The sequence below is a fragment of the Xiphias gladius genome, chromosome 1 (assembly GCF_016859285.1).
Source record: "Xiphias gladius isolate SHS-SW01 ecotype Sanya breed wild chromosome 1, ASM1685928v1, whole genome shotgun sequence".
Lineage (NCBI taxonomy): Eukaryota > Metazoa > Chordata > Actinopteri > Istiophoriformes > Xiphiidae > Xiphias > Xiphias gladius.
Genome location: NC_053400.1, coordinates 31,240,551 through 31,297,810, shown reverse-complemented (window position 1 = coordinate 31,297,810; position 57,260 = coordinate 31,240,551). Strand labels below are relative to the sequence as shown.

At 42.8% G+C, this 57,260-nt stretch overlaps 3 protein-coding genes across 3 annotated transcripts; 2 read left to right on the top strand and 1 right to left on the bottom strand.

Moving 5' to 3' along the window:
- The first annotated feature begins 11,778 nt into the window (after positions 1-11,778).
- LOC120793176 (photoreceptor-specific nuclear receptor-like) lies at positions 11,779-18,049 on the top strand. The gene is made up of 8 exons (XM_040132988.1): positions 11,779-11,872; positions 12,601-12,751; positions 13,422-13,525; positions 13,745-14,053; positions 14,884-15,062; positions 15,776-16,016; positions 16,689-16,794; positions 17,917-18,049. The coding sequence occupies exons 1-8, from the start codon at positions 11,779-11,781 to the stop codon at positions 18,047-18,049; spliced, it is 1,317 nt and encodes a 438-aa protein (XP_039988922.1).
- A 4,437-nt stretch (positions 18,050-22,486) lies between these two features.
- LOC120788747 (receptor for retinol uptake stra6-like) lies at positions 22,487-38,444 on the top strand. Its single transcript, XM_040124865.1, has 17 exons — positions 22,487-22,539; positions 22,621-22,687; positions 25,386-25,471; positions 25,560-25,699; positions 26,061-26,227; positions 27,549-27,656; positions 29,612-29,679; positions 30,438-30,517; positions 30,736-30,797; positions 30,905-31,067; positions 31,178-31,253; positions 31,862-31,995; positions 33,373-33,490; positions 33,635-33,736; positions 34,545-34,708; positions 34,999-35,136; positions 36,722-38,444. The coding sequence occupies exons 1-17, from the start codon at positions 22,496-22,498 to the stop codon at positions 36,979-36,981; spliced, it is 1,977 nt and encodes a 658-aa protein (XP_039980799.1). The 5' UTR covers positions 22,487-22,495; the 3' UTR covers positions 36,982-38,444.
- A 2,979-nt stretch (positions 38,445-41,423) lies between these two features.
- LOC120794726 (immunoglobulin superfamily containing leucine-rich repeat protein 2-like) lies at positions 41,424-43,571 on the bottom strand. The gene has a single exon (XM_040135988.1). The coding sequence runs from the start codon at positions 43,569-43,571 to the stop codon at positions 41,424-41,426; it is 2,148 nt and encodes a 715-aa protein (XP_039991922.1).
- Positions 43,572-57,260: the final 13,689 nt, after the last annotated feature.

Here is a 57,260-nt window from a genome sequence, read left to right as displayed (position 1 = left end):
ACGTGTCTGATTAGTCTGTTTTACTCAACTAATGCAAAAATGAAATTTGGATAGGTGAGAAGTGGGCGAGGAGTTAGCGGCTGAAACTAAAAGGTGTTGAACTTCAAAGACAAATCACTGCCCTGTGCCTCCTGCTGTCGTAGCTTTTCAAAACCACCAAATTTATCGAATCATTGACTTAGTAAAGCAGTGCTGCTCAGCATTTGAACATTACTGCACAGTATCTTTAGTTACATTTACAACTGAATGATTGGTTATTTTCAAACTGCAGCGGTTGCAGTAGTTTAGCACAGAATAAAAACTTGAAAATTTGAGAATTATTGAGTTAACTCTGGTATAAAGAGATTCATTTAGGAAAGATTTCAATATTTTCTTAACTGCACTGCCCTACTGGATTGAATAATACCTGTTAATACTTACTGAATATATTAAGTCGGTGTATTAACAGTCTAATAGCCAGGTAGTGACAGTCCTCAACTGTTGACATACAGGACTGATTCGTTACAATTACGCTGAATTACCTGGTGCAGTAAGACCAGGTAAATAACAGAATACCTGGAATTTTTAATCCTCCTCTTTAAAAACAGTTGACGTTCAAAAGGATTATTCGGATCTTCTTAATTTGATTCACGAATGAACTGTAATGTGGACTTGAGTCACCGCGTTGTCAAACTCATTAAATAAATGGTACAGAAAGTCAAGTTTATTTTTATTCATTTTTCTTGTTTTGTAATGGCCTCCACTAGCTGAAAACACAGTAAAATAATAATAATAATAATATAAACATTAAAATGTAAGGACATATTTTGATTTTTGGCCTGGTATTTCTCCTGTTTTCCTTTTTATTGTACACATCACGATGATTTATGGTGGTCGGTTTTCTGTTAAATGGCTCGACAACACCCTGAAATATTTTGGTGTACAGACGATCAAAAATTGGATAGTTGTTTGCATGACACAAAAATACAGTTGTAATTCATTCATTCATTCATTCCCGTAAAACTAAACACACGCTGTACCCTGACAAGTCAAGAGTAAACATAGCTACACTATGACAACCTCGGCAATTTGATAATGGATTAGTTGGTTGTTATTTTTAAGCGCAAATGCCAAAAATTCACTGGTACCAGCTTCTCAGGTGTGAATATTTGCTGCTTTTCCTGTTTTCTGTTATAGTCAACTCAACATTTTTGGGGGGTTTTTAACCGTTCGGACTGAACCGTTTTAAGCCCAGCCTGAACCGTTCTACTGTATGTTTTAACTGGTCAGACAAAAAAAAAAAAAAGCAGTTTGGCGGTGGGGAGGTCAGGGTGGATGGATGGGTCAACGACACACTGGACTTTAAGACAGGAGGTTGCTGTTTCGCTTCCAGTTTACGACCAACAGTCAACATGGTTTCTTAGAAAAATCAGGAACACAATCGTTCCCTGGCATTCATCATTGTAACCATGACTACGAAGGTCCCCTGACCTCAACTAAGTACTTATTTTAAGCCATGATCTTTCCCTAAAAACAAACTTAACCTTAACTATAGCGTTGTCACTTCAAAAAAACGATTTTATGTTTTACAGTTCCATTTGTAATGGATTCGGAAAGAACTGCCAAAATATGTCTTCCTGCTGAAAGGTGGCCTGATCCATGAACCACGATCTTTCCTTAAAGCTAAACAAGGGAGAAAAAACAGGGAGTGGAGCACACTGACTGATTTGCAGCCTCTAATAGAGCAAACAGACCAACATTTCGAACTCTACTGTGTCTTGATCAGGGAAAAAAAGGGACAGAGACGTAAGGCAAACACACATACAGTATAGTCAACCCATAATAGGTGGACATGTACTAGTGGATAAGTGGTTGAACGGGATTTCAGGACCACTGGTCAATGGATCCAAGGGTGGGAGTTGCCAGAGCCTATTACCGCATCAGAAACAAAAGGACCAAACAAACAGCTATTCCTTCAAGCTACAAAGGTGCAGTAGAAAAAGTACGAGCCCTGCATCCCTCAAGTGCAAACTGTTTGAAGAAAAAAACCTAACCCAGATGGTTTTGTGGCTTAACCTAACCAATGGAGATACAAACTATGTATTTTGTCGTTTAATTAGGAGGACTTGTTGGATGCAGAACCTCCCAATAAAAGAAGAACTGCAATTAACAACCACAAGTAACTCTGGAAGTTTATATCACTACTACCATATATAGTATTGAAAACCATTATGTTTGATTTTGCACAATGTTCTTGATTTTACCACGTGAAATATTTCATGTCCCATAAGCCAGCTTAATGAGGACACACTTTTCACCTTCAGTATTTGCATAGTTCAAATGTGTTTTTTTTTCTCTCTCTCTTTTCTTTTGGTGCTCATCAGTCAAACACATTTGATGCTCACTGAAGTGGACACATGGAGAATGTTTTTTTTTTTTTTGGTATCTATTGTACGCCTCGAATGTAAACAGCGTTAATTAAAACAAAAAAGCAAAAACAATGCCGCCGGCAGCAGCAGCAGCAGCAGCAGCAGTTGGCTGCTAAGTGTCGGTGAATCTCCTAAACAAACCACGGGACCCTGAGCTGCATCAAGAGGCTCAGCCGAGGGCCAATCTGACATTTATCTCTTGGGGCCGTTCTGCTGATGGCAGCACGACGTCGCTTTAGGAAGCAGCTGTTTACTGTCAGAGATCTAGGTCAGGACAGAGGGAGCTGGACACACGGCCGGCCAGACTCCTGCCGACAGTTTACACGCAGGCTGGCCTCCAGTACATCTGTAAGGGGCCCCCAAATGATTGGCCTAGAGCTTGACAGGGGCCGTGGACCATGCCAGGGATTATAGATATTCACAATTCAAAACTTTATCGTCATTTCAATGACAACTTCAAAATAATTAAAACGTTATGCATAAAAACAGGTAAAATATATAAATAGCTTATTAAAACCAGCTCTCCTACTGAGATATCAAAACCATAACACAACTATTATGTGTACCATTGTGTTCATGCCATTAAAGGTACCTTTAGGTACATTTAGCGGCTGTTCTGGAACTTTTGATATATCACATGATCTTCATCAGCAGGTCAGCCGGTGCTGGTGGTGCTGTTACAGAACCTAGCTATCCTTGTTCTAATGCTTTCTAGAACCTTTTAAAGGCCCTTTTAACCACGATGTCAGCGTGGTTTCACAAATGGCAATGTCGGGGTGTCAGCTGGCAGACCGCTTTGGTCCAGACTGAAATATCTCAACAATCATGAGATGGATTGCCATGAAATTTTACACAGATATTCGTGGTCCTCAGAGGAAGAATCCTACCGACTTTGGTTATTCTCCAACTTTTCTTCTAGTGCCACCACGAGTATGATATTTTTGGTTTTGAGCGGGACGTCTCAACAACTATTGGAGGGATTGTCTTGAAATTTGGTTTGGACATTCACACGCCTCAGGATGAATTCTAACACCTTTAATGACACCTTAATTTTCCATCTAGTGCCACCGTCAGGTCAAGATTTAATTTGTCCAATACTTTGGTTTATGACCCAATACCTGCAAAACTAATGACATTCCCATCAGCCTCAGCTGTACCTTGGTTTTAATGCTAATTAGCAAATGTTAGCATGGTAACACGCTAAACTAAGATTGTAAACACGGCAAACATCATTCATGCTAAGCGTCATCATGCTAGCGTTGCCCAACCCTGTCTCCTAGATATTATGTTTGTGTACTACTAAATTGATTTCCAAATGACGTTGTGGTGGCAACACTATCACTGGTTAAATTACGGAGGCATTTATTTGCAGCAAATAAATCAACAGGACTTGGTTGGGGTGGATGGCGGGTGTACAAAGTGCAAAGCGCATGATTTGGTTTGCATCATGGCTCCCGTCTGTGGTTAAGGCAACAAAAGCACTTGCTTTGAGAGTCTAAACCAGCCTAGTCTAGGCAGAGTCTAACCATTAAAAAGTCTTATAATGCCGTAGTCACAACAAGTGCATATTGTACTTCAAGATCAGATATTTATGCAAAAAACAAATATGTTGTCTGTGAACATTTTACTGATACGTTCGGGTATCGACATTCGTACGACTCACCAAGTACATAAATTAACATTTCCTCATTAGGTAAATAGAAAATGTAATTCAGTCATAAAGACGTTGCTTCAAAATGTATTTGCTGTTGGGGACAGGGTTGCCATGGTAGCATGGGGGAGAGGAGAGGGATAATAAATTAAAACAGAGGTTCAAAGCCAGAGTCAGACGGCGAAAACCATGATTACTCAGTAAACATCTTAACTACTCAAACAACGTAGTGCTGTAGGTGTTGGTTTTAATCCGTGAAAGTACAAGGCTGTTTTCACTCACGGCCTTTCATGCACTTTACTGCAGGTGAAATCACCATTCAGGCCTTCACATAGTTAAAGTCGTGGTTGGAGATGAAGCTGTTTTATTGGAAAACAAGTTTTGGGGTTGGCTAGGTATTATTGAAAATGGATTATTCTGACTGATTTTTCTTGTACAGGTATGGAAAATTTGCCTCATAGTTGTGCAAAAAAACCACTATGAGGCCACATAAGGATTCATCCTTTTGGGACCGGGAACGGCAAATTTCATGTAAATCCGGCAAGTAGTTTTTAAGATCTTTTTGTCATGAACCAAAGTGTTTGACAGAGTGACCGACGCTGCCCACGCATCAAAAATGTATGTTTAGTTCATTTATTAAAAAACAGAAAACTCAATAAGACATAAACGGCAGTACAAGAGACATTCTTGATATTTCACACTGTCCTCAAAATGAAAAGCTCCCTGTGTTGACGGACTAATGTGTTTTTTCAACTCAACATTCACTGAGACGTGGAAGATGAAGCTCTGCTGCCGGAGCTTTCCACCTGACACACCTGACACACAGGTAAGAGGCTCAGCAGCCACAGTCAGATCCCAAAGGCAGCTTTATCACACAGTTATATAACACAAGCACGCACACACACACACACACACACACACACACACTGATGCAGGGCTGATGTGAGGACGCAGCCACACTGCTGTTGTCAGCACTGGCCAGATCAGATTTAAACCCCCCCCCCCAACTCCTCCTTGAGTTTCCTTCATGATCCATGGTAACACTCTCCTCCTGTGCGCGTGTGTGTGAGTGTGCGTGTGTGTATTCTTTTATCCTCTTTCATATGCGTGGCCTGCTACTGAGTGTTCGGGTGGTGATGTAATCAGGTGTGTTGAAAATCTATATTTACAGAGACAAACCCAACAGACAGGACGAAGTAACTTTCGAGCGCTTTATTTTTTATCGACTTTTTCTTCTCTCCTTTATTTTGAGACGACAAACTACAAAACTACCGAGTGATGTATAATGTCAGCTCTCGCTGCACATTACAGTAGTGTTGTTATCGACACGTGGAACACAACGTTCAAATATGGACTTTCTGTATGTTTACAGTCCTATGTGGTAAGTTTTCATCACTGTCAAGTCCAGTTGTCCTACAGTGAATTAAATGGAACGCGAGTCGTATTCGGGACTTTTAACACAACTGGCTTTTCATTCCTACAATGCTTCAAGTTAAAAACACTTCTCACTGTCCATGATTCATGATCAATCCGTCAACACTTGGGACTTATCAAAAAAAATCTCAAATTTACTGATAAATGACAAATATTTGGATTTCTAATGGGCAAAAGCCCAAAGTAATACTTTAATAGAATTTAAAAAAAAAAAAGCACGCAAATATTATTACTTTAAGCTGTAAACAGCAAATCATTTATAAATACATATTCATCAATTTATCAAGATTGAACTCCATTCATTTGCTAATCGATTAAGTAGCTCAACAGACCCATCTTGTTTGTTGGCTAGATATAGCCAAAAAAAAAAAAAAAAGAAAGATCAGACTGGGTTCAAGGATCAGTTTATCAGGTTTTGGTCTGACTGGTTTCTGGGATTTGTTCCCTTAGATGTCACCAATTTCCCTACATAATGTACAATGGTAAAAAATGTGGGTAGAAATCAGATGTAGAAGACCTAGACTCATTTACAAACTCTCATGTGAAGCACAGCAGAGACTCATTCACGTCATTACATAACACGGCTCCTCTAATCATTCTTTGAATCCTAATATTAGGCTGCTCCCAAGCTAATCTATTTGTCTTGGCATAATCTATGGCCTGCACGTGTAAGCAAGGCTTCACCTAAAACTTGATGGTGTCACTGTGTATTTCAGTGTATTATTATTATTATTATTATTATTATTATTATTATCATTATTATTATCATTATTATTATTATTATTATTATTATTATTACGTAAACTATTATAATGCGTGCGAGCGGCCCGGCCAGCAGGCTGCAGCCGCTCATCTCAACAGCTGGGTCATCTTCTAAACATAGGGAGCAGATCTGATCCGCAGCTCAACACCTTCACATTCCTACAGCGGGTGTCACTTTTATACAAGACGGACCTGAGTAATATGCATGTATGTCCTTTTTCACTCCCTAAAGGATTTATAAAAATAATTTCTGTAAAAAAAATATATATATAAAAAAGACAGTGGATAGTGTGCAGATCCAGCCCTGGTTGGGCACAGGTGCAGGACAAAAAAAGAGGCAACAATGATGTTTGCTTTTTTTTTTAAATTTTTTTAGTTTTTTGCTTTTTTAAAACTTTTTAGTGTCAAAAAGTTGCATCAAATTTTTTTATTTTTTGTTTTTCACCTTGTTTATTAGGAAGTGAGACATGTTAACGAGACTTGGTGAAAAAGATTCTGGCCGTAAACTACATACAAAATTTCTTCAAGAGAGAGGAGGGATGACGTGTGTAACAAAGATCTCCAGCCGGATTCGACTGTTACATGGTCGGCGTCTGAGAGCCCTAAACCACTGGGAAGTTGCTAAAAACATTTCCTCCTCTTAATAAAATAAAAACTTTTAGAAGATTGTGCAGCCTAAGCAATGCTTCCCTTGTCATAGAGACAATAAACATTGTGTACAGGGCACTTGAAAAAAAAAAAAGGATGTTATCACAATTTCCATATAGGTAGTAAAAGCAGTGAGATGGTCTTAGCCAACCAAAGACTGTTTTGTTTCTGTCAATGCTGAAGGTTGAAAATCGGTCCGCTGATTAAGACCTGCAAAAGGAAAAGCCGCAGGAAAGCATCCGTGAAGCACAAATATTTTAAAATGATTATGTCCACCATCCTTCTTTAACTAGGTTTTAGTAATTATAACTGAGCTTAGAAACTGAGGTTTTGCCAAACCGAACCCCTCTTGCGTGGCACATATCACTTGAGTCGATAATACATTTGATTTCAATAAATAATAAAGCAATAATCCTAACGCCCACGAGGTCCTTTTGCTCATAAGATATTAAAAAGGAACCACCAGCATAAGTAAATTAAACCTGCATAATATATGAAGAGGAGGTGCGTCAGATACTAGTCGGTTTCGTTCTAAATCATAGACTGGTCTAAATGCTGCTTCTGAGGCTTTGTAACCCTGGAAAAAAAGAAAATTCCTAAAGTTGTACAAAAGTCTGGTGTCACTGCCATCTGCTTGTAATTCGTAACCCCTGGAATATATTGCCATCATAAAGTATTGGAAAAAAACTCTGGGAACTTTTCTTATACATTAACGTGAAATATATCATTTAAATGTTCAAAAGTTCAAAAAGTTTGGTTTTCATTCTAACTATAACAAATACAGTCGAAATACAATAAAACTAGTTTATAAAATCTGTCAAATGTAACGTGAATGTAAAAACATAAACCATCTTAATCTAAGTGTGTGAGTGAGTCAAAACCTGGGTCAAATCTTACGCGGGTTTTGAGCAAATTCCTAAAACTTCGGGCAAAATAAAATGTTAAAAGGTGAAATGTGTTTCCGTCCATTTATGGAAGAAGACGTGACAGCGATCACTTGATGAAATCAGCGCCAGTATCTCTAAGTGGAGAAAGGCAGCACTCTGGAGGTCAAAAACAGCACAAGAATCACACCACGTATTGATCTTTCCGATGAATTCTGCTTTTTCTGAAATCTCCTTAGAAGAACCCCCCCCCCCCAAAAAAAAAAGAAATAAGAAAGCTTCAAACAGTATACAGTTTGTCCTCTGATTCCCATGCACCCTGTGGTGATTTAATCAGTCACTGCTGTGGCAGAGAGGGGTCGAACTGCAACAAGGGCCCTGTCCGGACTCAATCTAGGTGCGTTGAGGTTACGTACAGATCCAGCGCCTCCACTGTTTTCATTCTGTATTTCGTGGGTTTTATTTGGAGGCCTGTAACGGTGAGCAGAGGCAGCACGTTCCTCGTTAGTCTGCGGTAGAAAAAGCAGAAGGAAGTAGCAGGTCAAAATGGACTGTCAGTCTTTAGCTCGTCCTCTCTTTTATCAGTAATCAGCGTGTAATTGGGTGAGTCCACGCAGAAAGCCTGACCTCAGGAGACTAATTAACTGGTAAATCTTACAAAGGTCAACAGTGTGTTGGCCAAGGATGAAGAGAGTAGCCACCATATGGCTAAAGATGCCCAAAAGAAGTGTGTCTTCACTGCTCTTTTAATCTTTTGAGCTAATTGTGTCCCCCCCCCCCACAGTCTCCCTGTTGACTTCGGCTGGTGCCCAGGCAGACAAAATGTGGTCAAACTCTAATCTGCTTATCTGCTTTCCACTTTGTTTTTCCAATTACGGTTGGGGGCCTTGCTATGGTGGATCTGAAACTCGCTGACATCGACATTAATTTTGCTCTTCAAGCAAATTTTCTACTTAGAGTTCAACAGAGATGAAACAGTTAGGGCAAGGAAGACTGTTGTTATTCTTTTTTTTTTTTTTTACAGATTATACAGAGAATAAAAAGAACTAATAACCATTTGTTCAACATAAATTAACTGACTCTGTATTATACTCTGGATGAAAACATTAATTGAATTAAAGGTGCAGAAATCTGTATTTTTCATATTAATAGCAGATCAAATGACTATGTGTAACATGTTGTTAATCCGGGCTGTAGCCAGAAGTTAAAGAGGCTACAACTGATATTTTTATATTATTATTTAATGTGAAAACAATGGGACAAACGGGTCATTAGTAGTGATGAATCTATAGAGAATTATCACCTGAATCTGCAGCTCTCCTCGGCTTTACGGCGCTTTGGCCACAACGTTACCGTTCTGGTTCACACTCACCGCTCTCATAGCGTCGTTTTCGGTCCGCAGCAGGCAGATGTTTCCAGAGAAACAGCTGTAAAAAAAGCCACTGTCCACTACCTGATCAGCAGCAAAGAGCAGATAGACACATGGTCAGAAACCGGCTGGTGGACATAGTGGAACATTTAGCAGCTAAACAGATATTTCCCTCAGGAGCTGGTGGAGACCAAAAACAGAGCTAAAAGACTGCTGGATGTGTTAATAAGCAACTGTTTGTTGACAAGTTCAACATATCAACTTAAAAAGGTGAAGATGTGTCAATGTTGTGTTCACAGCTCATTTTACTGTCCCCAGATGGCCAAAAAAAAAAAAAAAAATTAATTAATGCAAGTTTAAGAAATACTGATGTCAGAGTTTCAAAATTCCCCCACTGGTCGCCGCCCAAAAGAAACTTTGACTGGTCAATAGAAAAAGTGTAAGAATTTTTAAATATTTTAATTTATTAATGGTTTTTTGTTTTAATTTTAAAGTTATATTTTTTGTGAATGCAATTGTCTAAATGCTGTTTAAATGTGCTTGTAATTGTAGCGTATAAACTCATCTTCTAGTTGTAAGAACCCACAAACTCCTTAAAATATAAAACAAAAAAGTACAGGACCTCTGTTTCCTCAGTGGTGGGTTCTGGCCCTGTGCAAACCCAACTGTACAGATCCCATCAGCTCTACTCACCTTTTTTGTCTGTTCTGCTCATGGTTTTGGTTTTATGCCCCCACAGCAGGCAACCGTTTACAGCCTCCACCATCCACTACCTGCCCAGCACCAAAAAGTAGGCAAAGTTAGTGACTAGCTGGTAAAGACAGTGGAACATCTAGAGCCTGAAGAGACGCGTTTCTCTCAGAAACGCGACTCCGAATGTGTGTAAAAATGTCGGTGTGTGTCTGCTAGATGCAGATTTATGAGGCGATTACATAAGAGTTCACATGTCCAATCTAAGATCAGTCATTAGTGCAGTTATTGACACGTGTTACAAGCACAGAACAAAAGCAGTAAAGACAAACAAAGAGTCAGTACAGATGCCAGAATAAAGGCAGCTCGCGTCCTCCTCTGAATAAGATCATTCACTTGAACCGCTCAACTGTGCGAAGAAACAAATGATGAAACGGGCAGAAAAGTTGCATGAGCGTTAGACCGGTAGGGGAGGATCCTACTGTTATTAAAAACGGAGGCGTTGTCCGACACCTGCTTTGAACAGTGGACCTGGAACATTTCTGACTTTACAGGGGATCCTCCATGACTTTTCTCCAGTTTGATTTTCACAATCATGCGTGTTGTGTTTCCTTTGTTTGGGGGCCTTTCTGGTCTTAATCATAGCAATAATGCACAGTGCACTTTTCACTTCGCCCCAAATTGTCTGACATTTTAGCAAACAACAAGTCAGTTGCATGTAAACTTGATTACAAGGCTGCATGTTTCATATTCTCTCCCCGAGAGTTTTGTGCGGTGGCACTTGGCAGCTGTGGTCCTCCGGTCCGCTGTTAGCCGCAGCTAAAACAAACTGCTCCACATGTAAACGCCACACGTATGACGATTCCAGCTCCTTCATAATAAATGGGAGACCGTCATGAATGAGCTAAATTAGTGCCGGCCAGAACATCAGCCATTAAAAACTCTATTATTCCCTCTGTGACCCTTTTTCCTTTTCGGGCAGCAGAGGGAAGCGGATCATCTCCAGTTTGTCAAAAAAAAGGAGCAAAATAGGAGTTAATAAGCAGCTCCTCAGCAAACACTGGGAGTCATTATGAATGGGAGGCAATCATACAGATCAAATATACAGCAGGGGGAAATGGAGCTGGAATTTCTGAGGCAAAAAAAAGAGGGAAAGGAGGGGAAATACAAATTGAAGAGGCTAGTATATATAATAATGTGCGCCTCATGTAATCATTCCTTTAAATGCAGATACCAAAGAGGAGTGTTGACTGACGGACGCCCTCGTGGACAGAGGAGACTCAGGGAGATGGAGCAGTATGGGAACCGGTCTAAAGTTACAACCCTCGTACCACAGAGCTTTAGGAGTCATCACTGTTACCGCTATTTCTCTTTTCCCGTGTCCCTTTTCTCTTTGCGGACTCGATGGAGATCCCAGTCTGAGTAGCACCAATGTTCTGGCAATGTGACTGATTGATCCAGTAGATGAACAGTAAAGATTAAGAGGATGACAAATAAGCATGCTGCTTACACAGCGCTTGGGGCTAATCCTCCCCCCTCCACCCCCCGGACTCCCTTTTGAGGAGCTGCCACCGAGGAGGAGCACCCGCAGACAGTGACCGACCAGAGGGAGGACACGCACAACCTGTTGACGTGCAACAAGTGTCAGCTCGAGCTCATGGCAGGACCCCAGCCCATCTGCATCTCCACACCAGAGCCTGCAACACAGTAGAAGCTCAACCTGCCATCTGTCCACAGGGGGGGACCGCCGCAGACCCCGCAGCTACACGGTTCAACTTTTCACAACTGCTTTTGCTGCAACAAACTCTAAAGGAGCTTGAACTTTTCGTGCGTTGGTGCCGGACGTTGTATCGTTTTCAAGAGGACGAACACCCTACGGCGAAGTCTCTCATCTCCAGTCCGCATCAATCGAGGAGACATTTTCAGTGAGAAATGATGGAGGATCACCTGTCGAAGATCCCCATGTTGCCGTCCTCCTCCCCCACTGAGTCGTCTGCCAGCGGCGGGACTGACGACAGCAGAGGAGGTAAGAGCTCCACATGTTCACCAGCGGCAACAGGTGAAGCCTAAAAGGTGGGACACGAGCTTGGCCTTGCAGGGAGCAGGGAAAAAGCCACGAGAAAAAAATGACTTACGGAGCTTTTTGTTATCCAGTGTCAGGATTTTTCAATGATAGAGTTTGTGTCTGAGATGTTCAGATTAGAATTTTGTGCTTTCTGCCTGTTTAATATCTAACTCAAAACCATCTGAGCAGTAATGAGGTTTTCTTCAACAGCACACCACCATGAGGTTAAACCGAAAGATCATAAATATGCACATAAATCAATTTTTAATAAAATAAAAACAAAGAAACGATAGCTCCAAGCTCTCTTAACTACATCCCTTAAATACAAATATACTTACTTAAAGCAGAAAAAGGTCTGATAAATATTTATTATGTAACTTTGAGCAATGCTGTATGAATTTCTGTATAATTAATGGGTTTATTTAGATTAGTTTCAGTATCCCTGCATCGTTTGTTTTAGTTGTTAATCTGCCTCCAGCCATTTTTTGTTTTAATTTGATAATCATCCACTCAATGAGATTTTCAGACCCAAACGCCTGTTGCAATATTGACTCGTGTGCTTTGTCCGACTGCTGAGCCGCATGCAGACTGAGCTGACAGTACAGATGGCGGGCACATGTGTGAAACAATACCAGGCCGAACGAATGGCACTAACCGACCTGCCCCGTGTGACTGTGTCTGTCTCGCAGCCAAGAGTCCAGCCCCGGGCAAAGCTCTGAGCCCGGCTCTGGTCTGCAAAGTGTGCGGCGACACCAGCAGCGGGAAACACTATGGCATCTACGCCTGCAACGGCTGCAGCGGCTTCTTCAAGCGCAGCGTGAGGAGGAGGCTCATTTACAGGCAAGAGAAAGCTCCGACTCTCCTGCTGGACAACTAGGATTCAGCTTTTGTTAGTTGCTTCAAATCTTCAGATGCCAAAATCTGCCGCGTAATGTTCCCGTTGCATCTAACCTAGTTAGGTTAGGAGGTGCATAGAGATAAAGAACAAGATTCAGCTTTTCATCCACCACCTTCTCTCAGCCGTTGACTTCAGTTATGTCCTGCAAAACCCACAACTTTGTGTAAAATGAGTATGAGATTAAGGCCCAATTTTCCGAACAGTAGCACGGCCGCATGTTTTTTGTCACACAACAAAATAACTGCCACACCTATTTGAAAAAGGGCACAATAAATACATTTAAATGCTTGAAACCCGCTGTCGCTCTCCAGTTAACTGAGAGATCTCACAAAACACAGAAAGAGAGACCCAATCCATTTTTTTTCTTTTTTTCCTAATTGTGAGGATGGGGATCACAGGATGTGTCGTTAGTGTGGATGTAAGTTATTTTGGTAAAGGTCGGGTTAAGATTTAGGAGTTTCACCTGCCTAATCCTGAATTTTTTCATGTGGATCTCTGACAGACAGGCGTTTAATTTTATATAAATAAGCAGGAACTTCAGATACATGTCAGCTTGACTTTGTATTTTTCCCCGAATATATCCCCTTTAAAAGCTTGACTGTGGGTTAACAGGTGCCAGGCCGGTACGGGCATGTGTCCGGTGGACAAAGCTCACCGCAACCAGTGCCAGGCGTGTCGGCTGAAGAAGTGCCTGCAGGCAGGCATGAATAAGGACGGTGAGTGTGTGGAAATTTATTTTACGTTTTTACCTGTTAAGCTATTTTATCAGGTAGTGCTTGGAACAGTCACTCTCAGTGTCAGGGACTGAACTATGAAACCGTGTGAGGTCAAAGTCAAATCCACAGATGTATTTCATGGTTGTTTCCTCCGACCTTCCTTTTTTCATCTCACTTTCTCTCTCTTTCTTCTCTTTCTTGTCCCTCTCTTCACTGCAGCGGTGCAGAACGAGCGGCAGCCCCGCAGCACAGCCCAGGTCCGTCTGGACTCCATCGACGTGGACCCCGATAAGGAGCACCTGGCCACCACACGGGAGCCCACCTCCTCTTCCTCCTCCTCCTCCTCCTCCTCCTCCTCCTCCTCCTCTTCCTCCAGTGGCTCTGTCATCACGTGGCCCCACATCAGCTCCTCCATGTCCATCACCTCCTCCGTCGCCTCCCAGCGCTGCGTCAGCCCCCAGAACAACCACCGCTTCATGGCCAGCCTCATGACGGCTGAAACCTGCGCCAAGCTGGAGCCCGAGGACGGTGAGGAGGGATTGTTATGTGAGACCGAGGTCGCTGCCTGAAGATTAAGATCAGACCCAAATAGAGAAAAAAAAGAAAAAGCTGTAAATTTAATGTGCAACTTCGTCAGGCGTCTTTCACGCCAGATTTGTTGTCCACACTCGCGAGGCCGCAGCATTTAGAGAAAAATCTCGTCCCCATAGTTCAAAATGTTTGGTTGAAATTGGCCGTTTTGGGTTAATAAATGTGAGAATGTGAAAGTAACACACACCACTATGTACTGCATACAAGCAAAGATAAACGGTCCCATCTCAGATGGAGAATTCCAGAAGTGGCTCTTCATATGCAAAAAGAATCGAGTTATGCAATTTGTATTACCTAGTTAATAAAGAGACGACAGGAAATGCGGGTAGAGAGATATGAGGTACAACAGAAATCTCTAACTGGATTAGAACCGGGGGCGGCGAGGTTCACGGTCTGCATCCTGACCCCTAGGTCGCTTTCACTGCTGTGTTGTTGGTGTAGTAGTTTTATATCGTTGCTTTATTTCATCCATTACTCGCCGTTAGTGCGCCGGGCTAACGCACTGTCTGTTCCCCTCTTCCCATCGGGCGTTTCACATATACTGTACACACACGCAACACAGGACAGGCATAGAGGCAGACAGCTCACAGATTTCTGATGTCTTAGTGTTTCTTGACGTTTTTCTTAATACTGTGGACTGAATTTGACCAAAGCTGATACCAACCCAAACCTGAACACAACCGAACCGCCTGGGGTTGGGCTGGACCTCGTAGCAGAGCGTGATCCCCCCTGCGGCCCCGATTCCAACCTCATCTTTTGCGTTTCAGTTGACGAAAACATCGACGTGACCAGCAATGAGCCGGAGAGAGCGTCCTCGGAGTACCACATGGCTCTGTACCCGTCCAGCTCCGAAAACGTGTACGAGACCTCGGCGAGACTGCTCTTCATGTCGGTGAAGTGGGCCAAGAACCTGCCGGTGTTTTCCAACCTGCCCTTCAGAGACCAGGTGAGAAATGATCTGGGGTGGGTTTTTTTAGAGGTCTGATTTGTGGCCGTGGAGCGTGTGGTAGGTTTTCCCTTTAACTTGGCAATCTTTTATGTCAGTTTTCCAAGTAAAAGTAAATTTTAAACACGACAAAGTTACGTTTAGTTTTGTTTGAAGATTCAAAATACTGTAATCGTCATAAGCATTTATTAAAATTCAAACATCACACACACACAGCAGCACATTTAGTGGTAATATAGCCCAACTGCTCAATTATAATAGAGCCCCCCTCATGCTTATCACATGATGGACAATGGAATCCGATCCTTGCCAGAAAAATTAAAAGCTTTTGATAAAATTATGCCAAGTTGCAGGAAGAGAAAAAGTTGAAGGGAAGGTTGAAAAAACCATTAGTTTTAAGAAAGCTTTCAATAGAAACTCCTGATCTCGCAATTCTGACTTTGTAAATGGAAAAGTGTGAGTTTCTACATCATGGTTATGACTTAAAAAAAAAAAAAAAACAATTGTGGGAAACAAAATCATAATTTTGAGCTCATACGTGTTATTTCACCCACAAAATCGAAATGACTAAGTCATAATTTTTTGGTTTTACAAATATTATAAAGTGATTTATTAGATATCAGGGTTAAAAATTTTTCGGGCAGGAATGAACTTCCCGATTTTCGCGCTGCGGCTGCATCCCCTCAGCTCTTCACCGTCTTCTTCCTCACCAGGTGATCCTGCTGGAGGAGGCGTGGAGCGAGCTCTTCCTGCTCTGTGCCATCCAGTGGTCTCTGCCGCTGGACAGCTGCCCGCTGCTCTCCCTGCCAGACCTCTGCCCCGGCATGCAGGGAAAAACCAGCTACACCGGCCTGGACTTGCGCCTCCTGCAGGAGGTCTTCGGCCGCTTCAAGGCCCTTGCCGTGGATCCCACAGAGTTCGCCTGCCTCAAGGCCGTCGTGCTCTTCAAGCCAGGTGAGGAACCTCCGCTGCCAACAAAACCGGTATTCGAGTCATTCGGTGCTGTGGTCAGCTTTAGGACTTGAAGGCCAGGTCCAGATCAACAACGGTCCGGATCGATTTTTCCTTCAGCACCGAAGACAGGTCAGAATTTTGACTTGTACACAAGGAATATCGAAATCTGACGGGGGAGACCGCCCGCTCTCTTCCCAGAGGGTGAACCCGTTACATTTTGGATGCTTCGTGAGTTCCCTCTAGCGCCACCCTGAGGCCTAAACAGCAGAACTTCAATTTCAGCTTTAACCTTGTGGTTGCTGACAGAAACGTGTCATGAAATTTATACATTTTGAGATAATAAGAATGATCTTGTCTAAAAAGGTCAGAATTACTAAGTCATAATACTTTTTTACTGGGTCAACTTATTTTTTTTAATTATACAATATATTACAAGTTATCACTTATCAGAGTTCCACATTTTTCTGCCACGAATGAGCTTCCACAGCCCAATTTATTCTGCTCAGACTCTCCTCTTTCTTTGCGAGAGTTAAGCTGTTGAGCTGTCAGTACGAATGAGTGCAGTTACGTGGTCGGAGTGACACCGTTTCAGATTACGCAGGTTTTTTTTCAGCGTACAACAGTGTCTGCGTGACTCACGTGGGTGGCTTTTTTTTTTTTTCTCCTCCACAGAGACTCGGGGTTTGAAAGATCCAGAGCAAGTGGAAAACCTGCAGGATCAGTCTCAAGTGATGCTGGGACAACACATCCGCTCACACTCCCTCAGTCAACCGGCCAGGTAACCCCAGGTCTCTTAACGTCACTGCCTCAATGCACCGCGGATTAATTGCCCGTCTTCTCTGCGTCCTAAGAGTCGATTTGTGATTGGAAACGAACTTTTTAGGGTGAATAATATTTCCGTCCACCTGCCTCCTCTCCCTTTTGTATTTAAGTCAATGATTTCCGTTTATTAAACAGCCCTCAAAGAGGAGTCGTGTCTTTTAGCATCACAGTCCACTTCTTTCCATTTGTTTCAGTAGGAATTGGTTTCTGCGTTTCCTCTTCCACAATGAACTTTCTCCTTTTATGATTTAAAAAAAAAAAAAAAAAAAAAAGGTCTCGATTTTTGAACTTAGGGGGCAGATGAACGTACATGTTTTAGATTCATAACACAAGGCAAAAATCACACTTACAGCCACCAGAGGGAGCCCAACACATGCAAATAATAAATCCAAAGTCCAGTTTATTTTCTGTACTATCAAAGTATTTGTCAAAGCAAATCTTGTATTTTGTCTCATCTTTACTAAAGAGAAAAGTCCCTGAACTTTGGAGTTCAGAGTTTGGGATATGGGGGCACTAAAAAAAAAAAAAAAATCATGCAGTGTACCTTTAATTCATTTTCTTTCTTACTTAAACCTACTTACTTTCTTACTTACTCTGACTTAAATCAGACTTATGTCACAAAAAAGAGGATTTGACCTTGACTTCATTGACTTGAGTTGAGCGGAGACTTCAAAATAAAAACCAGCAAGTCTCAAGGTTTGACTTGTTAAAATCAATACAGTAAAAAGTAAAACGTATTGTTCCCAGGTATTTTTAAAACAGTATTAATGATTTTAAACCTGAGACTTTACTATCTGCTTTGAGACTCGTCTTAAACCTGTCTCAAACGGCCCAAAGTCTGACTTAGACGAATCCCAAAATTATTCAAATGGCTCTGGCATCTTTTTTTAACAGTGTTAAAGTGTTGTGAGGTCGATTTTTTTTCTCCCTTTTTTTCCTTTCAGTCGAATCTTGAACTGTCACACCCTCGTTAAATAAACGACGAGATAGCTTGAGACGATTTTTACCCGCTGCACTATTTCCGGCTGCACGCAGACGTGGATTTTATTTTGAATTTCTCTCTCTTGTGCGTGTTCAGGTTCGGAAAGCTGCTGCTTCTTCTTCCCTCTCTGCGTTTTGTGAACTCGGAGCGGATAGAGCTGCTGTTCTTCCACAGGACCATCGGAAACACCCCCATGGAGAAGCTGCTGTGTGACATGTTCAAGAACTAAAACCGCCACCCATCGACAATCCGATCTCCCGGTCTGAGGGAATGAGACTTGACACATACTTGCTTCGTATTTCCGCATACATATCAGAGATTATGTGTGCTGTTATTTGTTTTCAATGGCCACTTTATTATTTGTTGTTTCCACATCAGGTTGTTCTGAAAATTAAAATGCAATCCACCTCTTATCATCACGCTTGCTGTCTACCTGTAATTTACTTAGACTGTAATTTGTGTCTGAAGTGTCTCACGATCACAATTCATCCTCTAATATTTCTCGGTTTTTGTGTTTTTTGTGATAGATGGACTGTCTATCCCTGCTCTCATTAATGTGACTATTATATTCATGTTTTCATGCCTTGATGAAGTAAAAACTGCTTGAAAGTGATATTCGATTCTGTCTTTATGACTGCCACACTTCACAAGCGACGGTGTAGCCTTTGGGTTTTCACTAGTAAAGGGAAATAGCTTCCTTGTGCAGGATTTAAAGAGACAAATGAGTTGAGAAGAGATTAGAAAATGAATCAGATATGTTGTACGTCAGCTACAACACACACCGTGGATGAAACCAGAGTCTACTAAGACCCGGATCCTCTGCAGCACAGAGGGTCCAGGTGCGCCCTCTTCTGTCTGGTTTACCGTTTACCATACAAAACCCACACACACACACACACACACACACACACAAAATCACAAACATAATCTCAAAAAGTCTTAAGCATAAAACGTAGATAGGAGTAAAGTCCCTTCAATGTGAGTTGCAGTTTTTTTTTCTCTGTTGTTCGGTTGCATTGTTAGAACAATAGGCACGGCTGGGAGAAGGCCCACGCTTACGTTTACTGTGTGTGTTCCAATTACTGTTTGGGACAGGCATGTGGATTTAAAGTGCCTGTTAAGGACTTTTCCTGGACACAAACTAGAGTCTGAAGAGAAAAAAAAAAAAAACCCCGTGGTCAGCCTGTTAAGAGATGGATGCTTACAGTGGAGGACGGGGGTTTAAATGGGAAACGGTACTGATGTTGTCTACCACAGACATGCCGCCATTTCGAAGTATTCATAAGTAATAATACGGAAAATTCACAGTTGCAGGTCTGAAATTTTTAGAAACAATCGCCTGGCAGAAAAACTGCTTCTGTTGTAGCATTTGACCGAACACGTGTAAAACGCTAATACGGAGACACAAACTGCGCATGTTTACGCGTCAGGAATCTCTCGTGGCCGTGGAAATGAGGACGTTTGTCCTGCTTTGTGTCCGGAGCAAACGTAGGAGTAGCACGATGTTGCTGGGATGTGGATGGGTCAACAAAATGTGTGACCCTGATATGGGAGATCGCTCCTTGTGTCCATCTGGTTTTCCTCTGACCCTTAACCAGCTACTTTTTGTGCCTAAACTCAACTCAAACTTAACCATAGCGGTGCCGCGTCAGAAAACTGAAACTGAAGTTCTATAAATCTGTTTTGCAAAATAGCGTCAGTCACTTCCGGTAAACATGTATAGGAATATACAGCCATGCTGGCAGATCTGTGAGGCTGCACACTGGCGCAGTGGTGAGAGTAAACACTGTAAAATAGCCGCAAGCATCCCCAAGTCTTCGTTGTGATCCACTGGGTTGAGACTAGAAGGAAATCTGGATCGCTTCACAGCGCAAAACGGGGCGCGTGCGTTGTTCTTCCAGAGCAAATAAAGCTTTACGATTTCTGTTGGTGAAAGACGGATGAAAAAATGACTCTTGGCGGTCGTGGTTTCATTTGTTTCTGGTAAATGGACCTAATAATACCAATAACGTGACACTTGATTTATAAAAGCGCACGAAGCAGTGACTCGTCGGGCGAGGAGAAAGTATTAGTTACACTGAAACCTGTACAGTGACTGTACTACAGTTTTATCAAAATGAAGTGGTCCCCGCTTTGAAACGAGACGCCGAAGCAGACGGCTGTGGTTGAAGTCGGTCTTGGTGTACCTCAACCAAATGTCAGTTTGATAAGAGACGTCACTCAGCATTACTTTACCTCCTGACTCAAAAACACGCACGGGAAAAAACCCTCAGAGCGACGCGGCGGGGGAGCAGAGCTGGATGCCTGCTGCGGGTATTACCGACATCAAAACTCTTCGTCTGGCCAGTGCTGCAAACTCTAAATCTAAAAATATATATGAGTATATGTACTCATGCGAGTGAGCCCACAGGTCCAGATTAAGAAACTCTGAACTCCCAAATGGAGATTGGTCTGATTTCACATCAAAGTGTGTCACTTTTAGCTGCGAGCCATGAGTCCAGTGGCTGAAAATGTGCCTTTAAATATTCTTCACTGTGAACGAAATGGGCCCTGGAAGACCTAACTGGATCAGTGAGTCCATCTCTATGCTCCAGTTCGGCAAAGCTGCAGGTCTGGGATCCGTGTTGGTCTCTAACTCCGCAGCCGCACAGGATGCTCTCCTCGTGTTTTCGTCCTTTCGTGTTACAGACATGAAACAGGAGTTCAGAGCCTCCTAAACTGAGGCTCCGCCTCACGTGTCAAATCATCAGCATTCTCATTTTGCCCCTTTCCTAATCTCTTTTCACACAAAGGTGGCCCCTGTTTAAACGAGAGATTTTCATCTTATTATAAGATTAGTCTCTTAAGTAACAGGCAGAGGGGGGGGCACACAGGTTAACGCCACGTTGCGGTGCAAAAATGACATTTCTTAACGAGAAATCACACAGAGTGCTTTTATTCCTACTCACACACACGTCACAGATTACGGTAATACTTTAAGATGCTTCAGACCTTTTTATTTATTTGGCAGAGATGGTGCCTGACTTCATCACCAAGAAATGCGCATGAAAAACCGTGTAGAGTAGAGACATACATTTTGTGAAGTCTGGGTTTCAGTGTCTTGCTCAGGGACACTTTGTCGAACAGAAAAATCAAATGAAAAATCCAATTTAAAAAAGCTGATTGGCTTTGTTTGAAAAAACTGTTTAATCAGATTTAATGATATTTACTCGCTATTACAACCCTGTCTTTGAGAATTTAATTTTATATCTACAGTTCTATGCATTGAAGTTTTAGGCAGTAAAAGGTAAAGTGAGGACGCTTTCAAAAAATAATGATATGAATAGTTTTTATTTATTGATTAACTTCATATGAAAAGCAGTAAACAGAAAAATCAATATTTGGTGTGACCACACAAGCATCTGGGAGAACTTGCCCCCGGTTCTTCTGTGGATCTAGTCCGTCTCAGTGTCTCCCGTCTCTTCATGCGATCCCAGACTGACTCCGTGACGCTGGCTCCGTGGGGGCCAGACCATCTGCTGCAGGACTCCTCGTTCTTCTCGTCTCTGCAGATAGTTCCTCATGACTCCGGCTCTGTGTGTTTGGGGGCGCTGCCGTGCAGCAGAATGAATTTGGGGCCACTCAGACGCCTCCCTGATGGGACTGAGGTGTGGAGAAGAACTGAACCAGCTGGAGTGCCTAAAACTTTGGCACAGTGCTGTACATCTCCATCTAATTTTGTCAGAGATTTCCATCTTTTTCAGTGTTTCTCATTAGCTTAGACAGTGGAATTGAGAACCAGGACAACTGAGTTTGGTGACTTCGACCAGATATGACTGTATCTTGAATACATAACACTGAAGTTGAATGATTAACTACATTTAGAGAATTTAGACGACGTCACCAGAGGCCACTCTGGGTCAATTTCTTCCTCCACTTCTTCACTCATTCACTGTAATGTTGAACCCCCCCCCTCGTCTCACTGCGCTCCGGGCAGTTGTTAATCTGCTGTGTTTGGCTCTTGGTTGCACTGGAATGTGTTGGGCTGTTTGGGGCCAAACTGTCCCGACACGTCGCAGCAGAGAGCAGATCACTGAGCGAGGTTACCCAGACGGGGAAGAGGATCCGGAGCCCCCTCTGGATCTTTTGTTTGTCCTGCTTTACCCGTTTGACCCGACCAAACAGCTGCGATGAATCACAGCAAAGTCGAATTTGAGCCTTTTGAATATTCCTACTATGAATATTCAGACTGGTACTCCAACAACGCAGAGCCGACCAAACCACCCAAAGAGTGAGTATCAAACCCCTCTGAAGATAATTTCCGGTTTAGGTTTGAAAATGTCAGAGCAGAAGGCAGGACTGGCTATCTGTAAAAACAAGCGTGGATTCTCTGTGCAAATGCAGAACAGGTGTTAGTTAGTTGATTGCTGACTTCACGACGCCAGGAAGGTGGAGAGGTGGCGGTTTGAGTTGTTCTTGTGCTTAATTTGCACAGCTTCACGAGATGAGAGATGATCTGGTGCCTACTTCCATCTTGCGGTCTTTAAAACCAGGCTCCGCATGATACAGAACCTGTTAAAACGATATTCTTTAATTTTCCTCACTGGCAATGACAGTTAGCAGTCAATGCAAAACATGAAATTGTGGAGAAAATATTGGCAGGGGACGTCTTGGATTAGGACATTTCAACAGATTTATGACCACTTTTCTCTTTCTGTTGTTTCACACACACATTTGCAGGTTTGTTGTTCTGATATCTTTTTTTTTTTTTTGCCAGTGTTCAGCTTTGTTTATTTCAATGTAATTTCCTTTTTATCACAGAGTCATTTTACCATGTGACCCCACTGCAGATGAAAAGCTCTTCCACATATGCATACTGTCGATATCTGTAAGTATACTGGAGCCAACGAAAAAGTCAAAAAGGTTTTTTTCTTTTTGTTGTTTCTGCAAATGGCCCAAAAACATCATTCAAGTAACAAAGCCCTCTAGCGACCATGGTCATAATGATGGGAGCAGAGGGGGAGGTCAGGCGACGCCGTCACGGCGCGAGGCTGGAGTGTCTACGAGCCTGTGGACACGTCAGACTTCGCGCCGGCGAGGGTCCCCTAAGCTGAACGAAGTAGCCATTTGAACCTAAAACGCGACCTCTGGTGAAGTCGTTTTCACGCCTAAATCTAACCGTTCAGTAACCACAGCGCTGTCACGTCATGAAACAGATTTATTTTATTCAGCGAAGGCGCAGACGGACAATGTCGTCCTGCCGACGGGGGGGTCAGATCAGAAAAACCGTTCGATGTGTCATCGCAGGACAAACGGCGAATTGTGTTGTTTAATTTGGAGGACCTGTTGAGAAAAGGCCTGGTGCAACCCGTTTTAACCGAGTGATGCATTAAACTCCACTTGGTTAGCGCTAACACTAACTAGCACGGGCTAAAAGTTCAAACTTTTGAGCAGCTGGTGCAACTGGCTCCAGGATTCCAGATGACAAATATTAGCTGACATGAATCTGTATACTCCAAACAGTAAACTACAAAATTAAAAGCATTTACACAGCATTATCCTTGTAGGTGGAATCCAGTGACTTTAGACTTTTTCTGATGTTTTTTTGCATCTTCCGTCAAATCCTTGAATGCTTTGTCCCCCCCCCCCTTGAACCCATCAGCTGTCCTCGCTTCAGACGGACGGCAGATTTAATGATGTTTACCCTCATTGTGCCTTCACCTTAATTACAAGTGAGGGCCACTTCAACTCAAGAGACCCACTCGTACTGTACACAGAATGGACATGGACCAATTTCCTTGTTCAGTAGATGATAAACTATGACAGCCGGGTCACTGCCGCCGATCAGAAATAACAAGACACTGGTCTGGGGAGCGCTCGCTGCGAAATGGAGGTTCTTTATGTGGAAGCGCTCAAGAGTGCAGCGTAAAACATCATACAGGAAATTTACTGGGGTCTACCTCTTATCGTTAACTTAAGATAAATACATACGTTTTATTGAATTTCCCGCTGGTTCAATTTAAAATGTGTAGCTGTTATTTTTAGACCACTTCAGAACTTATGAGACAATTTCAAGTCTGGACTTGAAATGATGAGTTGGAAGAACGAGCTGCTGATGGTTCAGTCAGCTCATTAGATTAATTTTCTGAAGAGACACGGGACAAGCATGCAGTATAAGCGGACTTCCCAGCATGCACTGTTTGAGAGCTAAAACTCTCCGGAGACCCCTCTCTTCTGTAGCGGGATTGAATCACTGAAGACAGATACGATGGAAACAAAGAGGTCCTGCTTGTCTCCTCCTACAATAATGGAAACAAAGTTAAGCGCAGTGAAGGTCAAGCTGAGAATATGTAAACGGAAAGCAAATCTGATCACTTGTTGACTCAACTTTGTATTTTAAGTTTATTGAACTTTTTTCCCCTCAAGTTCATTGAACTCAAGCCAGTCGGTTGTACGTGTTCAAAGTTTTTTTCGAAGTTAAACCAGCTTAAAACGATTAACAGTGTGAAAGGAGAGTCCATCCCGACTTCCTGTCACGTCTACAAAGCTGCTTTGTTGTTTCATAAAAGGTGCATAGCTTTAAAGAGCTACCGAAGCTGGCAAGTGGTGCGACTGGAATCAGTTAAAAACAGACAAAATCAAATTTAACGATGCACAGAAAAATTCAAAATTTTGTGGCATAGAAGGAGGCGCAGTCGTGATATTGACACACAGGCCTTGACTCACGCGGCAGATGTCACCCAATCAGCTGGTGGCTTGCTGGACTAAAACGAGCGGCAGCGAATTAAGACAAATATTTTTCCGTAAGATCACAAAAAAGTGGCTTTCAGGTATCTAAATGAACCAAATGTTTTGCTTTCTGATTCAAGAGATAAACCGTGTGACCAATTGCTTGCCTGCAGCTTATCCAAGCGCTGCCGCTACAGCCTTTCACTAAACTCAGCACAAATGACTCCCATTCCTGCATCCTTGCGCTGGCTCCCTGTAAGTTTTGGAACTGATTTTAAAGGATTTTGCCTGTTTTGCTTTTAAGATTGTAGATTTTGCTTATAACTTATAGCTAAGCTTTGCATGGTCAAGCCCCCTAGTTATATTGTTGATATGCTAATCTCTTATGAGCCGCAGCACAGCTTGAGATCATCCGGCAAGGACCGGCTCCTGTTACCAGAGGTGACCGGGCCTTTTCAGTTCGTGCCCCGCGACTTTGGAATTCCCTACCTGAGTATCTCGGGCTAGCCAACTAACCGCGTCTGTAATCCTGTTCTGGTCTTACTCTTCGTCATCTTAATTGTTTTGCAACTCTGTTTAGAGAAGTGCTACATAAATAACGTTATCATGAAACTAATGCGATGAAACCTGTCCAGATGAGAATGTCCTTTGGCAGAATAAAACATTTTAACTCCAGGTCCACTCAGTAGCTTTTGATCCCAGAGCTTTATACCACATGTTGGCAACTATCCTTGTAATGATAGGAGCAAATGTCTGAGCCTGTCAACATTTTCAGGCAGCAGCTGAGAGGAAAACAGCGATGTTCCACTCCAAACTGTGTTGTGCCAAGTCCTGATGAATTTCATCTCTCCCTGTAGCTGGTGATCATGTTAATCCTGGCGGCTCTCACCAGGAAAAACAAATTCTGCCAAGGATTCACAAGAGGCTCCTCCAGTATTTTCAGGTGAATTTTGCTATACCCAGAGAAAAATGGGACTTCGGACGGCAGGTTTGTCTCATATTAATCTACATGTTCCCGTTTGATCTCTCAGTCCAGCCAACTTCCTGGACCAGACTCAGAAAAAAGGCCTGGTAATGGCTGTTTTTGGACTGATGTTCAGCAAGCTGGCCGTGCTGGTGATCGCCCCGGACCCGCTGCCTTTCTCCAAAGACACTCCGGCGGAAATTAAAGGTGGACGTTTCGGTGTTTTCATTTATCCTCAGTGCAATGTAGGGACGAACTCACAAACTCAAAAAATTCACTCAAAGTTTGATCTTTTGGATCATTATAATTAAACAACTAAATTCAACGCAGTCTCAGAATATGCAAATCACACAGAGTAATCGGTTTCTTTTTTGTCTGCGGAGAAGACTGAGGCATACAAAGAAGGGTTTTAAAGGACCCTAAGTTACTATAAAAGGAGAGAATGAGCCAAAATCCCACCCTCTATATGAGGCTGGTGAAACAAAAACTAACTCGGCAACTTGGCAGCGTTGTTTTCTGCTCTGTCACTACAATGACACGTTCCTTCCTGTTATCTCTCGTTTCTCAGAGTACATGAAGATAATCGCCATCTTCTACTACCCAGTCCTGTATTATCCTCTGCTGGTCTGCGGCACTCTGCAGCGCAAAGCAGGTTACGTGTTCGGGGCGCTCCTCTCCTTCAGTCACTTCGGGGTCCTGGTGTGGCAGAAGTTTGACTGTCCGAAGACTCCAGAGGCAAGACGCTAGCAGCATTTTATATCCCAGGATCCAAATGCATCACGCTATAACTTGACTTGAGGAACGTCTGTTTTCTGCTAATCCAATGGATTTAATACCTGACAAAGTCTGGTCCTTCTTCACAATGATGCAAAAAAAATCATTACGAAAAAAAGAAATCAACATTGCCATAGAGCAGTGCTGCACAACCAGACCAGTTACAGTGATAGCTACGATTGTATACACAGCGTGGCACGATCTCACAAACAATCTGGTGGCAGGCATATTCATACCGTCTCACGGTTTACATCGTCGTATCACCCACCCCAGTTCCACATCACTTGTGGACACACGTGTCAGTCTAATATTCACTCTCCTCTAGCTCTTTTTAATTCCCCAGGCTCTTTAGCTGCTAAATGTTCCCTTTTTACCACCAGCTAGTTACTAGTTTTTGTCTGTCTGATAAAAAAGTGGGTTTATCAGAGCTGTTTTGCCAAAAAACCCCTTCATGCCGCTGCAAAAGACACTGATGAGCAGTGAGACTGAACCGAACGGGTAAAACTGTGAGCTGTGAAACCAAAACAATGGGCTGAAAGATGCCAAAAAAAACAACAACAACACCACAGCACAACAAACAATTCACACAAATTTTATGCAATCTTTTTGGGTGAATACTATCGTTGTCAGATAAAACCAGATAAGTTACCGCACTACATATGTGGACAATCTAAACTAGGCAAGTCAGATTTTAGCAGGACTGGTTTCTCTGTTATGATGTAGCTTTTGCTTTAATTGAGGTATTAAGAAGAACTCAAGTACTAAAAGATGTTGGAGCATCAAAATTAATTTTCAATCACAGGAAACAGGAAAAACCTGGTGAGCTAGCTTTAGCTAAGGCTAGCTGTGGAGTGCAGTCACTTCTGTTCAGATCTTGCAAATTTTACATGCTGTTTTTTTTTTCCCTGAAAAAAAAAAAAGAAGGTAAAAACAAATGTCAAAAAGTCAGATCTTGGTCTTGACTCAGTTTTGACCAAATATGTAGTTACTGTGTTTTGTGTCTTTGCAGGAAAGTGCATCTTTAACCTTTGGTAGAAAATAATGACAACTGTTGACGGTGGATTATTCAGACTATCCAGAACATTACCTCTCGACAACACGTTATTTTTTATTTTATTTTTTTAAATGTATTAGTACCTAAAAACAAAAATTAATTAATCTCAACTGAAACACCTGAATCAAAATATGGGCAAATAAAACCAGAACTGTTTTTGGGGGATTTTGGTTGAACTGATCCTTTAAAAAGTATTCTCCCCCCTCCCCCCCATTTTCCTCTTCACAGATCTATAAGTACTATTCTCTGCTTGCAAGTCTGCCTCAGCTGGCCTGCCTTGCGTATCTCTGCGTCAGGTTTCCTCTGCTGTTTGTCAAAGGACCAAAGGCTGAAGAGGTGAGAAAAAAAAGAAAAAAAAGGCAGAATACAGACATCAACATTCAACCAGAACAAAATGAAACATAGTCAAATTTTTTTTTTTCTCCCTCATGATTGCAAACACGTCAACTGTCTCTGGTGCAACTGAAGTAGGAAACATGAATTTCAACTATGTAAAGCATAACCATGATTACTGTAAGCAGCTTGTTCAGGATGGAGTGGGTTTAAATCAGCGCCGCTGAGCAGAGAGAGGTCATGGCTTTCCCCTGTTAGCAGCAACAAGTTCGTTTTGGGAGCGGGTTCAATCTGTCTGCAGTTTGTCAGTGGTTTAGAAAGAGGACTCCCTGCGGTGAGAATAAACAAACAAACAGGAAAACCAGCACTTTCACTGTATATACATACTGTAAATGTGTATCAGTCTTTTAAAGTTGTATTTTTATTTTATTCTTGTTAAAACTAATTGTTACAGCTCGTCCAAAGAGAACGATGGTTTTCTTTTCAAACGCTGATTTATGGTCACGATGATCAAAACTCAGTTTTCATTTCAATGAATGTGCAGTTTCAAGACCCCAAATTACCCAGAATATAAAAAGAATAATTTTTGTCACCTTGAAATGATGCTGAACCTCACTAGAGCCTCATTTGGACAGGATTTATTTTTTCTAGGGGAGGTGGGGCGATTTTAATATCACATGCCCTGTTCAGTGACTTTAATCCAGTCTGGTGTAACGGCTCAGAAAACAGGAAGGACTCGCACTCCAGAGACTTTTAGGTCAGGTAGAAACGGTTCACTTTTAATGAAGACCACAAAGGCAAAGCAACAACAGAACGGGGCAGGCAGGGGTAGGCAACATACGGGCAGACGAGCAGGCTAAACAGGGACACAGGGCTGGGCTGAGGCAAAAAGACCAAAAGGGCAGGCAGACGCCAGGCCGGGGAAAAGTGAAGGCACGTGGAGACAACCGGGCGAGGTGGGAGGGGCAGCTGGGCTGGTTCAAGTACTGTGACTGATTGGGGAATGGAAAACAGGTGAGCAGGTGGGTGTGGGGAGCCTGGTGACTGAAAAACAGCGGGAAAACGGAGGTAACTGCAGGGCGCGTGGGCGTGGCGGGGGCTGCAACGGGAGGAGAGTCAGAAGAGGGGGAACCAGGCCGGCAGCATTGAATGAATGGACTGAAGATGAACAAACCGTTACATCCGGCGCGTGTGTATGCGGTTTCTCGCCTCCTCTCCAGTGAGAGTTACAGCCGAGACGGCCTACCGTTTTTCAGCAGACTCGCTGTCTCCTGTAATTTAACTCCGGAGCGACGTCCCTGGATTTCAAAGTGGATCTCTCAGTTTTTTCTCTCCTTCTCATGCGTTTTACCAGCTCAGTGTGAAATTCGGTTGCATTAAACGCTCAACGGATGGATGGGCAAAGTTCAAAAACCCTAGAGTCAATATCCTCCTAGAATTTCTGATTATATGCTCGGCTCACAGTTCATTAGTTGGACCACTGATATAAATGGGGTCGACAAAATAACAGAAACACCTGTCCGTACAACGCAGTACAATGCAGCGGCGCCACAAAGGTCAACAGCCGCCTCCAAAATGACATAAAGTCCATAAAGTTGAATCGAAACGAACATCGCAACCATCGTGGATGGAGGATGGAGGCGGCTCTCCTCAAACAGACACCAGGGCATTCAGTTTCTTCTCACGTTCACTTTCCATGGACGCCACGACTGAATCTTACACGACTTTCCTGCAGAATGTCCACATCTATCACAGACCTCATCCTGTAATTTAGCGAAGTTCAAAAGAATAGATGACTTGAATTTAGCAGAGACCACAGGGAATATTTTATTAATGTTAATCCATCCAAATGGGGTTCAAGAGTCAAGTTTTCCGCTTTTTTTCATACAGCGACTCATCGTAAGCGATCTGTTGGTTTTAAAGTCTAAATTTTTTTTTTTTTTTTTTTTTGCTCACAGGACCTCGAAAGCAGCTACTACTCCAACTACGTGAAGTCACTTCTCAAGAAAAACTCCTCAGCCGTCAGGTGAATGGAGCTACGGCAGTGATTTGATGTTACTGGACTGTATTATCGGTGCATTAGGTCACGGCACATGATGCGACGTGATGGAGGTCACGATATTATTATTTACAGAACCAACAAAACCTATAATGAAATGTTCCTCGTCGGCGGTTTGATTGTTTGGGCTTTTTATAGACATTTTTCACAGGAGACATTTTGACTTAAAGAACAGGTGAAACTAATTTTGTTAACGATGGCTCAGTTCCATCAAGTGTCCCATTACGTCCTGACGTCGGACCAGCATGCGCAGCACCAGGGCCCCTGGAAAGATTACAAATGCATGGCTCTCTCCGACGTTATTTTATATCAGACATCAGGTATCTTAGATTATCTCACTAGAATGGATTTGGGGCAGAAAAAATTGGGGAAATTAAAATGAGAGGGGTTTTGTATTTTCCGACTGAACAGGATAGCGGAAGGTAGGAAGTGACACTTAAACCATAATGAAGGGCATTAGAATTTACAGAAAATATAAATGATCAGTTGAGTAAAAAAACAAAGAGCTTTCACAGAATTTGGTTGGTGGCTTTTTTTTCATAATTTCTCAGAGGTGGATTTTCGCTGGTAATTCTAAAGTTTTGGGTCCCGCGTGTACGAAAGTATGGATCAATCCATTTCTTTCTTGAAACGTGAATCTGTGTCGTTATAATGAAATTGGAAAGGAAGAGCATTCGTATTCTGTTTGGCTAACGTTATCCGTTCGTTGTGTTCATATGCTGTAGCTCTTCCGCCACAGAAAAACCAACGCTGGTGGAGAGAATTCTGGAGGTGCCCAAGAGTTATATTTATATACCCGAAAAAGGTGAGCGCCCTCTCACAAACGTAGATTTTTTTAAAAAGATGTATTTATTTATTTTATTTAATGACATACTGACCTTAGCTTACCTAAACATGAGTTAAAGGTTTGTAGCGATGCAGTAACGGCAGATGCTAAATGGGCTGCGACCGGGTTAAGGTCCACCGTGACGGAAGCGACTGAGTTTAGCTTTGGTCTCTCTAACGACTCGTTTGGTCTTTCAGTGTTTCGTTTTCCGCTGAAGCTGGCGGTGTCGGCATGTGTCGCCTCAGTGGCGATATATCACGTAAGTCCTCCGTGAACCGTCGTCGTGACGTTTTACCACTTGAGTCTTTGCGGAGCCAATAACGCGTGGCGTGGGCTCGGTAACGTCGCTTCGTTTCCCCCCTTCAGACGGCGTTGCTGCTGGTCGTCCTGGTGGTCCCCACCCTCCATATCGTTCGTGCTGGTATCGATGAAAACATCGCCTTCCTGTTACTGGGGTTCGGGATCGTCCTGTCAGACGACAGGACGGAAGTCGTCAAGATTGTGACTTTCTACACTTGGTTGCTGGAAGGTGTGTGTGGGGTCCCTTTTTTCTGGCCTTTTACCAAAATCTGAGACTGTATCTCTGAAACAAAACAATAACTTGTTTTGTTTTTCTTTCTGCACCATGTTGTTTGTTAGTGTGCTACCTCTGTGCAATGACCCTGTCTTGCCTGGTCAGTCTTATTATGCTCATGAGGTCCATGGTTCTCCACAGGTATGTGCAATAAAACTCCATAGTCGCTGGTTACAGCAGAATGTCTTTTCATGATGAAAATTTTGTGTTGAAAGCTTAAGTTCAAGTTATAATTATAACCCCAGTACTGCTACACTCTTCTCAATGACTTTCAATTATTTATTTCAGTACTATCAATTATAAATGTTTCGGCTTTAGTCCTGTTGTTTTTTTTTCTTCTTCTTCTTAGTAGTTCAGTATGTGAGACTAAATATTTCAGTACTTACGAGCCTCAGTGACCGTTGACATGAAGAAGACTCCGGCCTGAGCTTTAAAATCAGAGCTGTAGAAAGTTCAGAACTTTTTTGCTGTTGCAGTCAGGAGCAAAACTGAACCGCATTGGTTGGATTTGTGGAAAAAAAAAAAAAAAAGTTGTTAAATGTACATTTCAGCATTTTTCAGTTTTTTGAGTCTCTTATTGAGTCTTATTTGTACCGATGATTCAGCCATGAGACTGTTAAATGGTACTGTTAAAGCAAGACTACCTACCCACTACAACTGTGCCAACTTCTCTCTTGTTTGTTATGCTTATCATACTCACAGTTCCTCTTGTCCGAACCTAATCTATCCCTGATTTTAATTTGTCTTAGGTCAAACCTGAAAGGACTGTATAAGGGAGACATTTACAACATCTACAACAGCCAGAAGACCATCTGTCCATCGAAACCTGGTGTTGTCTGTTGGATGGGCTTGACAGGATACCAGGCCGCGATCGTCTGCCTCGGTAAAGCTTAAATAAAACTGAAAGGTCATCGCTGATTCCGACTTAATTTTAGGATAAACCTGGTAATACTCTACAATTTTCATGTTACCAAGAAATCCACTGAAAATACCAAACCAATCATTAAGCTGATCCTTCGAACGAGAACTCTGTATCCGGCACCTGATACATCTTATCGTCTGTACCACAGGGCTCCGTTGTTGTTCAAAAACTGCTAAAATCACATCAGTGAGCCCACTGTTGCACTGGGCGACATGTTCCTTCATTACCAAGATCACACACACACTTTTTTTAAAATTTTGACTCAGTCCCACGCACACACACACACACACACACACACACACACACACACACACACACACACACCGTTATGCTCCCCCAAATACTCACTAGAGCACCAAAATGTGGATTTATGCACCAGTGAAAATAAACCAATAAATAAATAAAACCCATAAATGCATAATCTGAGTAACTTTTGTCAAAACCTACTGTGCCCAAGCGCCATTTATTTAAAAATGGAACTATATACAGTGGCTTCACAAAGTGTTCAGACCCCTTCACTACTCATCAATCGACACTCAACAACCCGAAGTGAAAACACGCTTTTAGAATTCTTTGCAAATTTTATCAAAAATTTAAAAACAAAAATTAAACAACTGAAATCTCTCATTTACAAAAGTATCCAGACCCTTAATTCAGCACTTTGTAGAAGCCCCTTTGCCGCCGCTTTAAAAACCCTTTGAGTTCACTTGGATAAGGCTACAAGCTTTGCACACCTGGATCTGGGCAGTTTGTCCCATTCTTCCTGTCAGGTCCTCTGAAGCTCTCAAGGACAATCGAAGCAAAGAGGAAGCACCTGACCACGATTTGGAGTGCCACGGCAAAGGGTCTGAATACTCTCGCAAGTTAGACACTTCAGTTTTTCTTTATTTTTTTGATAAAACTATACATATTTCTAAAAACATGTTTTCACTTATGGGTTACTGAGTGTAGATTGATGGGCAAAAATAGCGGTTTTATCCATTTAAAATTAAATCTACAGCCCAGTAAAGTGAAGTGCAAAAGGTGAAGGGCTCTGGGAACCTTCACTTTTCTGGCAAGCGGCTGTGTTTGTGAGCCATTTTTGAGATATTCACGTCTTCGTGAACCAATGAGCCACAGTGAGAGTAATAAAGTCGGGGAGCATTGACAGACGGACTAACACATCGTTGGTTTTGGTCTTAAAAATATAGAATAATCGCTCCCTTATCCTTATATACGCTATAATTGAGAGAAAAGCATTTCTAATTGACTGCTTTGAAAAGACAAAGAAGAAGATTTAATTGAAAATGTGTTTTAACGTATAATTAGCAAAGGTCTGTTTCTGTGCTGTCTCGGCAGGAATGGCTATCCAGACTGTGGTGTTTTTCATCTGCTTCTTGTTCCTGGTGTTTTTGATCATTATCCCCATTTTTCATGGCCGTAACCTCATCGTCTTTGAAATCGCAGGAAAGGCATGGTGAGTCAGCAGCGTCTCACGTAGATCTGTTTTGTTTTGGTTTTTTTTTAATTTTGCAATTACTGAGGTAACGTTTTTCTTTCCCCCCTTTTTAAAAAAAAAAAAAAATCCATTTTCCATTACTGCGGTTTGTGATGTTCTCAGGCCGGCCTGGCTCACACTACTACTGGTTACGGTGCTTCAACATGTGACCGCTAAGTTTGCTTTTATCAGAAAGGAAGCTGGAACAAGAGACTTGAATAACAGGTATGAGAAGTCTAATCCAGCTCATTTATTGTAATGGAGTTTATTGTGTGTTGTTTGGGCAATTGATGATTTGTGGAAGGATCCCTTGTAATTTTGTTTGGGTTATTTTTTCTTTCTTTTTTTTTTGGCTGCTGATCAGAATACAGTTAAATTCTATGCATGTGTGTGCGTGTGTGTTTTTTGTCTGTGTGTGGTTTCCGGGGAGTTGATTTTTACAGTTTTTTTCTGACTGAGCACGTTTAATTTTGATTAATTTTAGGCCAAGAAATAAATACATGAATAAACAAATAACACCTGACTCAGTGTTTTCCTGCGGAATTTTGTTCCCTGCAGAATTCGAAGCACCATTTAGACCGACCTGTTTGGAAATACAATTGACAGAATTTATAACTGGGTGGTCAGAGAAGCACTCCATCAATCAATTTAGTATTTAGTATGGGCCCAGCTCCAAAAACAATAATTCTTTTGGAGCTTGGAAATAATTTCTTAGACTCTCCCCGTCTGGTAGGTACTCAGCTCCACGCCTGCAGTTTGAAAGAAGCCCACAAAGAGTCATTTTCTCAGACACGACAAAGCTCAACCAGAGCCACAAAAACTCAGTATACGACTTCTTGTCACGGGCTGAGTAGAATTAACGGTACCAAAGAAAGAAAAAAAACAAAACGATTTTCATGTGTAATATTGGTGTCATGTCCCTTTACCTGAATAAGGGAAATCCTGGGTGTGTCCCTGTCAGGGTGAGAGCATCCGTCTGCTGAGACAACCATCTTAATTTTTTCTGAAATATTTCACGGTTTCACGTTTCCAGAGAGAGTCTGTTCCTCCTGACGTACCTGCTCTTCCTGGTCAACGCCGTGCTGGGACTGATAGTCGCAATATGGAGAATGGTGATAACGGCTCTGTACAACATCATCCATCTTGGTCGTATCGACATCGGCCTGCTGCACCGCAGCGCGGAGTCCTATGACCCAGGTATTACGTTTTCTAAAATGACTTCAGGTGCATAATGCAGTTCTGTGGCTGTTGCCGTGGCTACCAGACGATACTTGTTAATACTTGGGATAAATCCAGTCCTGGTCCTGGTTTTCTTCAGGTGATTAGTTGAAACGAAAAGATAAAACAGCATTAACCGATAAATATGATGTTTAAGTTATGTGGTCAAAGAAAACGTGTATGCACAGACTTGAAGATATTTCTTTTTTTGGCCACGGTCTCAGTCTGATTTCAGTCATGCTCTGTGACCTTTGACCCCCCCCACCCAGCCTACCGATACTACACCCACTTCTTGAAGGTGGAGGTCAGCCAGTCACACCCGGTGATGAAGGCTTTCTGTGGGCTGCTGCTGGACATGATGGTCGAGGGTGGCAGAGCTGGGCAGAAGATACGAGACGCGGAGGAAGGTAGAGAGAGAGAGAGAGAGAGACACACACACACACACACACACACACACACACACACACACACACAGAGCATGTTGGTCTTACTGTAGTTGTGAGGACACTCATTGACACTATGCATTCCCTAGCCCCTTGTCCCAACCTTAACGTCAACCTGATTCTAACCATTAACCTGAAACCAAGCCTTAACCCTCAATCAGCGCTTTGAGGTTTTGAGGACCGGCCAAATGCCGACATGTCCTCACAATGCCAGAATGACCTCACTTTGACAGTTTCAAACCGACATTTGTCCACACAACCATAGCAAACCATGTACGTACACACACACACACACACACACACAAAATACATAAAATACATATCCTCACGTACATGCAGCCCAGTTTTACATCTGACCTTTGCTTCATTGATTAAATTTGAAATGTATAGAATTCCAGTTGTTAATGCATATTGAGACTAACAACCTATGGCCACTGTAATGCTCCCCTGAGGCTGTAATGGTCATTTATACTCTAGAGAACAAAATAGTTTAAGATGAAAAGTTCAGAGACAGCAATTCTTAGATCCTTACCACTGGTGTTGGAAGACCAAGAGTCTACAATTCACTGGCATTAGATACTGTATGATAGAGAGACTTGAGTACTGAACGTATGGAAAATTTCGACCTGCTGGTGGTGCTGGATGAAGAGTCGGGGGATCGCTAGAGTTCACATAAAACCACAAATGTGTGTTCACGAGAGTGAAAATGTCAGGAGTCGGAACTTCAGCAAAGTCATCAGGATTCACGCTCGGAGCAGGATGAACATCTGTACCAAGCTCATGGCAATCCATCCAATTTTTAATGTCCAGCCCATTTACAAACGTGGGAAGGGAGAATATTTCTAAATAACCCGTTTCAGTATAATGTGGTCTAATACAAAACCACAAATACAACCTCAGTAATAAAAAATTGTTGAATTGACAGCGTCAACAAAAAAAAGAACATAAATATCTTCCAAAAATGATCTATGATAATAATAACAATAATTTATTTAATAATAATAATAATTCAATTAAACAAGTTATTGCGGGGCCAGTAAGGTAGTGTTCCCTATCAAATTTAACTGTGGCAGTTAGCAATTTTTAGCGTTTCAGCTTGTTATCATGCTACCGTGCAAGCATTAGTATCACAGACTTTAGGATTAGTTTGTTAAAGCCAGTTGGAAAGCATGTAGCATTTAGCTTGTTAGTAGGTCATCATTCATTCAGCTAGCATCCAGACATCTGGCGTGATCTCTGGACCCACACCAGAGTGGCTAAAAAAACGAGACAACAGTGAAAATGATTGTTTCCCCAAAAATATCTTTACTTTTCAGTGCGGAAGACTCACCTGGTTTTAGTCTTCCACAGGGTCTTTTTTATATGTTTCCCAGATGAGAAGTCTGTAGAATTTTCCTACACCATGAAGGAACCTTGATTAAAAAATGAAAATCGCTATGATTGGAGTTACAAGATTTTCAAATCAAAACACACATATACCTGTACAGCAACCCCCTCAGTTTGGTGTCTCGTTCTGCCCTGACAGCCTGCTCCTCCTCCGTGCTTTCAGGGATTCAGGCGAGTAGGCCGAGCAAGGCGACCAGCAGTCGGAGGATTCGCTCTCGCTGGCGGCTGCTGTACACGCTGGTCAACAACGCGTCCCTGCTGGGCTCCAGGAAGCACTTCCAGACACTGCAGACCTCGGAGAGTGTCCTGAACGGCACCCCCAACCGCAGCTCCAAGAAAGGCAGCAGAAAGGAGGCCGGCAAGCCAGCCGCCGAGCCTGTCCAGGCCACCGAGACGCCACAAAATCAAGATAAAGCCGAATGAGATTCCTAGTCTATTCAGTAAGGTCGGTAGTTTACTCCAAACAAAATCGTATTAGTTGTGGCGCTGTGAACAAAGCATTGAGTGTAATTTCTGGTCTGGAGGAACATGCTGGGGTCTGCTCAGGTGAACATTTGTGTGGGAACGCATCCAGTGAGATCTTGTTTGGAGTATACTGTCTCTCTCATTGACAATGAGGCTAGATTTTTACATGGCCCAGCCGGTGGCACTAGAATAAACTCAGTCGTCAGTCAGGGTTTATCCTGAGTCTTTAAAGTAGGTCAACTCGGACACATGGTGACAAACTCATAGCCGGCAGAACATTAGTCGTTGCAGAAGTCCATGGCACAGTTTTTAAGCTTGAAACTTGCCCCTGATGTGATTTATTTACCTTCACATAAATGGTTGAGTGTCTTGTGGACTCTACCCACATCCCAACGAAGCACAGATTCCTATCTGCTACAGGCTGGCTTTAGAGTTTGTCTCCACCTGACAAATACCCGTTGCCGATGCACTTGTCCTCCGTTACAGATTGCTCGGATAAGCCCTGCAAGTCACAGGGCAGGTGGGCCAAATGCCTCTTAGTCCCTGCCCCTCAAGGGCCCCAAAACCAGCGGTTTAAAACTTAAGATAAAAAAGGATCACTCACCAAGAAGCTAATAGTGGCACCATTTCTAATAAAATACTGCTACTTAACCAAATATAACTAATAACTGATATGCAACCCCATCAGCTCCAGCGGTAATATGAATCAGGTCCTGGCAGCTGATGACAAACTAATCTTAACTGTGTCCCGCTAGTGCAATAGTCTAGAGGCCTTTTAGTACATTCAGGGTGACATTGTACAGACTGAGCGTGCTGATCAATGCCAGCGTCAGAACTGGAGTGGCGGGTCGATTGGAGGTCGCACGTTACTCCATTTTCGGCCCTCGGTTAATGCAGTCCTGTCAGCACGGGGCTGGTTCCCACTGCGTTCTCAGTTCTCCGTGGTTTGACGTTCTGGAGGATTTTGTGAGATCATGGATGGAAGAATTTTATCAACCTATATTCAGTAAAAACATTAAAATCTCCAAAACTGGAGTCATAAGAACTTCATACTTACTCCAGTGTAACCATTGGTTGCTATACTACAAATTATGGTGTAACATAACTACTGTAATTAAATTATACTATACTATTATATAACATAAATACTGATGTTGCAGATCATCATATATTAAGACGGCAGATTACAGTTTTCTGTTAAATGATGCCTTTTATTAACGGGTATACCAATAAACAGTTTTCCTAACATGTGACAAGTGACTGCTGAAGAAAAATAAAAGGCTCAAATAGAAAGTGTGCTGTTAAATTTGTTGCTTTAGTTATATTTCTTTCTAAAAACTAAATTAGCATATTGTTTTACAAAATCCACCATTGAGATATCAGGTAATGTATTCAGTTTCATGATGCTGATGTATTTAATTTAATTTTAAATCCCCTAATGTATAAATATATAAGCTATATTGATTAAATCTGCATTATTTAACGATTTGTGAAGTGTTTATTAGACCCATCCAACTAACTTTTAATTACAAACTACGATTTGATCTATTTATTAATGTGCTTTTTCAGTTAAGTCTTTTACTAATCCTTCTCTTACTCAAGGTATTATTTGATCTGTTAAAAATTAATTTATTCATGATGGATAAAGGCTTTTGTTAATCCATTATTTTCTTATCCAAACAAATCAAATGATTAATTGGTTTACCACCCAAAAGACTTTCTCGGTCCTCCATACACTGTATTTGCAGATAACCCGTAATGCCCTTAGGGTAAAATGTCAAATGACACACAACTTTTTTTCGTCAAACAAGATCAACAAATTTTATGTGACTGTTATAATAATTTGTTTCTTTTTTGTTTGTTTTTGTTTGTTTGTTTTTTTAGCAATTAGTTGCCAGGGTGTTTCAGATTTAAGTATTTAAAGTATATGTGTTACGCAAGGGTGTCTTGTCAAAGTTCTAATATTTGATATAGGTTGGTGTCTTGCAATGTTGTAAATGTTTGGCATTACATGGAAATACTGACTAACTGACTAACTAACTAACTAGGTAACTAACATGTTATATTGAAGGTTGGTCCCTAAGCGGTTGAAACAAAAAGACGAACAATTATTAGTATTGTTTTGTCCAAATTTTATTGAGGCACATAGGATTAGGAGAGTTGGTGATGATATTTAAACACTTTGGTAAAAACATACTATTTCCTTTATCACGGGGGTATAAAACAGAAAAGAGACAGCAGCAAACACTGACCCGAAGTTAGTCTTTAAGTCAAGAATATGTACACAAGACACAGCATACTGCGGCTCACAAACAACAGGCAGCATGCAGATCTTCTAACACGGCACTCGACGGGATGGACGCATGACCCGGATACAACAGAGCAACCACTTTCACATACACACTCGTTAGTGCTTTTACGGTTGTACACTGAAGTAGACTTGGAGGATGACATTACACTAACTTGTCCAGATATTAACATCGTTTTGAAACAACACAGTTTTTATAAACATTTAAACTCCCTTATGGGAGGACTGGGTGTCAGTAATACGGCAGCACAAATTTACTATACGTAGTTTAAAGTAGAATATTGGTACGTTTTAGTTACCCTGTTTACCAGTGCGTACGTCTGGTTTACATCGTTCCCTTTTCGCAGTGCATTTCATACGTGACAACAAGCTTTGTTATTTGTTTTTAACACCTGGCTCGATGGTAACCGCGGCTGCCCCCCACCCTGACACTGGATGGCAGAAATAAGGGCAGCTGGTCGCGTGGTCATGTCTCGTTTTCACCCGCTACCTTCATCCGCGGAACAGGTCTAGTAAAGATGCTCCGAACAAACAGACACGGAGGCAATTATACAATCTACAGCCATATACGTTTGCAAGATTATTTCTTCACAGAGATTTCAGTTTCTTCTTGTGGGTGCCTGTGGCGATGAAAGCATTTAACTTGGACATGATAAAATAACACTGATATAGAGACTCTGTTACATTTTTTTTTTTTTTAATGAAAGCATCTAAGTACACATACTGCAGTCCAACCCCACAGATGATTTCACTTACATTGCCTAATCTCCTACTAGATTAGTGTGGGACAATTTACAGCATAGTAATTTTTAATACTTCGTAAGAGTTTCGTGCCTGCGATTTATGCAGTTCCCGGCTTAGCTTCACTCAACTTCAACCTGACAAGAGGTCTAATCAGCCAGAGTAATTGAGAACACCGGTGAGCTGGGCCTCTGAGGACCCATTCACCGTTAGTTCGGGGTTGGCTTCGTGGACGGTTCTCAGCGTCCAGGAACATTTAGACAGTTTTTGGTTGTAATATTACCTCAACCAGTAAGGTTATATTTTCAGTTTCGTCTGTTGTTTTTTTGTGCTAGTTAGTGGGATATCTCTAAAATGTCTGAAAGTTGGTTGAAAGTTGGACCATGGCCCAAGGCACATGGACAGATCCAGGACTTGTTTGATGGATTTCCTAAAGTAGAAAGATGAGGCATCTTTGAACATTTTTGCTTCTTAGGAAATGCTGCAGTCACATAACTAAAATGGGCACGTTTTGGTCTCCCATGATTGTCAGTCACTATGTGTATTCTGGTGCAGATCTGGATCCACACGCACATTTAAAAATAAAACCTTCAGGAATTGTGCAGTGGTGGGGAAGGTGAATGCCTTCTGTGTGCTTTTTAGAAAGCCAACTCATTTACTAAAGCTGTTAGTAAACTAGCCGTTTTCCCCTGCTTCCAGTCTTTGTCCTAACCGGCTGCTGTCTGGAGCTTCATATTTATCCGACAGATGTGAATGTTCTCATCTCAATAACTGTATTTCCCAAATGCTAAGCTGTTTCTCAGCACTGCTCGGGCTTTGGGGAGGGCCTCTGCCTGTAACACAATCACCAGTGATAATTTAACAATATCTGAAGCTGCACAGACATCCAACGTTTTGTTTCTGCTTTGATGGCTGATTTGTAATTTTAAGGTTGAAGAAAATGACAGAAATGATAAATGACAGAAAATTGCCTTAGTAAGATGAAAAGAAGCGCAGATATTTTCAGCTACAACAAAAAAGTATGGGTACCAAGGTTAGCATAGCTTACACCCGGTCTAGTACAGCGCTCAGTAAAAGATGTTAGTCTGCAAAACATCCCCTGACAGTCGATAGAGTCTGGCAGCTGCTAGCCCACCCACTCAATGCATGTTTCAGCTTTGTTGTGTGGTTCAAAGCTCATAAATATATTTTGAGTCTCGTTACATCACTGTAAAACAAAGCAGTACTTTTAAACTAAAAGTGGAACCTGAACTATTGTCAGAAACTTAAAAAAAAAAAAAAAAATCCTCTTTAACCTTGTAACTGAACGCAAAAAAACTACAAATTATGTTACGTCAGAAACATTCAACATTTACTGATTTGGATATTTGTAACTGCTGGTAATATTCACTGCTTCAGCTCCCAAAGGCAACCTATCACTATACTCAGATCCTATCTCACAGTCCTCTAAATTCCCCCGGCACTGAGACAGCGTAAATGACTCCGTCACCACACTTTCTTCTGTATCGGCCTCTTTCTGTCCATCTCCGCTCTCCGTCTCCCCCTCCTCCTCGTCCAGCTGGCTGCAATTAATCTTCCTCTGAGAGTCGGTGTGAGGTGCGCGGATGTTAAAGTTGGCGGTGAGGTTCCTCTCCGTGTGGTACTGGTCTTTGGCCTTCAGGATCAGCTTGTACGTCTTGCTGCGATACTTGTACACCAGGTGGAAGCATGTCGCGCCGAGCAGAGGCACGGTAGACACGGTCAGGAGGCAGATGCTGACCGAGATGATGATCAGCAGGTTTGGCACCCTTCTCCTGGTGGTGAACAGCACCTGGACCTCACAGTCCTCCCCTCTGTAGGTCAGACACAGGGAGTAGTTGGTGCCGGGGCGTAAACCGCTGAAAAGGTACGTGTTGACGCCTTCCTTGATTCTCGACCACAGCACAGCCGAGTGTTTGCGATCGGCAGTGACGCATAGATACAAGCCACTGGAATGGACTTTTTCGTCCGAAAGGCCGTGGTGCTCTTCGCCGTCAGTGGGGAAGCTCCCAGATGTGGCAGCAGTGATGGCCCGGTTGGCGCTCTTATGTCTGGGTATGAGAAGAGGGTTGAGTCGTACTGTTGCCTCCGTTTCTGAAACCCCCAATGCAATGACACCAAAGTCAAATGTGTACTGCTTGATATCATCCAGGCTCCCGTTGAAGACATAGCTAGAAATGTATCTTGTGTTAGCCGTCAAGCCACATCTACTAGCACGTGATGGATATCTTGGTTCCTCATCATAAGACTTAGAGTTCATCTCTGCAGTGGGCGGGACAGTTGGTACAATGTTCATGAAGTCTTTTCTCTTTACATCAAGCTGACGCACAGAATCAAAAACAGATATCTTTTCTGTAGTTTGGTGCCTAGATGAGTGTGTTTCAGTGTAAGTGGATGTTGTGGTCATTTGTGTTGTGGGCGTTGGTTTTGGTGAAGCCACCACCTCCACTGACACTGAATCGTCGGCTCTACCAAACTCATTTGTGGCTGAGCAGCTGTAGTTGCCACCGTCTTCTTTCCTAAGGTGTGAAATTACGAGAGTCCCATTATTAAAGACTTTAAGAGGATGATGGGACAGTACGGAGTCCTCATTTGATTCTGCTGAGCCATCCTCGGTGAACGACAAAGCCAGCTCTTGCTTCTGGCTTTTGCTTTGAATATTCCACATGACCAGTGGCTTCGGGTTTCCTTTGAATACACAGGTCAGGACCAGAGTACTGTCCTCATAGAGAGTTGTGTTTTGAATACTTGGTTCATTTCGTATCGTGACATTCGGGCTTGTGCACTTTGACTCAGGCAATCTCCCGATCACTTCCCCTTTAAGTTTCTCTGGACTTGCGCAAATAATCAAATTCTGCTCCGAGACTGAGATGGTGCTAGTTGAAATCCAGTGTCTGAGCCAGTCAAGCGAACAGGTGCACGCAAAAGGATTGCTATAAATCTGCAAATGGGACAAAGACACCAAACCGTCAAATGTCCCTTTAGCCAAGGTTATGAATTTGTTATTGTTGAGTCGGAGGGACCTCAGGTCTTTGAGGTTGGAGAAGGCGTCCCTCGGCAGGTGGGCCATCTCGTTGTGGTTCATCTTCAACATGTGCAGGGCTGTGAGGTTCTGCAGATCCTCCCAAGGAAAGTCTACGATTTTATTGTGGCTGATGTCAAAGTTACGCAGGTTGACCAAAGGCGCAAGGGTCCCTTGTTCAATGGTGACGATCTCATTGTGAGCCATCCAAAGCGATGTCACCCGGGTGACATTGTCGAAACTCCCCGACGGTATCAAACTGATCTTGTTAGCGGAGAGGCTCACGGTTGTAACATTAGGTGGCAAACCGTCTGGGACTTCGGTCATGTCTTTGTAGGAGCATTCCGCAAAATGGCGGCCGTATTTATCCGAGCAGGTACAGAGCTCAGGGCAGCCAAGTCCGGTGCTGAAGACTGTGGCAATCCACAAAGTGAAGTAGAGAATGTCTGCAGCCGCCATTTTCTCCACCTGTAAAACAGCGTCACAGTCCATCTATCAATCAGTGGATTAAACTTGATTTAGTTAGCACATTTAATGCAAAATGATTATAGCAGAAGAGTAAAAGAATAGTAATTTAAATTAAAAACACCACACATGTTTTGGCAGTAAGAAAATGAAGCACTAAAGCAAAACAAAGACTGAAATAGTTCAAATCTGGCCCTTGTTTGCAGAAGATGTAGCAGAAAATGGAGCCTGTAGACAGCATGACTTTTCATACTCAGAGGCAGATTCACACATCATTTGCAGAATTTCTAGTTTAGTCGTCAAACAGATGTATAGCTGACTGTGTTGATGCATGTGCAGTGCAGTGTCCACTGTCAGTTTGTCAGTGTGAAGCCTGGTTTACAGGAACCCAAGAGTTAATTTAGGGGGCTGGAGACTCTCAATGATAGCTTGTTCTCAGGTTATGGTCTGTTTTCAAGGGTAATTGGCAATCTGACATTTAAAGGGGCCTGTGTGCTCAAAATACAAAAACCATATCTTCTCACTTCTATTGTTTTGGTTAAAGAGTGTGAGATACTCCCCCGTCGTGAATTCTGCCGAGATTTACGCGAAAAAAGGACTGACCCATCTGTCAAAGGGGACTGCAGTAAGCTGAAGCTGTACCAGCGTCATAGGACAGGGCTGTACAAAGCTGGTTCCAGCTGGAAGATCAAGCTCATGTTTGGGTGTTACTATAACCCAAACAGTCTGGGAACACCACCCTCTCTAACCTTGTATAACTGCCTCTGGTTCCTTAGTCAAGAAGACTCCATGTTTTGCATGTTGCGTTCAAGCTTCTCACTGGACAAGTAAAGTTAAACATATTCATATAAGACAAAGGAGACTGTAGTTTTCTTCACCACTGCCTCTGACATTCCTGTCTCCACTATTTGACTCCCGACAGGGAGGTCTGTGGCTTATCCAGAGTGACCGGGACATTGTTTCTAGACAGACGTTGCTGTTGAATATTTCAAGTGCAATCTTTCAGTTTCTGTGAGCAACACAAACAAAAAACTCATTCACCACAACCCACTGTAACATAATGGGGGCAGAAATCTCAGAGATGGATATCCTGGATTCGGATCTAAGTCTCAAACCCCACATTAGCACCGTCATCGAAACAGAATCCTTCCATTTCGAGAAACACAGCCAAAGCTCGAACCTTCATGACCAGAGATGGTGCGGAAAAAACTGATTTACACCTTCATTCAGCCAGGTCTGGCTGGTCTGCGCTGGCTTCGAGGTTTGTTTCAGAACTGATATTAAAATTCTGCTTCTGATACTGTATATAAAGCTCCAAGTGGCCTGGGACCACTTAAAATCTCAGGCTGTCTTTCATTTCATGCCCCACAACGCACCCTTAAATCGTTCTCCACCAGCCACATGTGTCTACCCTCCTTCAACGGAACGTGAACGTGGCTTTCAACAAACGTGCCTCCAGTTTTTGATCACAACAAACAAAAGACATTAGGGAGGCAAAAGCAGTTGTCAATTTTGAACAAATTTAAAAATATATCTATATATAGAGAGAGATATATATTTGTTTAACCCTGCATAACTAATGTCTCTCACTTAATATTCTCATTTACCTCTCCCTTCGCTGTCCTGTTTTCACATTTTAAACCAGTTTGTGCCGCATGAATTTCGCTAATATTGCTCATATAAATCAAAATGATCGTCACTGCCATATCTCAAAACAAGGACACATTAATCCAAAACTATCCGATTTGATTCTCTTCTGATTCCGTTGGAGGTTAAGAGGTGTTTTTGTTTTTTTTCCTCTTCGACCATTTTGTCCAATCAATCCTTCCTCTGCATGATAAGACTGTCCTGTTTACTACAAGAGAGAGGAAGGGAAGCTTGTTTGCCAATTTAGTGGATCCTGGAGGTTTGTCCTGATTTTCCATATTGTAAATTTGCTATTTTGGGCTCCTCTGCACATATGGCATCTAATGCGTGGGGCTTTATATATATATATATATATATATATATATATATATAACCCCCCCCCCCCAAAAAAAAAACAACTGACTTATGCTCTGACTGACATTTGGTGATGAGACAGCTATTTATACTGTGAGTTAACACATTTCTGTCTGCCGAGAGAAAACATAGGGCTCTGCGGTGTCTGGGAAAACAGGGGGGGGGGGGGGCAAACCAAACCAAAACAAAACAAAAACACTGGTGCACGAAAGAGAATTCACGGCTCATCCTCGATTTTTTTGGCTTTGAAGCTTTGAAGATGGACCCTGTTCATCGAGTGACATTAGTCCTTGTGTAATTCAGAGGGAGAAACCGTGAGGCTGGATGCGGTGTCACTGGCAGAAGCCCCCCCCGGTTTCGAAACTACGCAGCAGCCTCCGGCGCTCTGTCCTTGGTGCTGAAAGGCAGCCGCACGCCCGCCCGTGTTTGTTTGCAGCGGTTCTGATCTGCTGCACGCGGCGGCGCGGCGCAGCTGGATTCCCTTCGAGCTGTGACACCGGCACCGGACACTGCCCGCGTAATCTGACACAGCGAGACCAAAGTTCACCGCTGCAAAATGACCCCGACGCATTAAAGATTGACGCCGGCGGGGAAGAGGATCCCTCACCTCTGCGGCAGTGGACCGAACCGGGGTGACGGGCTTACCTGCGTTTTCGTCTGTGCGCCTGTGGAGAAATCCGGACACACGCCAGTCGTCGTTTCCAGCTGCAGCGGTGTCACGGCAGCGCAGGCCACATGCTCTGTCGAGGTTCGAGGATGAAGCTGACTGCGTCTGTCCGTCCGTCCGTCCGCCTCCACATGATGAAAACACGCGTGTCCTCTCCGGGGTTTATCCAGCCTGTGTACCCCCCCCCCCCCTTCTCCCCTCACCCTCCCCTCGTCTCAGCTCTGGGCAGAACAGCATCGACGTTTCCACACAAAAAAAAGAAAAAGAAAAAGAAAAAAGAAAAGACAAATCTAAACTGGAGACGACCTTCACCGTTTACAGGAGATGACGAATGATGTGAGGGCCTGTTAGAGGATTTACTATTAATAATAATCTTAATACTACTACTAATAACAGTAGTACAAATACTAATCTCTGTTTGTGTGGCCATTTTCAAAGTTAAATAAGTAACAAGGAATACAAACAGTAAAATACTCACCGCAAATATTAGCCCTTAAATGAAGATAGCTGTGAAATAAAAGTGAGTAAAACTCGTCATGCGATGAAGAATTAAACGCGCGTCAGAGAGAAGCATGGGGATAATAAGGATTCTGTATTGTTTCATTATGTACCCACTAGAGGGGGCTCTCCAAAGGCATCATCCAAGCTGCAGAGGTCGAGACCTCCTGACCTTTTGGTTAGCTCCAAAAAAAAAAAAAACACACAGCTGGATCCTACATTTCCCAGAATGCAACCAATGGACACACACATCCATACCCCCTGTTTTCCAACGGTTTTGTTATTTTTGTTTGTTTTCGTTAGTCCAACCTGAGACCACCTCGACTGCCAATCGCTGGCCATCTTACTGTGAAATGATTATTGTGCGCATGTGAGGTGTATGTTTATATATGCAGAGCTGAAGTCGTGTGTTTTCACAAAGGCCCCCTAGGTCAAAGGTCCTCAGAGGGAGCCTTGCAGTTTGAATACGAGGAAATGCTTTGGACGTAAAGCCATATGTTAGCGATTGTTTTTCAGGAAAAACAATCGCCTTATTTAAGAGTTGGTGACCAAGGCTGATTTTCAGAGTGGTTCATCGGCTCCACACCCTCTCACAAGCAGATCTGCAGATGCTTGACTTGATGCTGCTCTTCTTTGTAATACACCTTTATATGCAATCGAGACGGTGTCAGCGGAGTCTCCTTCATCCTCTTCACATCATCAACACCACCTAATAAACTACACATGTAGAATATGTACGTGTAGCGTTGATACTGGGTGTCTGGGCCCTGGCCTAGTGGGCAGCGATCACGCCAGCCCTCCCCGGTAGACCAGGCCAGACTCAGAAGCCGACAGGCGGATGCGGAGGTGGAGGCGGCGCTTACTATTGTGGAACAGTTGCGAGTTGACAGTTGGTGTTCTGTGACCTGAGCGGGAATTTCGGCCACACACTGATCGGTAAAAAAAAACAAACAGTATTAAAACCAGTTAACGGTTTTAATGTTGTGGCTGATCGGCGTAGTATATTGCTACCGCAAACACTTTTATCATACATTATTGCTTCCTGTAGTATCTATATTCGGATCTTGTAATTACGGAAGTCATATTTATGAGATAAGGCCTCCGTTTTTCTGGGGGCTTCCCTACAAAAACTCCACAAACACTGACCTTTAAAATTACCACAGCTTTTGAATCAATTACCTCTCTGACCATGGTCAGACTGACCTGCTACAGTTACACTAATAAATACTATACTAACGAATCAATAATTCTGTAAGTGCTATGCGTAAATTAATAATGATGATGGTAATAATTAAGAGACCAGAGTTAGAGGATCGTAGGGATCTAGAACCTAACCGACATATCGGATGAATAGTCAGGAGCAAGTCAGTTTTTAAAAACTAAAAGCAAAATCTTCTAAAAAATGAATTGTAAAATGAACGGGGAGCCGGCGAAGAGCCTTTAAAACTGGAGTAATGTGTTCTCTAGGTTTAGTTTTGGTAAGAATACGTGCTGCCTCATTTTGGATCATCTGAAGTTTGTTTAAAGATTTCTTCGGCAGGCCGGAGAACCGGGCAATACAATAGTCAGGTCTGCTTGGAATAAAAAGCATGAATAAACCTTTCGGTGTCTTCCTAAAACGGGAGAGGTTGTAATATTTCTGAGATGGTAAAAGGCATTTTTAGTGACATTTTTCACCTAAGATTCGAAGGACGGGTCACAAGCAAAGATAACACCGAGGTTCTTTGCTTCATGCTTTGTATTCATAGCAAACTGTTGTGAGTGAGCAATAAAATGTATTTGCATTTCTTTGGCCCCGATGACGAAGACCTCAGCTTTGTCTCGGCTAGGTTGCAGCACATTGACATGTGTTCTCATCAGATGAGAGGGAACTCTATAACTGCGGGTCGTCAGCTGAAGCGTGAAAATGAATTTCGTGCTTTTCTAATGGCATTTCCGAGTGACAGCATGCACGGATCAAAAAGTGCGGGACCCAGAACGGACCCTTGAGGGACACCACGGGTGACCTCAATTTTAGATGACTCCGACTCACCCAGGGACACCACACAGTCTCTTCCCGACAGAAAAGACTTGAACCAGTTTAGAACTGTGGCTGGGATGTTAGCATGAGTCTGGTCAGAGGGATGTTATGATCATTGGTGTCGAATGCAGAACTTAAGTTTATAATTACAAGAACTAACACAACTGATATTCCTTTCTCCAGACTCATTCTAAGATCATTTATTACTACATTTTCAGTTAGGCGGATTGAAATTTCTCTGAGATGCAATTTTTATTCTGATAAAAATAGATCTGTATGGACACTAACTTTTTTATGCTCTTGGTCATGAAAGGTAAATTTCAGTCTGACATTACTGAAGGCCAGAGGGTCGAGACTGTTATTCCTTTGAATGGTTGTAAGAGTAGCTGTTTTAAGAGCTGCAGGGGAAGTACCTTTGAGCAGAGACGGATTTACACTTTCAAGTACATCATTGCCAAGACAACCAAAATACTTTTTTTCAAAAGAAAGCGGGGATGGGGTCAGGATCACAAGTTGAGCTTTTAAAATTGATAACCACCTTTCGTGAGCAGGTCTTTGTCGACAGTTGAATATGTATTCCACCTGTAAGGAGGAGAGGAGGGCTTTGCCTCAGAGCAAGGACACAGAATTAATCTTTGTTCAATAATCTGTCTGATGTTTCTGGTTTTATCTCTGAAAAGCAGTGAAAAATCCTCAAATCTTGAAGTGAGGTCAAGGAGGTTAGGCTTCGGCCTAAGGAGGTGGCTGAGTGTGTGGAGTGGAGAATAAAGAGTGCGTGGGTTGTTGCTGTGATCAGTAATCAACTTAGAAAAGTAGATTCGCCGAGCATTGCGGGTTTCTTTGTTAAGTGTAGTTAGTTGTTCTCTTAGAACGGCTCGATGCACGTTGAATTTACATTTTCTCCACTGTCGTTCTGCCTCCCTATGGGGCTCTTTTTAGCTGAGAGATCTCTGCGGTTTTTGCTTTGTAGAGCTCTGTCGGATTTTAAGTGGTGCTCAAAGGTCTGATGAGTCCATTAATTTAATGTTAAAGCAATAGGAAATAAGTAATAAGAAATAGGAGGCCTAGTAATCTGAGTTGTAAATTTACTGGCTACTTCAAAGTTCTTGATCAGCTTTTTTTCCAACTGGCTGAAGAAAAAGAGAGGAAGATGCAGAAATGGTCGGAGATGGTCAGATCAGCAACTGAGGTTATAGCGATGTCTAGTGCACGTGTGATGATAAGGTCCAGCGTATGACCACGGTTGCGAGTTGGCGCCTGGACATGCTGAGTAAAATCCAGTGCGTTAAGGGTGCCAAGGAAATCTGTTGCTTTAGAGTCAGCCGGGTTGTCTGTGTGGAGGTTGAAATCAGCATCCAACAATCAGGACACGATGGTGGTTAGTGCTGACTATTGATGACACTTCAGAGAACTCCTCCAAAAACGCAGCACACTGTTTAGGAGGTCTGTGGACAACAATGATAATAACTATTTAAAAATTAGAGCTTGAGGTTCAAAAGAGCCAAAATTCCCCGTAAAAATAATTCGGTCGCCTGGTTTATCAGAAAAAATTGCGCACATTCAAAAGTGCCATGTTAGCTTTAGCGCTTTTGCTCCTCTGTACCGGACGTTGTGATTGACAAACAACAGGAATTATATCACGTGGATGACGTCGAACAGACACTGGAGTTGAGACAAAAAAAACTGGATCTGGAGTTACAGATAACAGGGGTATGAGAAACTGGAGGCCAACAGGGGGCAGCATTCATACAAGAAGGTGGATGGAACGACCTGGTTTCTGGAGTATGATTCTTATTTACCATGATGGTGGACCGGTAGGGGGACCACGAGGATGGAACAGTGCCTGCGCTGACTCCAAATTCACGTACGGCGAAGAAGATTTCCGTTCACTGACGCGTGCTGCGTCCGGGTGTGCTGCGGGTACGATGTGTCACGTGTGTGTCGTAGAGGAGATGGCGTGTAAAATGTCTGCAGCTGGGGCACGGCCGCCCTGTGGACCAGGGTGAGTGCCGCCCCTGTTAAAAAGAAACGACACACGGCCCCAGAAAATATTAGAATGATCAACAAAAACGAAGTTGTGTGAGGGGCATACTGACTGTAGCCATGTGTGGGCAATGGGTGGCCTGCTAAAACGCCATACACCTCCGCAGAGCAGCCCTCAAGTAGTTTTAAAAAGACGCTACTGAACTTTGGACTGATGATACAGCACTGCAAATAAATGATAAGGATAAGGATAAAATTGAGAAAGGGTAAAAAAAAAAGGGGCATCGGAACAGCATTAAATGAAATCTGAGACACAACAATGTGGGATAAGAGCCCAGTTAACCCTAAAGTTCTGCACCTCACTCATATCTAGACAGCTGCAGGTACCAGAAAGGGCAACGGTGGACTCAATTAAAAATTTTAAAATCTGCAAAGAGAGAACTGCACAGCAGCGTTTGCCATTGTCTTTCATACCCTGTTTGCACCTTGCACAGCAGCTCTGTGTCCCCTAGGCGGCAGCAAATAACCAGCGACATCTGGAGAGGGCTGTGGACGCCCCAGTATCAACATATCACTGCGGCCAAGTGAAACATGACATCTGAGGGTCTTAAAAGAAAAAGGCAACATTTAAAGTCGTGAGGAGATTTAAATAGATTTAAATAAATGCCAGGAGGAGTTTGATCCGTGGCGCTGAGGTGACGGCACAATGTGCAACAGAGGAGTGAAGTTGTATACCGCAGAGGAGGAAACAGATGTGAAGGACCCCTCATTACCTGAGAAGACGGGCCTGGTTGCAGATCTAATGTGGCATCTGAAATCAAATAGGAGGCATGTTTTCAATCAGCAGGCAGCTCTGGCTCCACCAGGACCACCATCAGGCCGAGGTCCTGGCTCTGTTAATCCGGTTACTCTGGTTAAGTCCACAGATTTCCACAATGGTTCATACATATACCGCGACAAAGGAATGTAGTTTACCTGCACCCCTGTGGCCGTGAGGTGGCATAGAGTGGCCACATTTCCACATAACAAACCACTAAACCTCAACCTTTTTCACTTTTAAAGTGACACAAAATCTGATTTTCATATGGAGGACTATTTCTGCCCTGATAATTAAAAATGTAAAAAAAAGTTTGATGTTGTATAATTTTTGACTTCCAGTAAGAATTTTTATTTTTCACCTATTTCTTTTTCTTTCTCTCTCCTTTTTTTTTTTTTTTACATTTTCTTGCAGGGCAGGAATGTATTTCCACACTACAAAGGTTTTTTAAAATTGGGTACAATATTACTTTTTTATTTTGATTTTTGTTACCTTTGCCAAAGAGGTTATGTTTTTGCCCATTTCTGTTTGTTTGTTTGTTTGTTTGTCAGCAGGATTGCACAAAAACTACTGACCCTACGATCGTTTATGTTATCAGACTACCTCCTTTTTCCTTTTAGTTTTCTATTACAGGAGCTACACAGACGTGTAGGATTGTTTGGCCTTGGTGGAGTTATCCACTCTACTGATTCTAGGTATTCATGTGGTGTGTTATTGTTTTTAAGACATCAGAGGTCCTACATTGTGGCCCTGCGACAGGCTATTTCATGCATAAGACACAGCACCCGGTCTGTTGGCATGTTATTGCCAATCACTTTTCAAAGATAGCCTACTGAGCTGCTTTCTGATTTTTGTCTTCCGATTCGTGCATTCTGTCTTGTAAATTTCACTATCAAATATCAGCTTGAATGGTTTTGAAACATACTCGCATTAGGTCATCTATCCCAGGGAACACTGTGTCCCCCTTTGTTTTTCTATAAGTTATATTATCAATGAATTGTAGTGCAAGTGTATGCACATTTAAAAAGACGGATGGATTATATTACTCAGCTTTTTCATATAATTGTGAATTGAATATCTTTGGGTTTTGGACTGACTGCCTTGTCAGAAAAGACAATCAGACATTTTATGGAACGGAGCTGATTAATCAATAAAATAAGCAGCAGGTTGATGGATAATGAAAATAATTGTTAGTTGTGGCTTGTATATTTATAACATTAGAAAAACTGAAAAGAGAGGAAAACACAATGAAAAACCTAAAACACCGCAACACGATTTGGAAAATCGTTGGCGACGAGATTTGCGATGAGGAAGGAAAACATGAATTACCACAGGTATGGTCCTTTAAAGTGTGTGCGGCTAAAGAACCCTTCCACATCATCTGCCACTGCTGTAAGGAGTCTGTTTTTCCAACAGGTGGCACTACAATCCTTTTATGAGGGAGGTTTCAGTTCAGACACACCACCGTCCCCACTCTGAGATAAACTGGTGAACACGTTTTCAGCTCTATGAAGGAGGGAGCTCGTCTCCGTGTTGTCATCTCATGTGAGCTGTACTGCTGCTCATCTGGTTTCCCCAGATGATTTTTTTTTTTTTAAACAACCGGGTGCTTTAATGAATCAAAGTATTGTTCATGGCCGGCCAACTTTCACGCAGTAATGACAAAAGATACAGACTGAAATTGAGGCTGAATAGACCGAACAGCCAAGTCATCCAGTAAAACTACGTCACAGCAGTTCTAAATTGAAATTTAACATATTTCCTCCATGATATGACCGGATCACAGTGCAAGGTGAGGTGACAGATGACATGGTCGAAGCCTCTTAGAGATCATCGAAACAAAAACTCTTAAAAGAAAAGCTCTAATCAGACGCTTTTAAATGGAAAATCCAAATTTAAACAAACAATAATCTGTTGGTGAGGTTGGTAGTTTGGTCCAACCCATGGAAATGTATTTTAAATTATTAACAGTAAATGAAATACAAGAAAATGTAAAGAAAAAAAAATCTTAATGTTTAAATATTTCACTAAATCATTTTATACCAAACATGAATTGATCTTTTGGCCATTTGGCCAAAGTGACATATTCTCACCTTATAAAGTTAATATGGTGAAAAGTGTTATTAAACAGTTGCTCATTTATACACCCAGCAGACATGGCACAACATTACCATTTTATTTTGGAGTCGTGTTTGTGTCCGAACAATGAACGCAAGTCCAATATTCACTCTCCTTTCTCCCCGAGCTCCTGCGAAAAATATCCGGCCGCTAATTTTGCCTGTCTGCTGTTCGGCGCCGGGCGGACAGAGTGCAGCGGGTTTATCAGAGCCTTGTCACTGAAACCAGCTGCCTGCCGTCGCTGTGATCAGGGTTGACTCGAGCGCTGAGAGCGAACCGAAGAGTGAATCTGTGGGCTGTAAAACCCCACGCAGCTGACGGGAAATGCTAAATGATAATCCCCTCTGGGTTCGTAACTACGTGCAACACCTTTCACATCAAACATCTGGCATCTGTTCATTTCCCCAACCTCAGCAACTTTTAGAGACGCTGGTAAACCGGAGCGGTAGAATCGTCCAGTATGAACATAATTCTCAGGGATACTGGGCTGCAGATTAATATACCACGTGCAACGATTTACATCAGTGGGTGTAAAACCCGGTTTCTGTCTGGACCAGACCCTGGGTGACAGTACATGTGTTCAACGACACTAAATAGTAGATAATAGAGTCTACAGCCACGGTAGCAGCTTCAAGCACAGTGGTGCTTGAGACTACAATGCTAACATCAGCGTGCTAATATGCTGAAGTTAAGCAGGTATAATGTTGACCCGCTAAACATAAAGTACGGCTGAGGCTGATTTGTCATTAGTTTTGCAGACATTTGACCAAAAACCAAAGTGTTGGACAAAGTGAAATTTGGACCTGATGGTGGCGTGGAAAAGTTGAGGGTTTACCAAAGCTCCTCCAATTCAACCTGAGGGGAAATCGAATTTTTGCACCAAATTTCATGACAATCCGTCCAGTAGTTGTTGAGACATTTCACGCAAAATCACACATGTCAACATCATGGCGGAGCTACCGGAAAAGTCAGGGGATAAACCAAAGTCAGTAGGATTCAACCTCCGGGCGCCATGGACGTGTGTACGAAACTTTAACAGTCCAGTAGTGTTTTTGAGATATTTCAATCAAAAAAACCTAAAACGTCAACTTCATGTTGGTGGTACAGGAAAAGTCAACGAATCTCCACCGTCTGTGACACAACAAAATTCCTTGGCTATCCCATGAAATGGTTGTTGAGATATTTGAGTCTGGACCAAAGTAGCGGACTGAGAGACGCTGCCACCTCCCGAGCCGAGCTGCCGGCGTGGCTAAAAATCACAACATCTCATTACGCAGTAACTCCTGCACTTCACTGAAAGCCACAGATAGATGAAATAAAACAGCATCAGAGGGTCTGAAGGCGCATTTCTCCCCTTTAACATACTTGATTTACAAAGGCACAGGAGGTGGGTGTGCAGTCAGTCAGCGCGCGCCGCTTTGCATCAGAATCCAGCCGAGGAAGAATTTAATCAAGTCATCTTCCATATTTCACGCAGGCAGAAAATTAAAAAGAGATCACATGTGTCAATGCAAATTGTAGTGAGGCTGAACCTCAATCCCCCCCCCACCCCCTCCCGGGCTCCACCACCTCTTCCCTCGTGTGCTCCATCCATTTCCCCGGTAACTTACACCCCTCAGTGGGGGAGAGCAATGTGATTTTGGCAGTAATGAGTTTCTATTGCTCCTCCTGCGATGCCCCGCGATATCACTGACTATCGCACCGCTGTACGGCGGGGCTTGGAGGGCTTTGGAGAGCCTCATTTACCTCCATAATCTTCCCCAGTCATCGACATGCTAGCATGATGTAATGCGCTCAGGCACGCACAGTATACGGAGTGGGAGAGATAGAGTAAGTCCGAACACAAAAAAGAGGCCTCGTACATGGCTGAGCCGAGGCAGAATTAACATAGTGAAGACGCTGCATTATGCAAATGTGTTATGGTTCCTCTCCAACAGTGCTGGTAAATTGGATGATGTTTTATGATGATGTAAGAGTGAGTTAAGAGACGGCGGATCAGTGCGTTTAATAGCTCTTTGATATGTGTCTTCCTCCCCTCAGCAAGCCCCTCCTCGGCTCGTCCCCAGCTCCGAGACGCCGGGTTCGTCGGCTAGCCTCCGCGACGCTTCCCGCAAGCTGTTACGACTCTCGGAGTTCAGGCTCGGAGAGTCAACGAGACAATAAGAGAGCGTTGGATTAGTCTGTGGATGAACAGGGGATGAGGCTGACTGCAGGAGCTGACAGTGTTAAACCTTGCTAAGGGGATAAAAGGATTGGAAATGCGTTTTGGCGGCTGAGTGCCTCATCCAGCGATCAGTTTATTTTGTTAGAATTTTTTTTTTATTTTTTTTTTTAAATGACTTTTTTTGGAGAGGTTTGCAAGTCTTGAGGAGAAGTAAGGATAAAGGGATCATCGGCAAGGTCAGACGCTTGGAAATAAACAAGAATTAATCCTGTTAAAGTGGCTTAGGTTGAGTGAAATCAGGGAGTCGGGAGTATTGCAGCGATATGCACAAAACACACACGCGCATCCACAGCAACACACACAGGACAGCGGCCTTGGCTTTGTTCTAAAGCTCTTAGCCGTTTGTCTAGTGTTACACAGGCTCCATTTACTCCTGATTGCCTGTGACTGGTGACCTCTGAACCCAATCCGCACAGGTACCGCAGGAGGAACCATCAATACTGGCAGCAAGTTGTTTTTGCCTCTGGGCTGGTGGATAAATGATGCCCTTGGTTGACACGCACATGACCGAAAGAGAAACACCAACAGACACACATACTCATACGAAGGCGTGCATGTTCGAGTGGTTTTTGCATATTTCAGTCCATTCGCCGCAGACTGGTCACGCTGAACTGAAAAGCCTCCTGCTGCGTTTTAGAAATTCGGATGTGTTTTGTCTGCCGTTCCATCTTCGCTCATTTCCACGCGATGTGAGGATCAACTAGCAGCTTGATCGGATTCTTAAGACTTGCTTCAGACGCGCAGTCCGCCATATTGAGGATCAGGTCTGCACGGATGGTACCACGTTGTCGATCTTCGGTTCAAGGATGAGGCGGGTGATGCACTATATTTTCAGAACTGTCAACGAATTTCACGAAAAGACCAAACCAACAATGAATTCATCTGTATCGCAATACCATCCGTAACCCATTTTATTTCTACTGAGGATGTAAATCTTTAAAAAACGGTTTACTAGTATATATTTTTGTTTCTTAAAACAGGTTAAATAATGTTGTAAAGCACCCGGGGCACTACATCACGTAGTAACAGAGAACAGCGGAGTAAATAGTGCGTTTTGCTGAGGACAATTTTCCGCCACAAATTTGGTGCTGTAGTGAACTTCAGCAGCAGCAGGGCGGTGTACATGTGGGTCTGACTCAGAATACACTACAGTGCTCAGGCTGCTCTAAACGAAGGAACGTGTCACCCAGTGCGGCGGCGCGGCTCACAGTGGAGCTCTGTGGCACAGAGGAATATCACGTACTGCATCGGGCTTTGGATTCACAGGCCAAAGTTATTAATGGGATCAGTTCAATTGTTTTGGTTTGGTCTTGTCAAAGGGTTTGGTGACGATGAGGAAAAACTCCATTACCTCG

Coding starts and splice junctions, on each gene's coding strand:
- LOC120793176 (XM_040132988.1), top strand. CDS start 11,779: ATGATGGAGGATCACCTGTCGAAGATCCCCATGTTGCCGTCCTCCTCC. Junction 15,063..15,775: donor ACCTGCCCTTCAGAGACCAG/GTGAGAAATGAT, acceptor CTTCCTCACCAG/GTGATCCTGCTGGAGGAGGC. Junction 16,017..16,688: donor CGTCGTGCTCTTCAAGCCAG/GTGAGGAACCTC, acceptor TCTCCTCCACAG/AGACTCGGGGTTTGAAAGAT.
- LOC120788747 (XM_040124865.1), top strand. CDS start 22,496: ATGACCACTTTTCTCTTTCTGTTGTTTCACACACACATTTGCAG. Junction 26,228..27,548: donor ACTGTCCGAAGACTCCAGAG/GCAAGACGCTAG, acceptor TCCTCTTCACAG/ATCTATAAGTACTATTCTCT. Junction 33,491..33,634: donor GAAATCGCAGGAAAGGCATG/GTGAGTCAGCAG, acceptor TGATGTTCTCAG/GCCGGCCTGGCTCACACTAC.
- LOC120794726 (XM_040135988.1), bottom strand. CDS start 43,571: ATGGCGGCTGCAGACATTCTCTACTTCACTTTGTGGATTGCCACAGTC.